Source organism: Delphinapterus leucas, chromosome 3, assembly GCF_059928025.1.
Source record: "Delphinapterus leucas isolate spDelLeu-1000000601 "Yukka" chromosome 3, BTC_Dleu_Yukka2, whole genome shotgun sequence".
NCBI lineage: Eukaryota > Metazoa > Chordata > Mammalia > Artiodactyla > Monodontidae > Delphinapterus > Delphinapterus leucas.
The window spans coordinates 137,213,322-137,285,410 of NC_143131.1; the positions used below are offsets into that span (position 1 = coordinate 137,213,322).

The 72,089-nt window shown below is 36.6% G+C and overlaps 1 protein-coding gene across 1 annotated transcript; it reads left to right on the top strand.

Moving 5' to 3' along the window:
- Nucleotides 1-2,827: 2,827 nt before the first annotated feature.
- On the top strand, nt 2,828-58,166 carry GABRA1 (gamma-aminobutyric acid type A receptor subunit alpha1). Its single transcript, XM_022595161.3, has 9 exons — nt 2,828-2,916; nt 6,258-6,370; nt 19,166-19,233; nt 26,349-26,569; nt 29,556-29,638; nt 37,379-37,522; nt 47,470-47,622; nt 52,586-52,788; nt 57,762-58,166. Exons 1-9 carry the CDS (start codon nt 2,843-2,845, stop codon nt 58,071-58,073), a joined length of 1,371 nt encoding a protein of 456 aa, XP_022450869.1. The 5' UTR covers nt 2,828-2,842; the 3' UTR covers nt 58,074-58,166.
- Nucleotides 58,167-72,089: the final 13,923 nt, after the last annotated feature.

Here is a 72,089-nt window from a genome sequence, read left to right on the forward strand (position 1 = left end):
CCCCATGTCTACTCCCCCCAAAAAAGGAAAGCTTGCAGCAGATTGTAGAAGGATTTGAGTCTGCAGCTAGAGAGAAGGGGATTAGGGCCAGAGCGGTGCAAGTTAAATTGTGCTGCCTATAAAAAATGGGCGGATTGGTCTCCAGATCCAGAGGCTGGTACCACCTTCCTTTCTAAAATAAAATCTCTCTGGCATGAAGTCACCGCCTATTTCACATCCGGTTTGCCCTGGGACGTATTACTACTGTCTTGGTAAAGAAAAATCTTTTGTTGTATAGCTGCAGATTGGATACTGGGAAACAAATTTGGGTGTGAAATCTTCAGCAAAGGAGCACGCAGAGTCCATGATGGCTCTGACCGCTCAGAGCGAGTGAGTGAGCGGCAGAGCGAGGACGCCCCTGCGCTGCCGGCGCGCCGGGACTCGCGGACTCGCGCTGGCTCCCAGCTCTCCACGATTTTCTCTCGCAGACTTTTCTCGGGTCTTGAGCGATCCTCTGCCCAGAGGGGGCCCGAGGTAAGTGCGGCATCGGACCGCCACACACAAGCTTTGAACGTGCCTTTTCCTCGCTGGAGTGACAGGAATGCAATAGAAAACAGAGAAGGAGGGAACAGGACAAGAGCCTGATCCCGCAGCAGGTAGAAAGAACGAATGTTTTTCTTTCAGGGTGAAAATCGCAGCGATCTAGGAGCATTATTATTATTTTCTCCGTCTCTCTTCTTTTCTTTCCCTCTTTCTTAGGCAGAGTTGAATGTATTCCGCGGGGTGGGTGGTGACATGTTGTTTTGGTCTTTTTTGGGGTTTTTTTGTTTTTTTTGCAAGACGGAGCTGGGGTGAGGTGGGGAGGGGCGTTGGGTGCATCGTCTAAAGTTAAGACGCTGGGATAGAAAACCTATCTCAATGTTCCATCGTAGGGAAGGCACTCTCTCTTTCTGGCTGCAAAAATGCTTCTTTTCTCCTTTCTAGTGGACGCTGCTGTAATGCGGTCTGGTGTAGGGGTCTCTCTCATTCCGAACACGAAAAACTCAAGTTATCATTTGCTGTGGGTGGCATAGATATGGGTGTTCAGAGTGTGTGTTTGATGGGGCGAGGTTGAAGGTGGAAAGGGGTAAGGAGACAGCTTAGCGTTTCTTTTAAACTATTAGGTTTGCATTTGCAAGAAACTTTCTTACTCAACAACTCAAGTGCCATGATAGGTTTGTTTTTCTCTTTTCAAAATGTCAGAGGAGGACAAAAAGCTATGCTATCTTGCTTTGGGGTTTTGTTTTGTTTCACTTACCCCTTTGGGAATTACCCTTTTTTATAAAGACCAACAAATATTAAAAGGGTACGAGAAGTTGTTTTTCCTTCATAACAGATGTTGAAGGTTAATAAAAGGGTGAATTATAATTATGCAATTTAGGTGCAATATTTTAACATAAGGATATTTACCCAATATTTCTTGTGGTATTCAACTCATCTATGTCAAAAGCAGTCACTAAATTAGGGAAAAACTATGAAGCTCCCAGTTCTTACCTCTAGGTCTAGACCATTTCACTCTAAACACTTTAATTATGTTTCATTGCTTACATGCCTGTTTGGAATGGTTTTTACTGATACAAATGATCCTGGAGAGTGCGGAAAGCATTTGTGTAGATGTATTTAAAGGCATACCACATTAAACTATAGAGTGCCTAATGGAAAATATGCTTTAAAAGACTTGCAATCCATTAATCACTGACCCTGCTAAGGAGTACAGATTCAGGGAAGTGCTAACAAATTTTACCTTGAACATTTCTCATATTATGACTGGAATCAGTTATAGCACATTCAAATAGTGTTACCATGTCTGCTCATTCACCAGGTAGTGCTCTGATTTTTAAGAATTACACAAATAGATTATTTTAAAAATCCTCTAAGCTTTCCATGCTCCTCCATTCCTCCAACATCCCACTACCAAGTCTAAATTCAACAATCAGAGGGTGATTGATTGCACTTTACCTAAGAGGGAAAAAAGAGTCCCTTTTTCATGCAAAGCAAAGCACTCCAGCTTCCATCTGTTTTAGATGAAACATTTTCTAGCATCAACCTGGCAAAATCTGAGAGGGCTTAAAAGACATGTGAGGGCATGCTTGTGTGCATTTATGTGAGTGTGGTTTGTATGTGAGAGATCAGCACATGGCTTGACTATAAAGTATGTCCTTTAGCCTCACAGAAGCATTAGCGAGCATATTTAACGAGGCAATCACAGGCAGAGAATTACAAGCATGATTTCGGCATTCAACTGAGTGTTTCCTATGATTTTATTTTTTTTATAAAAAAGATAAATAGCAGTTGCTTCTGAAATCAAGGTGCACCCAGAATCCAAAGATGAATTCAGTCATCAAAGCATATGAACCTACCCCATCACAGCCTCCAAACATGCTCTCCCTGTTGTAGACACCAGCTGAAAATTGTCAGTGCACAGTTCAGTTGTGGGAACTCAAATAAGAAAGGTCAAATTTTTCAGAGGATAACAAGAAGAGAGTAATGCAAACTACATTGTAAATATAAAACCTAGAGGAAAAACAACTCACAGTTTTTATGTTAAGCAATATTGTCACCTGAGAGAATTTCAACTTGTATTCTTTTACAGGAGAAATTTAGACACTGATATTTCTGAATGGAGAAATGGAAGTGAAAGTGGAGAATGGATGGTCCAGGTTTCCATTGCTTCCAGTGAGGTGTCATAGCCCAGTGAGGTCATTTCCTGACTTCAAAGCATTTATCTGAACTGCCTCAGTCAGCCCTAGTGGTTATAACCTGATGTTTCTTGCAAGGGACATTGATCTCTACTTGTTCTACTTTTCAGCTGCACAAGCCCGCAATGAAGAAAAGTCCGGGTCTCTCTGACTACATTTGGGGCTGGACCCTCCTTCTGAGCACATTGACTGGAAGAAGGTGGGGACCCTTTATTTTAAATCTGCATGAGAATTTCTGTAACTTTTCATTTATTCTTTCAGGGGGAAGAAAATTGTCCTTGGAGGAATTCATGACTAAGGGAATTCAAAAAACTTAACTGCAATAAAATTCCAGCTAATAAAGAAGAACAATATGAAAAAATAATCAACTTATTTGCATGTTGGTTAGAATACGCTTAACACGCTTCTGTTAAGGAACATATTAATTCAACATTTAATTCTTAAATTGAACTTTTCACTGCTTAGTTGTAACTGAACAAAACATGTGGTTTCCTAATTCACAGAAAAAGTTACCCCAATTAATGTCAGCATACTATGTGAGTTGATTTTCCAACAAGAAAATTTCTAACCAGTTGCAAAGATCATAGAATAACTTCTAACTATGTGGAAGTGGAAAGGTTAGAATAATATTTGTAATTTGAAAGTCATAAGTTTTTATAAATGCATGTGCATTATGTTTTGAAACTGTTATTTATGTAACCAATAGAAGTAGAATATACTACACACATATTTAAGAACATTAGATAAAACTGAACTTCTCTATTTAAGTTTAACTACTGTGGAGACAAGTTATGAGAAAAAAATGTAATCATATGATTAACCATATTCAAAATATTTGCTAATGATCCCATCAAATGCATAGACATATTATACTAGCAAAGATACAAATGACCAAATATTTCAGATTCTCCTTTATCTGCTTTTATATTTTTTTGTGTAGTCCACTCCTGTGGCCCCAAGGAAAGTCTTAGACATATTACAAAAATCTAAGATTCTCCATAATGTAATGAAAAGTGAACCCTTATGAGTTAAGGCAGAGAGATGGAATAGACTGGAAAGATAAGGACTAAGGAGGATTTTTTAAATTGAGAAGTTGTCTATTTTTATTGTTTGTTATTGTGTATGATAAATAATGACCGCCAGATGAACAGAAAGTGCATTATTGCCAGATACTCTTAATCTGAGGAGTTAAATGTTCTTCACCGCTCTTGAAAAATTGTATGAAGTGTTGCTATTGTAATGACCTGTAGATGGAGTTAGTGCACAATGTTTTATTATATAGTGGTTCATATGGAATCAAAATCACGTACTGTAACTGACATTTCTCTACAAATTATATATTCAGTTTAGGAAACATTACATTGGCATGAGTATTTAATAGCAAATAAATAACCTTGATCTTTATCCTAGGGTCATTGTCTGACAATTACATAGTAAATTAGAATTAAAAATGAAGCATAACCTGATTAAGAAAAGCACATAAAAGAAAGATTATCATTCCAATTGGCAGAGCAGAACGGGTTCTCTGGGAGGGAGGGAAAAGTCTCTTTTGGCATTTGTACTCCAATGCAAACAATTGGTGAGTACAACATTTATAAAATAAAACCAGGGGGAAAAAAAGCATTTCCTGAATTTGACATAAGCTATGAAAACAAAGAGAATGCAGGTATAGGTAGTAGATCACCCCATATTTTGGGAATCATATTAACAATCTAATTTGCTCTGTCATATCACCCCATCTCATCTTTTTCTCCCGTCTTATTTTAGTGATTCTTCCTTAGACTACTTGGTCAGGCTCTCGTCACAACTCAAAGTGTGTTAGTATTTCTTTTCCACCTTTATCAAGATGACCTTCCAGTATCCTTGAAAGATGCATGCATGGCAGTAGGTTTTGTGACAATGAGTTTTTATAAATAATTGTATTCAGAAAACTATTTTTGCTTTACTGCTGTCATCTGCTAGCAAGACATCCTGGAAGACACAGCGCTCATTGAAAATTTGATTTCAAAAACTAGTAAGATCTTTAATTCTGCCAAAGGAGAGTAAACCCTCAATCTGCACAGTATTAATGTTGAATTTAGGAGAATGGAGAACTGTTTCATAGAGGTACATTTCATATATTTCATATCATGAATAACTTTTAGTTATAATAGCTTATTAAATTAAAATTTTATCAGAAAAGTTTTACATTTTGCCAGTATAACATTATTATCCAAATAATAGTGTTTGTTTTTGAATTGATACTTTGATTATATTTCTTGCTTCTGTCAAATCAGTGAACCCTGGTTTCAAATGTTATTATTTTTCTTAGATTGATCAGTAATATAAACACACAAGAGAGATGCCAAAAGCATATTAAATTGAAAGTGATATTTTTGTGTCCGTTTTTTAGTTCACACTCTATATTCTTTTTTTTTTTCTTTTTGCTCAAGGTCAGAGCTATCATTGAAATATATCAGTAAGTGTGATCCCTCCTAACATAGAATACTCTTCTCTCAAAGGATTTTGGAGGTGTCATTCTAATCATTACATAAAATATGATTCAAGGAGCATAGATAGTAATGTGATTGATGTAATAAATACATAATATGTGAACTGCAGTCATTACGTGGTCAAAATTCAAAGACTAGTAACGACTGGTAAGGGATAAAAACTAGACCTTCACATAGAAAGACTTAAATACAATTACTCTGATATAGAAGAATGAAAATAAAGTTTTAGACTAAAAGTTAAAGAAAGCTGGATTCTAGTTCAAACTCTACAAATGGCTGTGTTTTCTTAAAACGCTAATCCTGCATTAGTTTAGTAAAACCATAAATTAAGAATACTGGACCATATCTTTTCCAAGCTATCTTTTACTTCTAAGACCAGAAATGACAAAATTCAATTAGTTAGAGGTCTGAATAGACAAATTATAAAAATTGGTTCATAAACCTTAAGAAGAATGGAAATTACACACTGATGTGAACATGTAATTATCCTAAGAAACAAGTTTTATCTATTTTTCTCATCTAAATACCAGAAAGAACAACAAAAACACAAAACATAGATATATATGAAGTGGATAAAGGGACGGTTGTTGGTAGGTGAAATCTTAGGATTATGCTACATGTTAAATTAAATGAAAACAAAGCTATTACGTACTTTGGTAGCTCAGAAATACATTTTTTTTAATTTGGGAAGAAGTTTCCCAGATCTAGGTTTTTTACTAAAGTGCATTAATGTTCTTGCTTGCCCAGAGAAAACATTCATTACAACATTGTATACATGCTGAGAATTATAAATGTAAAGACACAACTTATTTCCTGTAATTTTCCTTCCATAGTTAGAAATATTAGAATAAAGAGCATATCATCTATGAGAACAAATATGAGAAAATGGTAAGAATTAAACTATGACATTTTTTTACTTTACCAGAAGAAATTTTCAAATTAAGATTCAATAGAAAGGAAGTTGGAAAATTGCGGAAGGTTTTATTTGGAAAAAGGTTTTAGTAGAAATGTATAATTTAGATATTGCCTCCCTTTACATTTTTTTCAGCTATGGACAACCCTCATTACAAGATGAACTTAAAGACAACACCACTGTCTTCACTAGGATTTTGGACCGACTCCTAGATGGTTATGACAATCGCCTGAGACCAGGATTGGGAGGTGGGTAGCATTATCGTGTTTTTATTTTACAGAACAATATTAAACATTTACTATTAAAGTATTGCTTCCCTCTCCATGTTAAAGTAATAAGAATGGAAGCACGTAGTGTAATGACATCCTATTTTTAGTATATTGCTCAATATTAATTCAATTTTCCACGGTCATCCCATGTACATACCCATACGTAGTAGAAGGCAGATTCAAACTTCTCATAATGTCATGAAATAAATGTTACGTTTACTTGACAATCAATCTTTTCCATGTATGATTTGATTTTACAAGGGAAAAAGGGGGGTAATATCATCTCTTCCAGCTCAAATACTGCATCTCTGTTTCATTAGGCATAGCTATGTTTGCATTGAATTCAAGTAGAGTACCTCTGAATCTATTGCTCTAAAAATTTATTTGGGAATATTACATATTGATCCACTATTTTGTGTTAGATTACCCCCACCTCTAGGATAAAAGCTGAATGAGATAGATGATAGTGTGTGTTTTGTTTTGACTGTGAATTTAAACTTAAACCCTAATTTTCTATAGTTAAAATGTTTTGGGTTTTTTTTTGTATACCAGTTCATTGGTTTTACTAATGAATTTCTACTCAGGAAGAAGTTAGCACTTAATAATACAGTATTTATAACAATAAGAGTAAATAGTGCAAGGCATTACACACTTATTTAAACAGTCCTTGAGTAAGATAATCAACCTATCTTATTTAGTTATTTAATGAAGCTAAAACAAAATATTGATCTCAGAGTAAAACAAGTGAAGCAAGGAAATAAATTATTGTTCAAAGTCACATAGGAAACCAAGGATAGAATCTATGACTCCCAACTATAACTTATGCTGCACTCTCTCCAGAGCATTTGTTGAAACTATTTAATAGCAATATTTAAATTACAATGCAATGACAATATTAAGAAATTCATCTCCTCTTCATCTAGACAGCAAAGTTATGCAAAGAATAAGAAGGTTAAGAATTCAATTTTTGATTTTAAAACAGAATGGTAACATGGATTTAGTCTTCCTGTTAATACTCTGGGCAGTGTAATGACACAGGTATGGATCATAGGTCTGTTTTGAGGCTGCCAAATGTCATTAGTGTCTCAGAGGTTTAAGGAAAACTCCTTTATCGAAGACATGACTCGGATATATGTCAAAGGTCTTACCAGGTGTCCTTTCCTATCAATCTCAAGCATTCGTTCTAGGACACACTATACAAATTCCTCCAGGTTTGTACTCCACTTGGTTTCCTTTTACTAAGTTCTTTGAAAAAATATTAAGGAACAAAATGCATTGGTCACAAAATGGAGTGCATAAATGTGTATGTGATGTATTAATATGAGGTCTGTGTATATCTAAACCTCTGGAGTGGTTTCAGGAAAATTGTTCTTGGTTCATAAAATTTGAAATAAATTACAAAGACTGCAGGTGGGGGAGGAATGTACAAAAAGAAGAAATTCAGGACAGTGATAATAACTTTTAAAAAGAAGACTTTTAAAGTACTAATGGGCATGCATCTGACTTCTTATTCTTCCTTCTCCATGATATCTCCTTAGAAAATCAGCAGAATTTTATAACACATCTAGAAAATCTTATCTTCATTCTAGTTTAGGAAATCCCATTTAATACTTTACCTTGTGAATGTGAGTATCCTCTATAAGTTCTGTGCATAGTTTTCAGTTTGTTAAACAATTTTACACACACACACACACACACACACACACACACACACACACCCCTTCTTTAATAATCAGCTGTTTGGTCATATTGTTATTTGGAGTACAAATAACAAGCCCATGACTGCTCATTTACATTTAATTATGTGTAATAACTCTTTAATCAAATATAGTGTAAGCAGGAAGCATTTCACCTACTCCTCATATGCATACCTAAGTCTTGGAGAGCCACAGACCTTGAGGATGTATAATATAGACTAAGAATGGGTCAAAAAGCTAATTTTCAAGACTCAAGATAATGGTGGATTTATTAACAGAAACAACTACATTAATTCAGGCTGCAGTTTTGGTGGAATCTACTTTATTACCTACTTAATCCCCTCAAAATAACAAAAATAGATATTTAAAGAAAAGAAATAGTAGTTGGCTAAATATAGACAAGATATATTCTTTTTAATTGAAATGGATATAATATGCTACAGTAATAGAGAATTCAAGGGCTCAGGAAAATCAAAAAGAATGGATATGCTTTAATTTTTGCTAAAGATGATTTTTCTGATATTTATGATTTCTGGAAACAGTGATTTTGAGATTATGATAGACATGAAAACAAACTAAAAAGTAGCCCAAATAGTTTCCTCTATTTCTATTTTATCTATCATCCTGGAGCATACTGCAATTAAATCTGATGGATTTGAGATTTATGAAAAAACTTTAATACTAACTAAATTTTTGTCACTTTTTTGTCATGCTTTTTCAGTCTTAAGGGATATAATGGCATGTGTTTATTACATATATAGCATGTGTTTACTACCTATATCTGCAGAATCATTAACACGTTTAAATACATTTTGAGAATGTTTATCTGTCTTTAGAAAACATCTTAACATGTTTAAGTACATTTTGAGAATGTTTATCTGTCTTCAGAAAACATCTTAAATATTAAACACAGATTTTAGATATTTTATGAAACATAATCAGCTACAGAATAAAGAAAAATGTTAACACCATGATTTTTGGATGCTATAAATTGAAATTTCTAATATATATATTTCTGCAAAATTATTTAATTTTATTTCTTTATCATAGATTTCTGGTAAGCTAAGTATGACATGCATTCCAGTAGCTCTCCCATTATAAAAATGGATTTTTTTACATGATCCATTTGCTTTCAGATGTAAAAACTATGTAGAGGCAATACTTGAAAGATTATCATTAGCTTATAAGGCGGTAAAAATTTCCTCTTAGTAGGTTCATGATCACAGCTGGGATAATCTTCTCTCGCAAGAGATAGGAGCCCACCCTCTTCTTTATTATGATAAAAGTCTGGTTTTATAAAAATAACAACATTGTGCAGAAGGCAGGGATATTTTGTTCTGAATGTCTTGAGAAAATATAGAAATGTGATAAGCTAAGACTTGAGACTAATGTAAGAAACTCTTGTACATGCAGATTCATCATGACCTGTTTTTCAGAAACACACACAGAATCCAAAAGTGTAACATTATTCTTTGGAGATGTACACCCTGGATCCAATAACTAAGAAAACAGATATATAACGTGGTTCATCCAGATGATAGGAATCAGTTGCAGATATTGTTAACACTATTTCAAAAGGCTATCTTTTCAGGGTTAAGAGCAATCCTGAGAAAGTAGAAAGAAAAGGGCAACCTAGAGATATCCTGGAAGACACATATCTTTTTAAATAAAATAAAAGAACTAAAAAGGATAGACTGTGTGGAATTCTAATAATATACTCTATTCAAGGATGTAAAGAGAAAAATATGTTGGCAAGTTCATATTTTAAGTATAAAATTAATGAAGAAAGCTTTAAATAGACTTGAATTGAAATAGTAGTCAGAAAATACAAATCGAAACTGTCAGTGATTGTTGGATTCATTCTCATTTAATATCTCTTTCTTTGAGGACAAGATGTGGAGGGCTGGTTCTTCCTTGCAATCAGGGCCTGAAGAATGTTGTGTTTTTTTTTTTGCTGTACGCGGGCCTCTCACTGTTGTGGCCTCTCCCGTTGCGGAGCACAGGCTCCGGACGCGCAGGCTCAGCGGCCACGCTCACGGCCCCAGCCGCTCCGCGGCATGTGGGATCTTCCCGGACCGGGGCACGAACCCGTGTCCCCTGCATCGGCAGGCGGACTCTCAACCAGTGCACCACCAGGGAAGCCCTGAAAAATGTTTTTGAAAAGCTCTTGCCTAAAGCATGGTACCTAGAGAAGAATAAAATGGTTGAGGGAGGGGAGGAGGTAAAATCCAGAAAAAAAAAAAAAAAAGGCAAGAGAAGAAAGAAAAGGTTACAGAAGAAAGGAGAGCAAAAGAGGGTACTGAAAATAAGGAGAAAGAACAGAGAAAAGTGAGAGGGTTGGAGAAGGCGAAGGAGAGCAACTTAGAGAAAATGGAAAAGGCATGTGTGGTAGGAGGATGGGTAGGCTCAGGTGTTCCTTGGTTAATCAAGATTCCTCTTTTTGCCTTAAATCAAGACCAAACCAATCACCTTCTGAGAAAATCCATTTCCTCAAGGTTTCTCCTTATTGACTCTGAATCTAATAAACGAAAGAAGCCTGAATTTTCTCCAACTTCCGAAAAAATTAAATGATGCTCCCCCTGAATTACACCTATCTGGGTAAAATTTCAGCCACCATCATTTTGGCTTTCCCTGCACTCTGGGAGAGGGAGTAAGAACAATCCAGAAACATAGATCCAAAACTACATTCTGAAGAAAGTTTTCAGATTTTTAAGAAGTAATGCCCTTCCAGTGACAGCTTTCCCTTCCTTTCTGCCACACCATATATACAGGCTACATCTCTCTTTCTTTTGAAAGAGTACACGTGTGTACTCATCATGTGACAAACCCGGATGGATGGGGGGAGAAGTAAATAAGTAAATAGGGAGGTAGGAATGGAGGTAGAGAATGGGCTTTATTTCTACTATATGCTTAACACATTTAGTTAAGATTTTCTTCTTTTTCCTATAAGTGTTATAGAATTTGGGGGAATTTTTTTGTTTGTTTTAGATTTTACTTAATTGAAGCTATCAGTTAGGTGAGTATTTGTGACTGGAATGTAGCTGGGATTTTTCCCTCAAGGTACTTTAGCACGACATACTATTTAACAATCTATGCTTCAAAGCAGACTTACTCCTTATCTTCTTAATTTTCCCAATTTTTGATTTTTTACACCTGTATGAGACCTTTTAGACTTCATTTAGCCCTATTATTGCCAGAGATCTTAGCTTTAAGATATAAGCATCTCCAATAAGGCAAGGAGACTGGGTTGGATATGAGTGCTACTGGCAAGGTGGTACGGGCTCCTTGGGGAATTAGCTTGGGATATTGGGTTATGTTTCTTTAGGTCAAAATAAGTAAAGGTGGGAAACTAAGGGTGTTCTGGAGAAAAAAATCAGATTAACTTGTGAAATTTTGTGCAACTCTAAACTTTAGGTGACTAGACTTTGTTCTATCTCAAGATGATATCTGATATTCATGTGATCTTTTATTATGTTTTTGTATCCTGTGTGATGTTGAGATCAGAGGCAACCATTTTATTCATGTTCACCTAACTTAAAACACACATTTTGTATTTATCTTAAAAAGCCAGAATTTCTAAAATTTAGAGGGCAAGATATCCGTGTCACAATGTGTTCACCTTCAATAAAATAAAAAGATTCTAAATTACTGACAATACCCCCCCAAATTTAAAAAGGTTAGATTTATCCAATATTTTTTTATTGTTGTTGTTACATTTTCTTTACCAGATAATGGCTTTTCGTATCAGCTTTTGAAATTCTACTCTGGAATTCTTTTTGAATTTTCTATAGGTGTATCTGATGCTTTTAATGCAAGGTGTGGAACAGATGCTCAGACTTTGGCATAATGCAATCTATTTACACTGAAATACTATATCTAGACATTCTATAATTCAGTTGAATTTTAGAGAAAAAGCAGTTACCAAAAACCCAAGAGGAATTGTTAAAATGAACAGAGAACACCTTTTAACTTTTACTGGCTGAGAAATCCAGTCAGCTCATGAAGCCAGCTCATCTAATGAATCCAACTGAGATGCCCAGAGGAATGTTCTAGCATATTTAGAAACTTTCTGCTTCCACCTTTTCCTATTGTATATAAATCATCTTGCCAAGCATTTCCTAAGATAAAATGTAGCCACTGGGATTTTGCTAAAGTTATAACGGCCAAATTATTAGTAAACAGCTGCAGTTTATATTTTGTGCAGTTACTTTTGGACTTTTTATATAGTTTCCATTTCCTATCTTGATTCTAGAACCAATGTGAAATATTAAAAAATATACATATTTTTTTTTCTGTATATGATTTTTTTTTGCAGCCTGAACTTGAGTTCTTTATTTGAAAAATAGTGTTTGTAGTGTTTCTGAGGTAAGAATCCCATATTTGAAAAATAGTGTTTGTAGTGTTTCTGAAGTACGAATCTTACTGTTAATAGTCATGGACTCTGCCATTTTGAAGAACTTAAAACCAAGTCCTAAGTGGACGCCATATCCCTCCATAATATATATAATATATAATGATGTTATATTATTATTCTCATATAATTAAAATTCAATAATAGGAACAGAAAGTAGGATACCTCAAAGCTACTGCAGGTTAGGCAATTTTGATCAAGACTTCTACAGACCAAAAGAAACCTATTCCTCCAACACAGCAATCACATTCTTCTCTACAGCTTTGCTCTCTCCCAACAGAAAATGCCATGATATAAGGAGGGAAGGAGGCAAATTCTCAGTCGAGAAGAAATAAATGTCTCCGGTAATAAACTTTACCTTTTTTTCCCTGGGAGATTCTTGTATCATCTGAGTTCTTGGAACCTGAAAACACAAAGGACCAGGTATTGGTTAGGCACCTCGAAATGTGATTTTCTACCCCATATCCAGGTTTAGTAGCTGAATATCACCAACATTAAGTTGCTCTACGTTATCAGGGAGGGGAAAATTGCCAACTATTCTAAAGAATTAAGGGAATGGAAGTGAAGGACAAGGAGCAAAAATGTTGCCCCAGGCAGATTGGCAGGGAGCTGAAACATTGTCCAATCCAGGAGTATAAATTGATGGTTATGTAGGGAGCTCAGGATACTTTCAATTTCCAAACAGGACCATTTCAAAGTGGGGTTTTAAGAAATACTTTATTATGATGACTAATGTTAGCCAATTCATTCTCCATATAGTGACTGCCTCTGTGAATTAATAGAAGCAAAGTAGCTTGAAGGAGGCAATAAACCTCCTTCATTAAGTTATGAGTATACAGAACTGGGCCCAGTGAATATTATTCTGAGTTCCTCAATAGACAGCATTTCCAGTGAAAATAGGGCCAATGCCATATTAAATAAATTGTTGTAATAGGGATTCCTAAGGAAACACCACCTACAATTCTTCACTATTGATTCCCTCTTCCATTATTTTTAAAATTACAGTCACTCTTAAAATCCACTCTTCACACATCAGCTGTCTTCTTAAACTGCAAGTAACATTCCTTCACTTCATTACCCAAAGACTTATTGCATTAGAACAAAGGTCAGCTGCTTCTATAAGAAGCTCTTTAGGTGTGGCCCCTCTTTCCTCTAGAGTGTCATCTTGTACCGTGATCATCAGCTTCACCAAGCTCCAGATGTACTGGACTTTCTGTTTCTTAAGTCAAGCGCATCTATTCTCACCTCAGTTCTTCACCTTATTCTTTCCTTTCCCTGAAATGTCCTTCCCTGTCTCTGTTCATCCTTGAATTTTTCTCACCTTTTAGGTTGCAGTTCAAATGTCATCTCTTCAAAGACACTCTTTCAGAACATTTATAATGATCTGACATTAAATAGTATAATTTGTGCATATGTGTTCGTACACAACTACGTATGTAATTCTTCCTATCTATCTACCTACCTACCTATCTATTTATGTTTCTAACCTATTTACCTAAAATATGTTTTACCTAAGATTGTGAGATATGCTACAGAAGAAAAGGAGCAATTGCACTTTTGCTCATCAATGTATCGATATTACTATTACCTAGAACAGTGCCTTCCTGGCACATAGAAAATGCACAGTAAACATTTGTTGACTAAATTAATGTACCCAGTAAATACATCTCAAAGTGTTTTTGGCATTAAAATCATATTTGACCCTCACTCTAATGCAATGGAGTTGACTGTGCAGGTATTACTTCTTCATTAAAGAAGTGATAAAACAGTCTCAGGGACATTAAAGGATTGTACCTAAAGTCACACAGCTTGTTCTCTAGGAAAATCAGAGTTAAAATCCAAGTGTTTTGACTCTTAATCCAATGTGCTTATTACTCACTATACTGCACTGCTTTTCTCATTTCTGCCTCAAGCACTAATCATCTTTTTGAATTATCACTTCAAAACATCTGTTACTTCAAAACTTATCAGCAGGATATCAACATTGTAGGAAATCCCCAGTAAAAAACAGATTTACTGCTGTCTAGCTGTTATAGAAGGATATAATATAGTGTGTATATATATGTGTATACATATATGTGTGTGTTTGTGTACATATATGTGTGTGTGCTCATATGTGTTTATAAATTATATATATATGTTGTATGTAAAACATATCTTTGAAGAGTGTGCTTGTTTAAAGACTGATTTTAATTAATTTATCATCATAAACTTCATTTACATTGATGTACTATATTAAGATATTCTTAGTCACTGCAATAACAGCCATCATCATCATAATCTCATTTTATATAATTCTGTTCTATCTTTATCCTTTGAAAACTTGAACATGTGTATTCAGTTATACTAATTTGAAAGAATCTGTTGATTTTTTTACATTGGACAGAGAAGGATTATTGTGATGAAAGTATTTGATTGAAAAAAATTATTTGCTGAATTATCTACTCTGAACATTTCTTCCAACTGAGTTATTTTAATTGATTTCCACTTGCATACAATTTCCTCATTACCTAAGAGGTTCATTCATGTTTAACTTTGGCTAGGTGTATAATCTTCCTAGCTGAACTTCATCAGAAGTTCCTGACTCATGCTGTATGCTCTTAAATAGAATATATCAAAGCAAAAAAATATTTTGACTTTTCCTCATGTGACCCGTAGAAAGGCCTTGAGTACTTTATAGGTACTTCTAATAACACTTTAGAGTCTAACGCTGTCAATAAAGTCTAGTATTAGAGCACGTGATTTAAATTCTGTTTCAATGTTCCTTAAATAATAAATTATATATGTATATTATATATATATATATATATCCCCCTACAACAGGGATTTCATGTTGAGGGGGGGATGACAAAGTTTTTCTAGAATTGGGAAAAAATAAGGTTCCTCAGCAGTTGCCCTAGCTCTCAGACAAAGCACATAGGTATGAGCTCATCTTCCATTTAAGCCTGGTATACCTGAAGAGCACTTGATTACAAACCACCATTTCTTTGTCAAAAAAGCAAGTTAACCATGCCTCTATTTACAGTTTGGCTGAAGTTGATTCACAACAACCCTCTGTCTTGAACCTTTGCACTCCAGATTATAAACTTTCTATCTTAAAGCAGAATGACTTCGCATGCCACTCACGGACTCCCTGGTGAGCTGGAGTGAAAGACACACTTTGGTCAAAGGATCCTATTCCTTGTCTCTGAGATGGTACTCAACTGAGTGAGAATGTGGTTTGAGGATAATCATTAAGTGTATATTTGAATAGAAAAAAATATGTAAGGGAATACATCAAGATATTAACAGTGGATTTATGTGGATGGTGGTATTCCAGGGAATTTAAATTTTTTAAAAATATTTTTCTGAAGTTTTTAAACTTATACTATGAACTTTAAAAAATTTTTATAAACAACATAATATGTTATATGGGCCTCATGCTTACCCTAAAGCTTTTGTAATGTTTTAGAGTAGCATTCCCAAGTAAGTTTGGGAAACACAGAGGTAGATGATGTTGACCACGTTTTTATTTAAAACATGGTTTCTTAGAGACATTAGCATGCTAATGTGCAAGACAAATCTTTCGGAGGCATACATAATAAGCAGAGTTTTACAGCAATGGAAACTTCTTGCTCCACTGCATACTTACTAACAGCTGATGACAAATCAAAGAAAACTGTTTGGATGTGTGACAAGGGAAATATATTAGAAGGGAAAATATAGAAAGTGAGTGTTCTCTTCTGATTATCTTACCCCCCCAAGTTGAAGATGGAATCATCTGCTAACAATCTAAAATCAGCAGAGGGAAATGGTCCGTATATTTGGCAAGTGGATAGCTCACTTCTTCAGACCATTTTATCATGCTAGATAAAACAGATTTGTGGTGTGTATGTGTCAATCACAATCTCCCAATTTATCCCTCCCCCACCTTACCCCCTGGTAACCATAAGTTTGTTTTCTACATCTGTAACTCTATTTCTGTTTTGTAAATAAGTTTGAATCCTATTTTTTAGATCCCACATATAAGTGATATAAGGTATTTGTCTTTTTCTGTCTGACTTACTTCACTCAGTATGACAATCTGTAGGTCCATCCATGTGGCTGCAAATGGCATTATTTCATTCTTTTCATGGCTGAGTAATATTCCATTGTATATATGTACCACATCTTCTTTACCCATCCCTCTATTGATGGACATTTATGTTGCTTCCATGTCCTGGCTATTGTAAATAGTGCTGCTATGAACAGTGGGGTGCATTTTTGAATTATGGACTTCTCTGCTGGATCATATGGTAGAGCTATTTTTAGTTTTTTAAGGGACCTCCATACTGTTCTCCATAGTAGCTGTACCAGTTTACATTCCCACCAACAGTGTAGGAGGGTTCCCTTTTCTTCACACCCTCTCCAGCATTTAAAAAAAAAAAAAGAAAACATTGGTTGCCCCTAAAACATCTGGTAAGCCAAGTTGTGTAAAGCTAGCTACCTTGGGGAGTTACCTTAAATTGTAGAAATTATACCCTCCTCACACCCCCGAAATGGATAATAGTGATAAAGGAGTCCAAGAGAACCATCCCACACCACCAAGCACTTGCAAGTGTGCAAACTGAGATTCGTATATATTTCCCAAATGATTATGCATTTAATGACAGATCTCTGCCATAAAAATAAAAATGAAAGAAAGGACATAATTTTAATTCCATAAGTGTCACTCAAATCTGTAAGATATTCACCATAAATCTTATAGTTTATAATCTGGAGAGAACCAAAACTCAAACTTGGGAACAAAATGAGGTTTTTTGCTTGATCTAGAAGGGGAAATCTTGAAAGAGGAAGATGAAAGTGAGCTCAGTTAATAAGATAGATTCTAGCTTTTGTGACTAGATAGCATATATTTTCTTTTCATTATGGTTTTTAATTGAAAGTCATTCCTGACATTCTAATAAAGTATGAGCTCTTGATGGAGTCATAAGAAATAGCAGATATTTAAACTAAGAAAAGAATCAGGGCTTCCCTGGTGGCACAGTGATTGAGAGTCCGCCTGCCAATGCAGGTGACACGGGTTCGTGCCCCGGTCCGGGAAGATCCCACATGCCGCGGAGCGGCTGGGCCCGTGAGCCATGGCCGCTGAGCCTGTGCGTCCAGAGCCTGTGCTCTGCAACGGGAGAGGCCACAACAGTGAGAGGCCCGCTACTGCAAAAAAAAACAAAAACAAAAACAAAAAAAAAGAAAAGAATCAGTCTTGTAAAAAAAAAATATATATGGAAAGAGTGTGTGCAACAGAGAGATGTATACATTGCGGAAGTGACTGCTGGAAGGGGTGAGAAGGGGGACTGGTATGAGAGGCAAGTGGTTAATACAGCTGAGACTTATTGCTGACAGCTGCTCTTCTTAAGCGACGCAGTTGCTGCAGGATGTTGGATGTTAAAGCTGAGGTTGGAAATGAGTTCTAAAAACACATCTCTATTCTCTTTGTCTCAAACTACCTCCTCTATTTTGAAGCATTAAACAGTAAACCCCACATAACTATTATGTCAGGGGCTCATTTAAGCATTTTGGAGCCAGTCAAATTGTTGGGGGGGAAATGGCCTAAAAATATTAGATTGGTTATTGAGGCGACTCTCTCCACCTCAAAATTATTATATCATTTGTTGAGCCAAATTTATACTGAAAGTATTACCTGTTTACAAGTGAATTGCTAAGGGATAAAATTTTTGATTTTCAAAAGAATTCTTATTGCATGTATTGGATCACCTTTTTAATGTCCTACTCCAAAGATACAAATGTCCTGATAAATGAAATGAATTGCTTAAAATACTGGACTGTTATTTCTCAGAGCTAAAGTTGAAAATTACAGAGTCATCTTTTTTCATTTTCACCTCTTAACAAACTACTGTTTCCTTTTATACAGGCAACATTTTTCTCTCTCTTTTTTTTTTTTTTTTTTTTTTTGGTGAGTGACTGTATTTCCTTGAAAATATCTGTGTTGAGTTGTCACCAAACTATAATACATATGTTTTATTGGTTGAAATATATGCCTCAGAGACCAATAACATAAAATCACATTGAGCTTGAAATGGAATCTATTAAATGAACTTTTGCTGTACCGTAATATGTTCTTCTTATCCTCAAAACTGAAGAAACTTATATAGGTTGTCAGATATTTTTTCCCAGGGAGTAATTTGGATAATTAACTTATGATTTAGTGCCAGAAAGCAATCATTTATAAAACATACCCTTGAGTCCTTAGACAGTTAATAAAGCTCACTACAGTACACTATATACTTCCCAAGAGTAGCCTAAGTACCTGGAGCATCTGACGAGCTGTATAAGACTGTTTAAGCTCAAACCATATCCATATGCTAACATATTTTTATTATAATATGAAATGGCTTGGTATCACTCAGGAAAGTGTGTCCATTCTTAAAGAATTCATTAAGCATCATCTGACCTCTCCATAAAATCTATCTCCCAAAGTGGCATATTTAGGCTCCGTTTTTCCACTGAAAGATATTCACTGTGAAATTTCATGTGTAAGCAGTAAATTATCAGGACTACACAGTGGACCAATTTTAGAAATTGCTAATCAAAGCCTATAAATTTCCCATTTGGGTGTGAGTTTGTGGTGGTGAGATCTAATAAGGGCTGTTGATAGACATTCACTGTCCCAATTTCTTGCTTCATCAGAGCGTGTAACTGAAGTAAAGACTGACATCTTTGTCACCAGTTTCGGACCCGTTTCAGACCATGATATGGTAAGTGACTGCATTTTTGGTTTTCCTGGGGTATTTTCTAAATTTAACTTTTGAACGAAAAAATATAGATTAGGTATTTAGGAAGAAGCTCGCGATGCCTTGGCTATATCTTTGTGTCTCTCTGTGTGCATAATATGTAATATGTAATACATATAATATTTATGTAGTAGAAAATACCCATTTACTTTCCAGACCAGGCCTACTTATGGTTATCAACCACTGCAGTCTTCTTTTGTTCCATCCCTGAAATTATTCCTTTTCCTTGGTTTATGTTCTGCGAGACAAGTACTGTGAATTACCTTATATTTTAGTTAGGAGGACATACTGATTGAAGAATGCTAGGTTTCTGGATAGCCAGTGCTATTATAAAACAGCCATAAACACTGCAATTGCTGAATTATTTTTGGTTAAAAAGGAGAAATGTGTTTAAAAGCTGAGTGAATACTTGACCAGAATTAGACAGAGAATGAAATAACACCTGTGGGAAACGTTCAGCTTCATTGCAAAAGGCAATCGTTAAATTATTACCAAGAGTGCGAATAAAATGAATACATACCTGTTCTCTCTTTTCCCAACCCAAATGAACTAACATGAATTTCTCTTCTATCTGATGGGAGCTGGTAAATCCGTAGAGCTCTGCAGATATTGTATAATATTTCTGAACTCATAACAGCCAAGCTCCTGTATAAGCAAAAAATCATAAAGAGGCCATGAAGATTCATCGTTATGGATATTTTGAAGATATATTAATTAAATACTATTTTTGAAATGCCTTTTTGTTGATACCACCTTAACATTAAAGTCTTCTGATTTCATAGTAGCTCAGATGATTCAGAATAAAAGTTACAGAAAATATCAATTTAGACCAGCATTTCCCAAAGTGTGGAAATTCAGATACTTTATGCCTAAGAGAGGTTATGAAATGCACCAACTGTACAAATTAGAGTCAGTGGAGCATATGAGAGACAGCAGAGTGCTAGGTAAGAATACAGATCTCTGAACCAGAATGCCTGGGTTTATAATCCCATCTCCTCCATTTATAAGAGTGTATCCTCGGGGAAGTTGCTTAATATGTCTCTGCCTCAGTTTCTTCATGTGTAAAATGGGAGTAATAATAATAATACTTCATGGGGTTATCACAAGTATTAAACGAATTAATACATGAAAAGCACTTAAAAATCATTGGCGTATCATGAGCACTCAACAAATGTCAGCCACTATTACTATGTAAGAAATAGAAATATAAAAGTTAGCCATAATTGTGGATTTATTCCTCTGGCAATTCATTTTGTCATTGTGGTCAGTCCATAGACCACTTTATTGAAATACTGTGTGATACAATTATTTTTGCTAAATTGATTGCGGTCTGAGGACCTATTGTGTTTCTCCCATATTGGAACTCAGTCTTCCCACCACCCTATTCTCTCATGCTACTTTCCTAATCAAGAGCATTTAATAGATCCTAGTCAAGTTTAAGGTCAAATTTAAACTCCTCTGCCTGTATCCCATACAATCCATACACGATTTACCACTAGACCTCACTTGTTCCCAATATTTACTATTTAGTCATTCACGTTAGTACTACTTTCTGTGAGGCATAACACTGGGGGTTAGCAGGACTGGCTCTAGGATTCAGGCTGGCTGAGTTCAAATTCATCACTAACAGCAGCATGACCTTGGGCAAATCAGTTAAGGCTGTAAGGCTCAAAGTCTCTAAAGTGAGTATATTATTATAATTACCTATCCTTGTAAGACTGTTAGGAATTTTAAATGAGATATGTAAATAATGGTCTATTGATTGTGCTCAATAAATAGTAGCTATTATTATTTTGCCTCTGAACCCTTTATCAAGCCATGCACTCTTTGTGGAAATTTCCTCTATTCTCCACCCATCTAAATTCTGTATTTCCACAAAAGCCCTAATCAGGACCCAAATGCTTGATGAAAACTTTTTTTTTTAAATTAATCCAATAACAAGTTAACTTTTCCTTTCTGCATTATAATCACATTTATTGACTGTAAAGTACAATTAAGCTTTTGCACACTGCTTTGTAAAGTTATTTATCTTACATAAATATCTTATTTTCCTAAAGTGACGCCAAAAAACATAAAGGCACTCTTGTTTTGCATCCCTCACAGTAACAGTGCATTGCTGTTTTACAGTAAGTGTTGAATTTCTCCTTATTTGGTGAAAGGCTGAGGAGTCTATATTATCTTTTAAAAATTAAGGTCTTCTGAAACTCAGTAAATAACACCCTCTTTCTTACCTGAATCTTGAGCCTTTTGAGAAATAAGTCTGCAGTGTAAGGGATATGGAAAATGAGAATATCATCTTTATTACTAATAATGATGGTATTGCAAAAGGTGGCTTATATCTGCAGACAAGTGAGTTTCCAGAGACTAAACACCAGTCAGATTAACCCACCCCATCAGCAGGTAGAGTTGGCTTCCCTCTGCGAGGGTGTAGACGGTCCGTGTAAAACTTCTAGCATAGAGGAACACAGCTGCATTTATGAGTCTAATGGACAGCCAGCATCCAAAATGCAGAAGACAAGAGGAAGAGGCTGATATAGGCAAGATTGATTTCTCCTTCCAAATTCTCCTGTCGAATTAAATTATTCCTCCTCTCTCCCCTCCCCAAATAGAAGAGTGTGAGATAAAGGAAAACTTTCAGAAGTTTTACACTGGTGAAGCTCTCTTCTCATAGATGGAAACACTAAGAGAGGGGATGAAGCATTACAAAGAGCACATACTGATAATGATATTACTCCTAATAATAATAATAATAAATAACTTTTCTCTCTCTATCTCTGGCACCTAGCATGATGTCTCACAAAGAGTAGATGCTCGATAGAAGTTGTTAGGGACAGTGCCCAAATAAAGCCATATGCAATCAAAAAGTTTTCTCTTAAAAATATTTGGTATACCTTTGAGTTATTGGTTCAGATTAAGTATGATCTTAGGAGCCAATGATGTCTTTTGTCTTAGACAAAAGATGCACTCTAGGATTTTGGATACACCATTAACTCTAAGATTATCATGAATCACTTTTTATTTATGGCCTTTGATCAAATATCAGGTAGGAAGAAGGGAACGGAGTCTAAACCAGTGATACCGTTTTGCCTAAAACTCTTGAACAAGACAATATCTGAATTGTTCTATCAAGGGATCAAATTAGCCATAGGCCTGCAGCTGGTTTCCTAAGTGACAAGCAGAAACTGTACCTTACCACTTTGAGATTAATCATTTAAACTACATTACTGGGGAACTATCCGTAAGAAAGAGCAGTATGATTTAGAGGCTATCAAAATTAAAAGGCAGAATGACAAAGCTATTTTTCAAGACATGAAATGTAGTTTTTAAACTGAGCACTGATAAAATATCTAATTAATAATAGTAACCATAACAACATTCAACACTACTGAATGCTACAATATGTTAGGCACTGTGCTAAGGGTTTTATAGATCATATTTCTTCTAATCCTCCTGCCAACATTTTAGCTAAGTGTTATTATTACCCACATTTTCCAGAGGAGAAAAGTGACCCAGCTAGGTAGCAACTTGAACTCAGCCTGTCCGTCCTTAGAGACTCCATAGCTCCCAAAGCATTTGACTTCATCTGGAATAGAAAACAAAATTAGGACAACTCTTAACTTTATTTTAAAAACCATTAATTGGCAATCAAACCTCACATTCCCAGGGCACTAGGTTCTGACAGAAATATCCAGGCAGCACAATCACACAGCCCTGTTTTCCATAGCGCTTAAAATGTATTAAATCAAAGCACACACAGACAGTAATAAACGGTACAAGGGGGAACGCTACAGTACAATATTTATTTAGGAATATAATGGATGTTTTGTCCCAGTCTTCAGAAAAAGGCTCATATTCTCTAGGGTCCTACTCTATTCAACAGGGTAACTTGGAGAGAATTTTCACTCAAGTGGTGTGGGCTAGAACACTGAACCCTGAACAAAGCGTTCACCAGAGCTTCTTATTTGTTCAGGCACTTTTCTGTGGAGTCTTCTGTTTTGCCTTCTTTTTTTTGTTTTGCTTAGTTATGACCGCTTTCTCACTTTCTTCAGGTTTTCTGTCCTACCACCCTTCCAAAGAAATTGCACTTTTTCCATTCCCAGCTACCTAGAAATCTAATATAAATTTGTGTTGATTTAAAAAAAAAAGAGAGAGAGAGACAATAACTTTTAATGTTTACTGAGAACTTCTGTGTTCTAGACTAGGGGTCCCCAACCCTCGGGCCACGGACCACTACCAGTCCGTGGCCTGTTAGGAACCAAGCCGCACAGGTTAGCAGCGGGCAAGCGAGCGGAGCTTCATCTGACGCTCCGCATCGCTCCCATTCCCGCCTGAACCATCACTCGATTTACCTCCTGAACCAACCCCTCTGCCCACTGCCCCGGTCCATGGAAACATTGTCTTCCACGAAACCGGCCCCTGGGTGCCAAAAAGGTTGGAGACCGCTGCTCTAGACATTCTTGTAAGCTGTTCACTTGTGTTGACACTTCTCACAACAGCAAAGTGAAATAAGTATTTCCATGATCCCCAGTTTATAAATTGGCAACTAGGGCATTAGAGAAAATAAGAAAATGACCTAAGGCCGTTCATCTGGCAGAGGGACGATTCAGTTCTAGTTAGCAGACTTAGAATTTACATGTGTAACCATTATGCTCTGGCTCTACCCTCTCCTTCTTGTTCCAACTTCCTAAAGAAGGGGCTCTGGCCCAGCTTGGTCTAATGAATTTCGACCGTGGGGAGAGGTCACACTATACAAGTAGCTGCTGGGAGCTGCATGCTGCTACCATGGCAATATTGCAGGGGCCATTCTCAGGATATGGGAGACCAAATACACTCTTTTTTAGGCAAGAGGTGATCGTGATCAACTGCTTTATATCAGTTTTCATTTCCACTTCTAACAGAGGAAATCATGGAAATGAAAGCTAATCCAGTTAATTTTGCCCCTTGTACTTGTGTGTGTGTGTGTGTGTGCACACGCATGCTTGTGTAACTAGGTGTTCGAAAAGAGAGTATCTTAAATGAATTTGGGGATTTCATTGTCCACCATTATCACAGGTAAATAAAGCTAGCTGTAAATATGATAAACTTGTAAACCTTAGGACCTTGGCAAGTTTTGACATAATTTTTTGGAATCTTTGCCTTTGGGATATATCTTGTCAAACACTTGATGATAAATATAGTTTAAGTTTATTTTGTATGTAAAATTTGTTTTAGATTCAAAAATCTCCTTGGAGCAAGCAACAAGTGAACAAATGTTTCAGATTCATGGGAATATGGTCAGTTTAGACATCCTTGGAACCTTGGTTTACGAGAGACTGTTGCCTCCACTGCTGACCAGGCTAAAGTTGTTCAGTTGCATAAACTATAGAGCGCTGATTCCTGAGTAATAGAAATAGCATCATTATCATAGCCCTATCTCAGAAGCTTGTCTATTGTCCAGAGAGGAGAACATGCACAGCCCAGAGTAAACCCATACGCTCTGCTTCCCTAGCAAGCACTGCTACTCTGGATCTTTTCCTGATATAATCCACAGGCACCCCCCTCATTTCTCTCCTCAAGAAAAATACTATTCTAAACCCAGTTTACTCCTCCACAAGTTTTTCCTATAGCTTCCAAGTCCAAACAGTTTCTCCCTCTGTCGAATTTAACAGATGCTTAATAAATGTTTCTAAGTAAATTCCTATGCCAGGTATCCCAGTGCCTCTCATCTGACACTTCCAGACAGAGAAAACAAACAAAGTAACTTCTCCTGCCTGCAAAGATAGACTGGTGTCCTGTTACACTTTCTTTTTTTTTTTTTTCTATCTCAATCGCACTTACCACTATGCCTGGTACATTATAGACTAACCAATAATAATTCTTAGTTACCTGATCAGTAAGGGCTCAGCAATGTCAAATGTGTGCTTTGAAAATCTTCATTCAGTCTTTACCCAAACTTGCATTAACCCTGGGAAAGAGACAGGTAGTAAAATTCATGCACAAAAAGCCTGAACGCAGACACTATTGTGCATGTGCTAAAGACGATATGTATAAAAGATTTTAAAAAACAGCTTTCTGATGCATCAGGGTTTAGGGGATTAAGAAAACAGAGCATGACGTTTTCAAGTTAGTCTTCCTTCCAGTTTGGAGCATTCTAAGATTAATGGAGAATGTGGTAATCTTTATTTCCAACCATTGACTTCCAATTTTAGTGTCAGTGTAGCAAGTCCTGCAAAGAAGATGGATATTATTACCCCTTTCAATTTTAGGAGCTGGTAAATCACATTGCTTGTTTTCAGATTAGCAGATGTTTGTCTCTGGGTATTGCCATGAGGAATGCTGTGCTTATTCAAATAAATAGATTCCCTGGCTGTGAATGATGATGAGCTTCACACATTTCTCCTGTGTCTCATACACACACATTATATATACTCACAAGCACACACTCACACACACCCGCATATTCTGCATTCTTTTCTTTTTTCTTGGAAAGTATGCAAATTACCTGAAACAATTTCTTATTTTCATAATCTTCTTCACTGTGTAGAACTGAAAATCTATATACATTATTTGTGGAAAAAAATGTTCACTTAGCCAAAAAGAAGATGGGGTTATCACATTCACATTAGCACCAAGGATGTCTTGGGATTGGGTGTGGGGTTTTCAGAAACCATAAGAGGGCCCCCCAAATGCTTTATTTTTATAACTAGAATTGCCTAACTTAAACATTTTCCTGTATGTAATAATCTGTAACATGAGTTTTGTTTTCACTTGCAATATATTCTATCTCTTCGAGTACTGATGTGGTGCAGGTGGTGGTGGGAACAGGGTGCTAGTTTCCTTTCACATGTCTGAGGAGATACTCAGCAGAAGTTTTCTCACCAAAAAGTAATTCAGGCATTTAGATATTTTTCAAGTGATTATGTCAACCAACGATTCAACTGATACCAATATGTACAGGCTACCACAAGTTTACTTCTAGGAATATCATCTAGGTCATATTTTGCTTCTAAAGTTGCAAAAATTATGCATCGTCTGTGTAAGCCATTTGCATTGCAAAATACAGCACAGTGAACTCTTTGCCATTTTCCAAAATTACCTAGGAATATACAATAGATGTATTCTTCCGTCAAAGCTGGAAGGATGAAAGGTTAAAATTTAAAGGACCCATGACGGTACTCCGGTTAAATAACCTAATGGCAAGTAAAATCTGGACTCCGGATACCTTTTTCCACAATGGAAAGAAATCAGTGGCACACAACATGACCATGCCCAACAAGCTCCTACGGATCACAGAGGATGGGACCTTGTTGTACACCATGAGGTAAGGATGACTGTGCTTCCGTTCGTGAATTTTTCTAGACCTTCTCTTCCATGTGTAGGCAGTCAACAAGCTGATGGGCCATTGTAGAGCATCTGGTTTCCTGTTTTCCGTGTTTTTCAACTTTAATAATTATTCTACTATGAAAACTAAACTGGCTGAAATATTATGCAAGTATTAAAGTGTTAAGTAAAATGATTAGACAAAACGAAAAAAAATGTTTACAATGTATAAGTAATGCAATATATATATATATATATATATATATATATCTCCCCAATATGTTCTAATTCAATAGAGGAACTTCTCCCTACTATTAACATCGTGGATTCCTGCATTCCAGTAAGGTCTAGATTAAATTTCTAGAAGCTATCTCATGGTATATATCTGAAAATGTTTCTATTTAAAAAGGAGAAAAAAACCAGAAAATAGAAAAAGTTCAAGATTTTTATATATAAATTCATGTGGAAGTATACATTTTGAAGAAGTATATTAATTCACAATGATGTTAATTAGACTGAGAATATAAATATTCTTAATTTTGCTTAAATTGAAGACTACATATATATTTTTGCTCCATAAACATTTCCCCCATTTTGAGATTACTGTAAGCCCAGAATCTGGATACCAATCATTCATTTATGGATGAATGAAAGAAACATGAATTGAATAAAAGTTTGAATATTTTTAGAAAAAAAGTTGTTTAAAAACATTCCTATTTTATGAGAAATTAAGAATTATCCAGGACTTGCGACTTCCCTGGTGGTCCAGTGGTAGAGAATCCACCTTCCAATGCAGGGGACATGGGTTCAATCCCTGGTCGGAGAACTAACATTGCACATGCTGCGGGACCACTAAACCAGTGCGCCACAACTACTGAGCTCACACACCTCAGCTAGAGAGCCTGTGTGTAGCAAACTACAAAGCCCGCATGCCACAACTAGAGAGAAGCCCACGAACTGCAGCGAAAGATCCCACATACCGCAATGAAGATGCTGTGTACCACAACTAAGACCTGACACAGCCAAAATATAAAATAAATACATAAATAAAATATTAAAAAAAATTATCTAGGACTCATTCTGAAGAGATGCAGTTTTTTCATATCCAGATGACTTGTTGGAATGTTGTTTTTATAGATCTGGCCAGCACTTGGTAATTTAGACCATCCAATTATTCCTTTGGTATGAAAAGGTAATAAAGGCAACCCCTAGACTTGGCGGATTGTGTTTCGAGTGGGAGTAGAGTGATATTTTGACTTTGGAGAAAGCTGCCAGAATTCCTAGTTTTTTATACCCAAATGAAAGAAAAACTGCTTTAAGAGCCACTTTAGATAGATGTTGGACTCAACTAGTAAAAGTGTAATAGGACTGAAAGAATGAAAATTCCAGAAAAGAGAGAAAGTAGAGGATCAGTGGACAGATGTGTTGAGAACTTTCCAGATCATCTAAGCAGGATCTATTTATATTTGAAATTTGAAATATTCTCCCCTTGTAAAATATCCTACACTTGTTTTTGAGCCTAAATCTAGTATCCTTTCCTGCCAGCTGCTAATTATCTAAGGAGAGATTTGTGTATACTGAACAGTTTATCAGTTAATAGTTCCTGATATATGTAATATTCTTCATCAGTAACTAACCTATATCCCCCTTCTCCTAAATTTCTCATCACCTTTGCTAATGTGTTACCACTTCCCTGAATAGTTTGACTTAACTATATGAGTTTAATCATTAATTTACACATTTCATATTTACTTTAATTAATATTGTAATCACTTCATGATTTTACTTGTTATAAAGCCATCTTGCCACATTAGAGTTACTTAATAATATGGGTAAATATATTTTCTGAAAATTATGTGAGGAATTTGGGTGTAAATTTTCCATAGTTCCACCAAATGAGATCAAATATATTTCAGTGAATTCCTTTCTTGACTACCCTTTTTAAAAACATAAATAGAATTCACATTCACATTCCCATAACATAGGGACTAAAAAGAAGCTCAGCAGAGTACTGGCTTCAATTAGGCAGATTTGTAGGTAAAACTAAATGGTTGGAATATAGTGAAATCACTTATAAAGGAGACTTTAGGTGAATGTCAGCTTCGCAGAACCTGAGGACAGTTCCTCCCTCACCTATTCCTTTGTTGTCTTATGCATTTGGTGCTATATTAGGGAAGGTGGGGAGAGATGCACTTAGGAATGGAGATATTTGCCTCTCTTCCTTGTTATCCATGTCTTCTCAACCAAGGATGAATTAGAATTATTGCAAGTATTTATTTGCTTACATCCCATTTTATTCTCAAAGGATTTGCTCTGGTAGGTGGATTAGTTGATGATGCGTATTTTGGAAAACTTTGGCAATGCTTGCCCATCATACAAAATCAGGTGTCACCTATTTTCTCAAAACAGACAAAAAAATGGATAGAATCCAGTCATTGTTGTAAATAATTCTTTATATTTTTTATTTTATTTTTTTAAATTTATTTTTGGCTGCATTGGGTCTTCGTTGCTGCGCACAGGCTTTCTCTAATCGCGGTGAGCAGGGGCTACTCTTCGTTGTGGGCTCAGGCTTCTCATTGTGGTGGCTTGTCTTTGTTGTGGAGCATGGGCTCTAGGCGCGTGGGCTTCAGTAGTTGTGGCTCATGGGCTCCGTAGTTGTGGTTCATGGGCTCTAGAGCGCAGGCTCAGTAGTTGTGGTGCACAGGCTTAGTTGCTCCGCAGCATGTGGGATCTTCCCGGACCAGGGCTCGAACCTATGTCCCCTGCATTGGCAGGTGGATTCTTAACTACTGCGCCACCAGGGAAGTCCAAGAATTCTTTTTAGATCGTTTGATTATTAACAGCTCGGTATAGCATTGCCATTTGTGTTTGTCTCTCCTGCTTTCTTAATATATTTGCTATAGTTATAACATCCCACTTGTATTTATCAGAAAGTATCTAATCTATAGAACTTTTGTTTGTATCCCATACTTCCCTTAATCGATAAGGCTGACGGTGAGAGCTGAATGTCCAATGCATTTGGAGGATTTCCCTATGGATGCCCATGCCTGCCCACTAAAATTTGGGAGCTGTGAGTAAATTTATTTTATTTTTATTTTTATGAGAGGCATGTCTTTGAGCAAGAAACCTCCAGTTAGTTATGAATGTTCAAGAAACAGATAAAGAACATCAAGAATATTTAAACAGTGATTTACTGCAAGTGCTTTCTCTAAGTAATAATCTTTGACTTCACTTTTTAATATTTTTTCAGGAAGGGGTTATTCCCTATCTGTTGAACTAGAAGGAAGGGATTTAACTATTTAGTGGAAAAATTCTATTTTTGTTCAAGTAGTATTCATAAAAAACCAAATGGAGTTTGGATGCTTCTACCTCACAGATAATATCTTCTTTCCAATAAATGGAGATCACTGTGTTTATTTTATATCATTACTGACATTGGTTTGTTCTTAAGAATAATTTGACTTGTTTATCAAATGGAAATATTGGTAGGTGGCAAAGGACAATAATTAGGTCCTCTTAATAATGAAGCCTACACCCAAAGATGATGCTAGAAAAGAATTTACTCTAATTATAGTCTTAAAACAGTTCTAGATATGTTTGGATATCTCATGAAGTTCATGTATATATGAATGCTTTTGAAGCTATCTTAGATAAATCACCTTTATGATAACTTTCAGGGTTTCTGCTACTTGAAAATATGCAGGCGCACACGTTAGAGGAGCCCAGAGAATGGTGGTCAGCAGAGTTAGGTTCTCTTGTCTTCCTCTACTTTTCTGCTTTTGATTATAGTGTGCATGCATAAAGTGAGGAGGAATAATGTATTCCTGGTTTCCTGCAGGGGAGTTACGTATAAGGACTGAGTCAACCTCTTGACTAACCTAACCAGCTTTCTGTTCTCACTAGACAGGCAATCTGAGCAACTATTTTGGTGAAGGTATGATTCACAGAAGAAAAATAGTGGTAGTGTAGGAAGACAGCAAGCAAAGAAAATAGCAAAGGGCCTTCGGGTTCCTAGCAGCGCTAGTCATGGAAAGACAACTTCCTCTATTTATAAATCTCATTCTATACTGAAACCCAAGGGTAGACTACTTCAAAAACTGTCAGCTAAACAGGACTTTGATGACAACTCCCTCCTCTCCATTTTCTTCCCCAATTTAATGTATGTTCTATACCATGAACTATTACTTTTTTTCTGATTACTGGTTCCATTTTTAACGATAATATTATGTATTATGTGTTACTTGTATGCCAGGCAGTGTACTAAATATTTGTATATGCATCAGCGCATCTAATCCACAAAATAATCTTATAGTTAGGGCTATCATACATCATAGTTTGCCTGAAACAGTACTGATTCATGACTAAATCCTGGTATAACTAATAGTACCTCCTTTTGGCTTCAATACTATCTTGTTTTAGACAATTAATTTTATGTTTAGTATATTAGTTAGCTCACTCACTTTTAAGCAGTGAGTATAGCTTAAAAAAGACGCGTTTATATTTTTATACAAGATATATGAAGGTAAGTGACTGTTGGTTAATTGCTGGTTAGTTCAGCATCTTAACAAGGATGCTGTCTTAAGACGTCCTTAGAAATTCTTCCTGATGACAGAATGGTTGTTGCAACTCCAGCCATTGCCTCTGCTTTCAAGATGAAGAGGAATAGTGGGAAAAGAAGAAAAGAGTGCCTGTGTCAAAAAAGTAAAATCTTTCCCTAAAGACCTAACAGGTATCTTCTCACATCTTATTAATTAAAGCTGTGTCACATGACCAATGCTAAATGCAAAGGAGGCTGGGGAAAAATATTTTTAACTAGGCACATTGTCATCCTGAAGAAAATCAACAGTGAGGAGAAAACAAATAATGTCTCATATAAGAAAACTGAAATTTAAAGAAAAACAAGTAAGCTGTTTTCCACCTCAGAGCCTTTGCACATGCTCTTTTTTCTGCCTGGGTTACTCTCCCCTTGGTTTTTAGCATAGCTGGTTTTATTTTTTAAATATAGGATTTTTATTTATTTATTTTTTTGGCCATGCCTCACAGCTTGTGGGATCTTAGTTCCCCAACCAGGGATCGAACCCTGGCCCTCGGCACTGAAAGTGCCGAGTCCTAACCACTGGACCGCCAGGGAATTCCCCGTGGCTGGTTTTATTTATCCCCCACATCTCAGCATAAATATCGGTTCCTAGGGCCTTTCTTAAAGCCCTTATCAAAACTTGTAGGTGCTCCCATCAGTCTTCTTGATCACAATACACATTTATTTTATACTATTTATCACGGAAATAATTATTAGTTTTGTTAACATTGTTATTGTCTGGAGACTGCAAACTCCATGACAGCAGAATCTATTTTGTTCTACATTTCCTAGCACAGAGCCTAATACAATGTAGGCACTCAATAAATATTTATTGAATGGATAAAGATGATAATAATCAGGTTTTAAATGCCCCTTCAGTGTTTAAGCCTCAGAAATGATGGCCTCAGAAAAGAGGGTTTAAGGACTGTGGGGAATGAAACCTCAACATCAAAGACTTAATATTGAAGAATAGGCTCAGGAGGCATATGCTCAGTGGAAGGGAACACCATGGAGAATTACTGTTGCCTGCCAGTAGCACGGGAAGATGCAGCAGTGGTCCATTTATTGTATTGTCATTTCTCCAACGTGGCCTAACTAGCGTATTTCAGAGATAAAGAAACTGAGGCAAAAGTGAGATAAAAATGCTTTGACCCAACTTTTAAAGCAAACACCTTGCCAAAGTATCAGAGAGAATAAGGAAAACATAAGCAAGATGATTTTGCAATAATTTAGTAAAGCACTATGTAATAAATGTTCATGAGGTGCAGAAGCAACTTCATCCATATGTTGATAAGAACCAAACCTGGAAAAGCAGATGTTTTCCTTACCACTCACCATTAGATTCTGATTGTCAGTGCTACATTATACTTTCTGCTTGTTAGGGATAACACCCTCTGTATAAGGCCAGATAACTCAAACACAGTATATATACATAAGGCAGCTGACATCTTTTAACTGCTTTCTGAGGAATTTACAAAATAAGGCTTTGATTCTAGAAGAAGAGATTCAGATTATATTCTGACAATAAGGTCTAGGCAAGTGCTAGACGTAGTCAGGACATAATAAATGATCATTTCCTGACTGATTATCAAGCAGTGTCTTATAAACAAGGAGAAAGGGATAAATAGAAATTCAAAAGAATTCTGAACAATAAATAATTTTAGAAATTATTTAGGGTACCTGCCTCATACAAATGGAAAAACAAAGGCCCATAAAACTGAAGTGACAGATGCTCTTCTGATACTGTCTATGCCGTCTTTTTAAAAAATTTTTTCTTAAGTAATCTACTGATTTATTTGAAATCTGAGCTTAATGTTTTTGACTACATAGCTGAAGACTCTTTCTAACCTTCTTTTCTTTATGCTAAATACTGTCAAATCAAAAAAGTTTTCATAGGACCTACTTTCCAGATATGGGAACAAAGAAATAATAAGATATATCACCTTTAGGTTGATATATCTTTATATATATATCTTTATATATACCTTTAGGTTGATATATCTTTATATATATATCTTTATGTATACCTATATATATTTATATAGGAGCTTTAGCTTTATGTATACCTATATATATTTATATAGGAGCTTTAGGTTGAGCTTTTAGGTGTATCTGAAATAATAAGATATATCACCTTTAGGTTGATATATCTTTATATATATATCTTTATATATACCTTTAGGTTGATATATCTTTATATATATATCTTTATATATACCTATATATATTTATATAGGAGCTTTAGGTTGAGCTTTTAGGTGTATCTGTCTTCTATATTTAAAACAGCAAATTTCATCATGTGAACTTACTCTTCATTTTGGAAGGTCTCTATTGAGAGATGTAAACAATGAGTAATCTCTACCTTCACAACAATAGCATATTTATAGTAGATTTCATACACAATGGAGTTTCTAAAAATTGCAAATGAGACACTGAATTATATGAAATGAGAAGTCGATGGTAACACATTTTTCTTTTCCCTCTACAAGTAAATTAGCAGCCCATTGGCAACACATGACAAGATATAAAAAGATACGGTCCAGGGCTTCCCCGGTGGCGCAGTGGTTGAGAGTCCGCCTGTCGATGCAGGGGACACGGGTTCGTGCACCGGTCCGGGAAGATCCCACATGCCGCGGAGCGGCTAGGCCCGTGAGCCATGGCCGCTGAGCCTGCGTGTCCGGAGCCTGTGCTCCGCAGCGGGAGAGGCCACAATAGTGAGAGGCCCGCGTACCGCAAAAAAAAAAAAAAAAAAAAAAGATAGGGTCCAGCCACTGTTGCTAATGACAGTGTGATAAAGTAGCAAGAGCTCTAAATTTTATGAAATGACACAAGGTTTAGAATTGGTTTCATCAATAGTTACATGACCACCAGTTACCTTTGCTTGGCTTTTGAGCATATATTAGAGAGTCTTTGCCTAGAAAATTCTTACTAACAGCAGTGGAGTAGAATGAATGCCATTCTATGTTCCTATCTTGGTTTGCCCACTAAGTAACTATGCACCCTTAAACAAGTCATTTAATGTACCTGTGCCCCAGCTTGCCATTTGTAAAATGAAATAAACTATGTGACTCTAAAAGTTCTTCCCCATTAACATTCAGTGATTCCAGGTCACCATAAACCCAGTATGTCCTCTTTGGTAAGACCCTTCCACTTGACAAACAAGAGATTATCATGACCAGAAAAACATTTTACTGAATATAGGTACCTACAAATTTTAAGTGATATGGTTCTTTTCAAATGTATGCTCTGGCCTCTCCCAAGGGATTTTTTTTTTAATAAATAAAGTTTTAGACCCTCCTAACAAATGCAATCGTGCCACTATATACAATTCTGAAATGCTTAATTTTTTTTGTTTTTTTTTAAGTCAATGAGATGTGTTAAGTCAATGAGAGAAATCCTTTCACAATGTATATGTATAATAAATCCTCACGTTGTACACTTTAAATATCTTACAGTTTTATTTGTTAATTATACCTCAATAAAGCTAAAAATAAATTAATAAATAAAAGACTACTGCAGTTAAAAGAATTTCAGTGAGGACCACCACATTAATAAAATAAAAAAGGCAATGACGATAAACTCCAAAATTATCTACTGTCACTCTTACATGTTTCTGAAAGAAGCCATAACCACTAAATTAATTCCTAGTATATTCTCTCAAACTTCTGAAAAAATTTGTTTAAAAAGCTATCTGATTGCAAGTTGGTTCAGGAATGATGATGGAGCAGATAGGATACCCACATAAAATCTGGGGAATACTAGCTACCTTTTTCTGCATCAATCACCCAGAAACAAGTGGTCACTCTAAAGAGAATGTGGTTCAGAGAATGAGGGGCACGGGCTCACATCTGGTTTTAGGCAGCCTCATGTTTGTGTGAAAAGGCCACCATTATTTTACATCTCATAGTATTGTAGTTTGGACAAATACAAATTTGGACAAAGTATCCAAGCCAGGTTACCATGGGGTGAGGGTTGTGTCGAGCAGGGACTCATTAAGACTTCTGAGCCACAGGCATGTTTGCCTTTGAGGGCCATTCCTCCAAACATATATATTAAAAATGTATTTTAATTTTTATTTTCTCTTTTAAATTTTTATATTTTATGACGATGTTAATAAAAAGTTTGATTATATTCATTTTTTCTTCTGATTTAAAAAAAAAGTGAAACATGTCTGTGCCTCCTAGGTATGGAGCCTACTGTCCCTAATGGAGAAGTTGGCCAAGGGGTAAAGCTTTCACCATAAGGCTAACTTTTGCTATCATATCTCACACCCAGAAGCCCTGGAAACTGTTTTTGCTACTGCGATATCCCTTCAATGTTTATCTCTCTACATCTAAACAGAGGAGAATAGGTACCACCATTAGAACCTAAATGACGTGGGTGTTCTGTGACTAGAAATCAGAAAAGCTATGGAATTCCTTCTCTTTCTCCTTCTCTGTCTCTCTCACTCTGTACATCTCCTCGTCTAACCTTCCTGAATTAAAGATAAGGATTATGACCTAACTTCTCCTATAGGAGGATGACTAGGTTAAAGTGTTACATGACAAATAAGAATGACTGAGAAGTGGAAAGAGCTGTACGGTCCTCCTCCTCCTCTTCCTCAGCATCATGAGAGTAAATATCTATGAGAAGGATAATTAATTAAAAAGAAAGTAAAATCACACACTTTAAAAATGGAGATATCACCTCACACCAGTCAGCATCGCCATCATCAAAAAATCTACAAACAATAAATGCTGGAGAGGGTGTGGAGAAAAGGGAACACTCTTGCACTGTTGGTGGGAATGTAAATTGATACAGCCACTATGGAGAACAGTATGGAGGTTCCTTAAAAAACTACAAATAGAACTACCATATGACCCAGCAATCCCACTACTGGGCATATACCCTGAGAAAACCATAATTCAAAAAGAGTCATGTACCAAAACGTTCATTGCAGCTCTATTTACAATAGCCCGGAGATGGAAACAACCTAAGTGTCTATCAACAGATGAATGGATAAAGAAGATGTGGCACATATATACAATGGAATATTACTCAGCCATAAAAAGAAATGAAATTGAGTTATTTGTAGTGAGGTGGATGGACCTGGAGTCTGTCATACAGAGTGAAGTAAGTCAGAAAGAGAACCAACAAATACCATATGCTAACACATATATATGGAATCAAAAATAAAAAAAGGTTCTGAAGAACCTAGGGGTAGGACAGGAATAAAGACGCAGATGTAGAGAATGGACTTGAGGACATGGGGAGGGGGAAGGGTAAGCTGGGACGAAGTGAGAGAGTGGCATGGACATATATACACTACCAAATGTAAAATCGAGAGCTGGTGGGAAGCAGCCGCATAGCACAGGGAGATCAGCTCAGTGCTTTGTGACCACCTAGAGAGGTGGGATATGGAGGGTGGGAGGGAGACGCAAGAGGGAGGAGATATGGGGATATATGTATATGTATATCTGATTTACTTTGTTATAAAGCAGAAACTAACACACCATTGTAAAGCAATTATACTCCAATAAAGATGTCAAAATAAAAAAGGATGCTTAGTAAAATTTCCAGTGTTATCACATTTATCATGACCTTCCCCTGGCCTGATATAATCTGGACCCAGGCTACTGCCTCTAACCTCATTTCAACTCTTCATTCTGGCCACGTTAGTCTTCTTGTTCTTCGTTAAATATGTCAAGCTTTTACCTGCCCTGGAGGAAGAAACTTGTTAGCTCATCTATCCAGAGTACCCTTCCCCAAGACATGGCTCCCTCTCACATTTCTGTCATGTATTTTTATAAATGTCATTTCCTCAGTGAACCTCTTTGAGTCCCTTACCTAGAATAGGCCCCATCCCCTCCATTCTCTATCCTCATATCTGTTGTATACGGCTTTACTGCATTTAACACTACTTGAATTATGTATTCATTAGCTTCTCTGCTTTTGTCCCCACTACTGCAATGCATGTTCCACAAGATCAGGTGTTTGTTATGTTCACTGCTGTATCCTCAGCAAGGTACTCAGTCCTTTGTAGATGCTTAAATACCATTTGTTATGAGTGAACTGATAACTGAATGAATCAGGAAAATGTGTCAGTTTTCCTAAACTAAGGGATATGGGCTCTCCTTTCCTAGGCTGACCTCTGGAACCATGTGTTAGAAAATATGAAACTGATAGAACACACCAACTAACCAGGAGAAGCAAAACAGCAAAACACATGGACCATCTTCCATTCTTTCCTTTTAGATGCTTACACGAGAGCGGAAGTTGTTTATGAGTGGACCAGAGAGCCGGCACGCTCAGTGGTTGTAGCAGAAGATGGGTCACGCCTAAACCAGTACGATCTTCTTGGACAAACAGTAGACTCTGGAATTGTTCAGTCTAGCACAGGTGAGTGCCATTTAGTTACTTTAGTAGGGGAGAAGGACCAGAAAAAGTTTTTGTAAGGATGTGCAAATTCAGTTAAGTCCCTCAATGACACAAGTAGAGAGAGTGAAAATTGCACTAAACTGGGGAACAGCTGGACTGGGAGCTAGTGTAAACTCTATAGACCTGTGACCTTGAATTTGACATTTAATGCCTTTTGGTCTCTGGGGGGTTTTGTTGTTGTTTGTTTGTTTACAAAATGAAGAAGTAGTTCCATGTGATCAGGGTAGCATTGTATTTAGACATGTGAACTTTTGGAGATGAATATACGGGTTAAATCCTTATTCCTCCAGCTTGCCAGTTAATTGTGGTCACCTCACAGGGTTGTTGGAAGGAATGAATTAAATCCATGAAGAGTAATCATCACACTTCCTGGCACATAAAAAACTCTTAATAAATGTTAGCTATTAATATCATCTAGGCCCCATTTATTGTCATGATTCAGTAAATCTTGGTAAATTTCTAGCGGCAATCATTACGCATAGGATACCAAAAAGCCTTTTTTTCCCCACAAATCCTTTTGTAACTCTAGCCAGGGATCTTCTACAGCTAAAATCTACACTGATCACTCCATTCTGGAATTAAAAGTAGATGGACCACCATCCTTCTTGGTACTGTAACTGTTTTACCAATGAAATACTCAGAATTAGATCAGATACTATGAAGCAGCTGTATCTAAAATTTTAAACTTTTGAAGTTGCTTCAAGAAATAAGATGAGTTTAGTTATGCATGTATCCCTTTTGTGACTAAGGGATATGTGATCATAGGGTCAGATAATTATAAATAAAATTTGGATTCTAACAATTAGGAAAATGTACTCCCTTAATACCAATATTTTTAATTATGTTCAATTACTGAAAGCTTAGCAAGGATCAACAATTTTATGACTGTATCTAAAATTTGAAATTAGTTCATTCACTTTGATTTGTAATTCCTAAAAAAAAAAGACAATTAAGTGACATGTAAAGGCAGAATTGCTCTTTTTCTCAGGAAAATTTCTTCCTTACATTTCAGACTTTATATTAGGACCATGATCATTATAATCGGACCATTCTAAATTCAAGTAATAGGTCAATATATCTTACTCTGATTATTGGATAATTGCTGCTTAACAGGATCTGTCTTTTGCTTACTTTATAGCATCCATGGCTACTATAGAAGTTGAAATATTTATGTTTCTTGCTTTGAAAAATGGAGAAGATTTTCCCTCAGCTTTGCCTACCTTAGAAATGCACATGGCATAGTGGGAATGACTTAGGCTTTGCAGTGAGAAAGATGTGGGCTCAAGTCCTAGTCCTGCCTCTTAGAAGCCTGGTGACTTTGGGAAGGTCATTTATCCAATTAGAAACTCTGTTCTCTTCTAATAATGGCGAGTCTGTAATTGTGCATTCAAGATGAGATAGTATAAAACACTAAACAGAGTGTTATACAGTAGATGCTCAAAGTGGTGTGCAATAGCTGTTGTTATTGTCCTGAAAATATCCCAAAACATAGAAAATACCGAAAATTTTTCTTCCTCACCAAGTTATGTTGGAAAAGATACTAAAATGATCAGTGCTTACTTTTTAAAACTTGAATGCTATTATAAACTGGATACTGTGGCAGGTGCTACAGTCAATGATAGACAAGACATATCTTGCTCTCATGAAATCTGAAGTCTAAAGGAAGACAAACACAAACTATAGTTATCAAAATGGGTGGTAAGTGCTGTGATTAACATTTTTGTGAGGGCAAGTACGTGTCTGTCTTCTGTATCCCTATGATTTACTACAGTAGATGAAACAGGAGGCACTAAATAAATATTTTGAATTAATGAATAAAAAATAAATGAATCCAGCCTGGGTAATCAAGGAAGGATTGCTGCAGGGGTTGACTTTCATTTTGTCAATCTGTATTTGTTGGGATCCAAGTAATCACTATCCTAGGCCCAGGACATTCAGAATAATAGACAAAGAACTTCCCCTCAAGAAATTCTCTCCCTACTATCATTAGAATGGAGGTTAGAGGATGTCAGGGAAATAGTATTTCAAATGCAATAGCATGCATGCAATAGGACAAATATATACTACGGTTGCTGGGAGGAAGCAGTGCTTCCATTCTATTCTAACGCTAGTGACCTTGGTGTGTCACTGTATCCCTCTTTATATTCTAGTTCCCATGTCTGCAAAATAAGTGGCTTAGTCTGATGAACTTGGAGACCTTTTTCACTTTTGGTTTCCTAAATCAGCCTACCTACATTCTTGTTACTCAGAAAAGATATACAGTCCCAAAAGGGCAATAGGTGAGAAAGAGTGGTCCAACCCACCACCACCAAGGTGGCTAGACCTCATAAGTTAGGCTCATTAAAAGTCATCATTTCGTGTTAGAGCTGCAAGTTTATCTGTACAAAATAAGAGCTTTTCCTTGTCATTCCAATAATGACATGATATGGGGGGAGGGGGGAGGAGAATAAAGAGCAAATTCTCAAATGTGGGAGCTCAGTTTGATGTATGTTTTCCCCTCCACACTAAAACCCTGAACTACCCTTCCTCTGGGTCTCCTTTAGCTCATCAAAAATCTACCTTGTTACATTTCTATGAGAAGAAACAAAGATCTTTTGTAAGGTCTTCAATCCCATATTTCACAACTCCTACAGAGCCCTGAAAACATTAAGATAAATGACATTGAGTGCTATTATCTCCCTGTTTCTGCCAGAAGACTAGGAATGGTGGCAGAAAAGTACACACACATTGAGAATGATTAGATAAAAAGCATCTTCTCTTACCTTAAAATTCTCTGTGGGGAGAGAAGCAATTCAGGTCACCTTCTAGAAGGTTAGAAGGTGTTTCCCTGCTTGAGTGCAACCAGCACATGTGTGAATACTCACTCACACACACTACCAGTAACCTCTTTCAGGTCAAACACCTCTAGATCATTTCAGTGCCATAGGAGGGAAGATATGAGGCTCAATCCAATACTTGGATTTTTCTCAGTGCAAACATATTAGAGGGACAGTCCCTTCATTGGAACCTGCCATCAGTTTGGGGGAAAAAATGTGTTGGAGACTTAGTTTGAAGTGCACTTATTCACCTGGCAGAGCAAACTTGTTACAAGGACACAGAAGGATGAGTCTAGTCAGTTTTCACATCTGATGCAATTCTCTGTTATCCATTCATTTATTCACTTAGTCCTTCAACCATTTGCTCATTTACTCTGTTTGACACTGTGATCGGGCCTAGAAAAGAGAGGTGAAGGACCCATAGTTCCTGCACTCAAGAAGCTCATGGTTGAGTGATGTAAGTAGCTAATATGCATTGCGTTGTTCTAATCCTTACAACAGTCCGAGGTTGTAACTATTATCATTATCTCCATTTTACAGATGGGACATAATTGAGGCCCAGAGAGGTTTAATAATTATTCCAAGGTCACACAGCTAGGCAGTGGCAGAGCTGGGATTTGAACTTGGGAAGTCTAGCTATAGAGTGTGTGCTCTCAACCACATGACACACTAGTAATAGGCAAGATAGACATGTGAAAATGCAACAATGTGGTATAGCATGGAGCTTAAGGGGTGGATTCTGGAGTTATACTGTGAGGTTTTGAATGTTGGTTTTACCACTTATTAACTGTGTGACCTTTCTCTGTTCATCTTTTCTCTTGTACTACTTGGAGATGATCAGAGGATCTACTTCATGAGTTACTGTGAAATTGAAATGAGAAAAATGCATGTAAACTGCTTACCAGAGTATCTGACATGTAAAAATTATATAATAAATATTAGATATTACTATTAATAGTAATGATGAAGTTAGTACAAGAAAGCTACATGATGACACCGAAGAAGATGTCATTTCTTCTTGAAGTATAAGGGAAGGCAGTTTGAAACTAGACCCCAGCCATGGCCCCCTGACTCATTCTAATATACCACAATATGCTTCCTAAGGAATTCTTTAAGGAAAGCCCACACAAAAATTATAATTGTAATTAAGGGACATGACAATGTGACTTATACAGAGATGCAAAGTTGTTAAATTTGGCATTAGGTATAAGAATAATATCACGGCTATAAAATAAGAAGAATGTAATATAAAATGCTTTTTTTAAAACACAACAATGATGACTGGAAAGTCGTCATATTTGCCTAAGTCAATAGACAGGTGTGATCAAAGGAAACGTAGGTGAGTTTTGTCTAAGAAGAATGTCTCTTCTTGGGCTTCCCTGGTGGCACAGTGGTTGAGAGTCCGCCTGCTGATGCAGGGGACACGGGTTCGTGCCCTGGTCCGGGAAGATCCCACATGCCGCGGAGCGGCTGGGCCCGTGAGCCATGGCCGTTGAGCCTGTGCGTCCGGAGCCTGTGCTCCGCAACGGGAGAGGCCACAGCAGTGAGAGGCCTGCGTACTGCAAAAAAAAAAAAAAAAAAAAAAAGAATGTCTCTTCTTTGTGAATGACTTTTGTTTATTCTTAGAACAGATGACCAGGGAAAATTATAGGATCCTCCTTCCTAGAAACAGTCTTCTCTGGATGAGTTAAGGATGACTCTGCAGGGTTGAAATGAATGAGGAAAGCAACTGTTTCCACTGACCAGGGAGCAATAGTGGTGATCGACATTCACCAAAGGAGCCTCAGGACTTCTATTTTTGCAGCCTAATACATGATCTCCAGAGAAATAATATAACTGTAAGACATGAAAACAGGTTTGTAGGAAGGAAGGTGGAGAGGGAAACTTACATAGTCATCTGGTCAACCTAATCATATTTCAGATGAGGAGATAGGTCCAGAGGGGTTAAGTGGCCTAGAACTATAACCATTGTTTCCTTATTTCTATTTCAGTATTCTCTGAAGCAGATATTAAAATACCAGCCCCTCCCTCAATGACATTTTTTATTCCTCATTCCTTTGAAAAAGGTAGCATCTTAGAAAACACAAAATTTAGAATACTTGAAAGGAAAGTGATAGCTTTACATGGAATAAGTATCCACTACAATTTTGTTAAAGAAATGAATGGAGCTAGAGAATCCATTTCTATCCTTTCTACCTTTACACTGTAAATCTGCATGTGACTCAGACTTTTTTAGAAGAACTTTCACATCTGTTATTTCATATTATCCTCACAGCATCCCAGGAAACAGTTAAGTAGCACATTATCATTTTTACTGAATACATGAGAAAACTGAAGTCAAATAAAGTTAAGCAAGGAATTTACTCTAAGTAACCAACATTTAAGAAAGTAAAGGATGGAAGCCAGATCTAAAGAAACCCTCAATGCTGCTTTACAAAATTATATTCTTGCTTCTTTTCTTCTCTCTCTTTAATTTTGTATTGTGATGTATAAGAAATATTGTCACATCTAATTTACAAGCTTCCCTCAGGGTTACATGATGTGCAAGGATATTTGAATTACAATTCTTCTAGACTGTTAAATCAGAGGGAAATAATTTGACATGCTTAGTACATAAGCACTTGATGTCTAGAGATACTCTTTCAATCCAATTTACATGACTTTTTTGGTTTTTTTTCTTTCATTTTTAAATGATTACAATGTGATTCTGATTTTGCCGCCTTTTGCTCTCCTTATTTAAATGTTATTGATGGAAATAATCAATAAATAATATATAAAAAGAATAGATAAAAGTTTTATTTGAGCCAATCTGTGGATTATAGCCTGGGAGACACAGATTCAAGAAGTGCTCAAATTGTGCTCTACCAGACTACAAAAATGGGGGAGGCTTATAAAGGCAAAAACTGCAAAATTACATAAGCTGTTTGTCAGAAATTATAGATGGAGCTGGCAAGAAGTAAGGATGTTTATTAAGCAAGGGTTGGTTGGGGTCCGAAATGGATGCATAGTTACATGGGGAGAAATTGAGACCATAAGGTTGCAGCTGGCAGCTGCTCGCAGATATTATTTTGAGAATGGCTGGTGGTGTCCTTGAGTCTGGTAGACTTCAGAAAATTGAAATTCTCAGTGATACAGGAATATATCTGAAACCACATCCACAGTGGCCACCCAGATCCATTTTGGATGCCTGAACCTCAGTTATTCCATTTAGATTTTTAAATGAATTCTTTTCTTTAATGGTTAAAGTCGATGTACAATACATGCTTGACAGGCCACAAGACAGGCTGTTTTGGTTAGCAAAAAGTATCAACCAATTCATGTATAAGCCAGAATGACTTCCCCATGCCTCAACATGTGAAAATTTCTTCCATCAACATTTTGTACCAAAACTTCTTAGATTTTGTTTAACGGAGGAAGGTGACGTCAAAAGATTTGAAGTTTTCCTCTACTTTTTCTAATTTGTTAGTGAGGAAGTGGTTTATAAAACAAATATAATGTCACATGATAGCTACTCCAAAAAAATAATCTTTGCAGAATCTTCCCAAAATGTCACATTGTGAACAACAAAAGATGATAATGGAATATATATAGACATTCACCTTTCTGGCATTATATGACAGATGGAATTTTTTCTTTGAGCTGATGACATTTTGCAGGCTACAATTGAATGAATGGTTAGGAATGATAATGCGTACTCCTGGGAGGTGAGATGTAACCTGACTATATCTACCCAAAGCTACATTTTAGCAGAGTCCCAGGAAAAAAATGTGTTTTTTTGCATTTTTCTCAAATTTGAATCACTTGTTTATTTCAGATGACCTTGGAGACATTATCCAAGTTATCTACAGAAAATAGAAAAAAATCAGATAACATTTTATTTACCTTTCAAAAAAGAGATGCTAGTGGATGTTAATTGCAATGAGTATTCTTAAGCCTCATTCATCCCTTTTCACCATAGGTAGGTGCTGAATATTGAGGTAAAGCCATGCTATACTCAAAGAACTCTCTCTCTTCTTAATTAGCTTTCAGTTTGGTGGAGGTGTGTAAGTACATAAATAACTAAAATTAAAAGTATATAATATATTGATAAGTGTAAATAGAAGCTGTAAATAAATCTGAAGTTACTTAATATTGATCAGTAAATGGCAGGTGTTATCATTAATAACAATCATGAAAACATAACTGAATGTATCGATGATTTCCTACTATAGAGAGTACAGGGAGCATTTCTTCTACCAATAATTCTACCAATTCTGACTGGAGAAACAAGAAAAGAAATGGAGAAAGCAACTAAAATTTATTTTAAAACTCTTATGTAGAATGATCTTCACTAGAGCCCTTATTCTGTATTCTCCCCACAATATACTTATCACTATTTTATAATGAGGAAACTGAGGATCAGAGAGTTTAAGGCTACACAGCAAGAAAATAGCATATCTGGGTTTTGAACCCAAATTCATTTGCTTCTAAAGCTAATAAAGTGTCCCCATACAGTACATTTCTTCCTCTTCTACTATGGACTAAGCCCAACCCATATACGAACAAAATATTCGGCTATAGAAGAGGTCAAGTAGGGAATTTTGTTGATCAGATTACTGAGATATGAAAATGTGTGGTGAGACATGAGATGTGATACTGAAACACGTGTCAGAGCTAGGATGTGGAGAGTGTTGGGTATTGGTTAGGGAGTTTGCTTGTTAGTATGTAACACTGGAGACACTGTTGATTATCACATTGTGGGAAGGGAGAGTGGCTACAAGTGGCATCTAGTGGGCAAGAGGCAAGGTATGTGGCTAAATATCCTACATTACACAAGACAGCTCCCACAATAAACAATTATCTGTTCTGAAATGTCAGTAGTACTGAGGTTGACAAACCCTGATGTGGATAATGGGAATCCATTAAGGTGTTTTAAGGTATGTACGTATGCTTTAAAACAATCACTCTGACCTCAAATTTAGGGAAAATTGTAGTTTAGGACATGACTGGAGACCAACAAGACAGTTCATAGATTATGGTAGATTTACATTGTAAATCTGCAAAGGAGATAAGAGCAATGACCATGAGATAAGAGATAGACTGAAAGATACTGCACAGGTGAAATTAAAATTGTGATGATCAACTGATTCCTTTCTCTCTCTTTTGGAAGTCCTACTAACAACCAAGGATTAATTCCAGGTTTTTATCAATAGCCTGAGTGAACAGACAGATGAGAGTGCCATGAATTTAGAAATGGATGCTAAGTGGAAAAGAAGCCCTGCTATATGCTAGTCATTATTTTTTATGGAAAAGTTTAAGTAATATCACTTTTGAACATATTTAGTTGGTGATATCAATGAAAAATCAGTATCTATGAGATGTCTAGTAGATATTAGGAAAGACAGTGGTTTTTGAGAGCAATGTCACTTAGAGATGTAGATTCCCGCAGCCGTCTGGATAAAAATGACATTAAGAGCAGGGGTGAGAAGGAAAATTCCTTATTAGAGTCAAGAAAAAAAAATAGAGATGATGACAGCTAAAGACAGAACTATACCAGGAACCTCTACATTTGCTTTGCAGAAAGATGAAGATTAGTGCCCAAGAGACAGGAAGAACTCATAACTCTCTGACTGAAATATCCAGTGAGTTAGCAAAAGAAACTGAAAATGAGAGCTAAAAGGAGAATGTGAGTCTAGAGAGTGCTATCAAGATGGTAGGGGCAGTCAGCATTGCTTAATTTTTAGTGCTACAAAGAAGATGGTCAGTGGGTTTGAAGATTGAGATCTTTAAGACTGAGATGTTCAGTTATGGATATTAAGAGATCGTGAGCAGTTTTAACCACATTATAGGGGCTGAAGCTGGATGGCCATGAGCTGAGACATAAATCACAGGTTGAGGAGGGAAAAGTTTGAAGTTGAAGGGAAGGAGGAAGATAGAGAAATGTGAATACCGAAGACAGCAATATTTTCTTAGTAAGAATACACCTATTTTTCTCCTACCCACACACAGATAACTAAGTATATATTCAGAGTGAGTAAAGCTAAAAACTTCTAAGACTTGCAATTAAGAAATAACATCAACTAAAAACAGAAAACACCTCCTACAATTTGGGCTGTGTGTTTATTTCTTTGGGCCTCTAATCAAATCAGACTTTGACATACATAAAGACCATGGAGAGTGCCTAGCTACTCCATTATTTCCCAGACTGGTCTAGGAATTGAGACAAGTTCAAAAGCTAGTGACAAATAGGATTTTTCTGCCCTCACCTTAAAGAATGGTTTGTGTGAATAGGTGGGACCTGAAGAGTTGCATGTTTCGAAACCTTCCCAGGTGATGGTGATGAAGGTGTTCCTCAAAACAAATTTTGAGAGTTCTATCACACTCTTCTCATCTTGATAATCAGGGTAAGCCAAATCCAAGGTCAGAGAGCTACTGAAAGAAGTGCAAGAGCTGGAATTCAGCTCCCCTGACTTGGGCACCAAAGCTCCTCCATTAGACAGGCTGACTCTTTTCTGCAGAGGACAAACTGGTGTCTTCTAATCCACTGGTGTACATCATCAGGATCTAGCACATTGCCTTCAGGGTTATTAAAGCCAATCTGTAAACATATGCTCAGATTTGTCTCTTAAATGTATCAGGTACCGGGATTAGGACATAAGAAAATCGATGAGATCTCTGGCACATCAATCTCAACCTCAGTGCCATTTTGGTGTTTGTTTGTTTTTTAAAATTTTTATTGGAGTATAGTTGATTTACAATGTGTGTTAGTTTCAGGTGTACAGCAAAGTGAATCAGTTATACATATACATATATCCACTTTTTTTTTTTTTAGATTCTTTTCCCATACAGGCCATTACAGAGTATTGAGTAGAGCTCCCTGTGCTGTACAGCAGGTTCTTATTAGTTATCTATTTTATATACAGTAATGTGTTATGGTATGTTTTTTAAATGTCTCTTTTCTTTCCTGGATAAAAGCTTTTCTCTCCAGGAACCAGATGTCACGTGGATAAAGGCTATGTCTAACCTCCAGGTTCTTGCTGCTGATGGAAAAACTCACAAATAATTTATTTTCAAGGTCAAATTGCTCACCTTACTGTCTGTTTTACCCTCCAGGAGAATATGTTGTTATGACCACTCATTTCCACCTGAAGAGAAAGATTGGCTATTTTGTCATTCAAACATACCTGCCATGCATAATGACGGTTATTCTCTCCCAAGTCTCGTTCTGGCTCAACAGAGAGTCTGTACCAGCAAGGACTGTCTTTGGTAAGTGCCAATCAAGATGCACATGCAAGGGTCTGGAGGGCAAGTTGTATCATATCTGTGACATTGCAGATAGAATGAAAAAAGTAATAATACGTTAAAATCTGAAGTTAATACAATAGGAATGTTCAAGGAATTACCATTCTCATTATGACATGATTGTAAAAAAATTCTTTTTTTAAAATAGCAAGCTGTTTTAGTGCATGTTAATTGATGGGATTAATGAACACGTGATTTGCTATTTTAGGAGAAAAATGGAATGAAGCAGGTATGAAATGCATGTGATAGATTAAAATACACACATAGAAACATTAATACTTAAATCATACATTTAGAATCATTTAGAATCTAATGATTCTAAAACATTAATACTTAAATCATACATTTAGAATCATGTGTCAGTGTATTTTCTGAGAATCTGAGAAAATATAGTATCAGCAGAACTACTTCCTTACATATATGAAAGCAAGGGGTCCTTATGTAGAAAGAACTCATTGATGACCATGACACCAGTACAGGAATATCTCATTTTACCCAATGTTTGCACTTCTGAAGAGTTACAAATATTTTTTTCTATGAAAATATTTTAAATGCCTTAGATGCTTTAAGTCAGTCTAATGGAAAAATGTTTAAAGGGTAATAACTTTTTACTAATAGGAAAACTCACTCCCTAATTTATAATTTTAGAAGTTTGTATTTCATATAAAGAGGTATTTCCTGCCTGTGTCATAGTACACTGTCTTAAGTGTACTTTTCAGGCTGATGAAAACAAGATTTCATCACCAAAAACTTACTGATTCATTCATTCATTCACTCATTCAATAACTGACTTTTTCTTTGAAATCTACTATGAGGTCCTACTATGTTCTATGCATGGAATGTAGCTGTTACCTTAACATAAACCATTCTTTTCATGAATGTTAAATTCTGGAGCTTAAAATTTGAATAACAATAAAATCATGCAGAATACTTATTGAATGATTTTATATCAGGCTTTGTTCTATGAAACAACCCTATATTATCTTATTTAACACTAAAAGAATCCTCTGTAATATTATCCCTGTGGTATAGACAAGAAAGCTAAGGAGCGAGATATTAAGTAACTTGCCCAAGTTCAGAAGCTATGAGGTGAAGAAGTCTGGAGTAAGACCCAGACTCTTAGCTCTAGAGTCTGTGCGCTTAATGATGATGAGGTACAACTACCCATGTACTTCCTGCTGCAATGACAAGGCATGGAACGGGGTTGTCGTGGGCAACATAATTTATCTGGAAATTATAACCACATATTTAATTGGTGAAAGGTACAATTATCAAGGTTCATTCCAAAAATATCAACTAGGCACATGCTATGTTTAAAACCCCTTACTACAAAACAGAAGCCTTCAGGTGCTTACATTCTAAACTGAGGATTATCCTTGTGCAGAGACCCCTGTGGCATCAGTCATCTCAGGAAAAAAAGCAAGACTCTGTTACAAGGGCACAGAAAAACATCTTTTCTTCTGAACTTAGCAAGGTGCTTCTGGGGTGGAAACCACGAAATCTTTGCTGTGACATTAGCCTAAGAACAGCTAAATCAAGACCCAGAATGATTTCACCTGCAGAGCAAAAGAGTAGTTCATTTAAAACTCTTTTTTTCCCTTAACACAATTTGTAAATATTAACTAGTGTTTACACCACTTATTAGAACCGAAGATTGAACTCTTGTCAGATGCTCACTTCTATATGTGTATGTAGTTTGAGCCCTTTATTCACTTGAATTTTTTTTAAATGAGAACAAAAGACATGTACTTTATGTTTTATGTTTATTTTTGTAGAATGAGCCCAGCACTGTAGTGAAAATGATTTTTCAAAATGCTCACTTCCCCCGCCTTGGTCCCCAACAAATCCTACCCTTCCTTTTTGGAAATCCTCTAAAGCACTTTGGAATGTTTTATAAGTCAAAAACCTTGTTCTTAACATTTTCAGCAGTCTGCTATCTCAGCTGACTCATGCCCTTTTGGTAAACATAACTGCATATCTGTAAACTCAACCCTGGCAAGTGTTTCTGTGTATCAAGTTATATATTTCTAATGTTTTAAGTTCAATAAAATCACAAATACAATTTTCTGAGACCTTCAGCCTTCTAACATTTATTTAGTACACGTCTCTATTCTTTCTAGTCTGCGCTCAGCACATTCCTCTGAGCTGTGGGGAATGCCTGAGAGGGTCATGGGTATTTAAAGAAAAAATACCTGAGGGAAAAAATAAAGCAAAAGTTGTACCTTATAAGAGTTTAGTAAATGGCATCCAAAAGGCAACAAAGCTGGAGCCATTTCATGTCTTAAAACATCATCTTCTTAACCTTCCATCCTCTTTCTCATTTGGAGGCTGTGGTCATGTAAATTTGCTGCCAGACAGACCCAAGTTTTAGGTTCAATCTTCAGTCTTCTAAGTGTCAGTTGCCTATAAAATGAGAGTACAATTAAAATAAAATAGTGCCATTTAAAAGATTAAGTGAGAAAAATAAAATAAAATTTGTAAATTGTTGGGCTCAATACTTGAAACTTAATAGATACTCAGCATACTTTTGGTTTCTTCCCTTTCCCTATATAGCAGGAATTGTAAGACCACACACACACACACACACACACACACACACACACACACCTCTCTTTATGTTATTGTTAACTGTTTTTAATTTATGGATACATTTTTTTTAAGAACACCCATTCCCCCATTACTTTTAACAGTTGGTGGCCCACATAAGCCAAAATTCAAATAAAAAATGGAATTCACTTTAGCAGGGATTTATCCAAAAGGACTGAAGTTGTTCATAATAAGTTATTAACTTTGGGGCTTCCCTGGTGGCACAGTGGTTAAGAATCCGCCTGCCAATGCAGGGGACACGCGTTCGAGCCCTGGTCCGGGAAGATCCCACATGCCACGGAGCAACTAAGCCCGTGTGCCACAACTACTGAGCCTGCGCTCTAGAGCCCGTAATCTGCAACAAGAGAAGCCACCGCAATGAGAAGCCCATGCACCGTAACGAAGAGTAGCCCCTGCTCACCGCAACTAGAGAAAGCCTGCATGCAGCAATGAAGAACCAACACAGCCAAAAAATAAAAAAAGTTATTAACTTTGTCCTTAGTAAGTATCAGGCTAAGTGCTAAACACTTTATTACATTATTTTATTTAGTACTCACAATAGCCCTCTGAGTTAGACTTAGTAAAATTAATTTATAAGGAAATAATTACAAAAAATCCAGAAGCTCAGAACCGTGAGGCAATTTTCCCAACGTCACTCAGCAGTTACAGAGCTGGGATTTGAAACTGGGTTGCTCTGTTTTCCAAATACTGACATTTAATTACCTTGCTCTTTGCTCAAGTTAATATTGATATGTAAATCTGGGGGCTATTTTCCCACCAATATTGCTGAAACCATTTGTTGGTTACATAATGTGGTTAATGCTCCAGAACTTTCTGCAACACCTCCAATGTTCATAGTAAGTCTATTTCCTACAACTGTGACCATGTATCAAAAATATGAGTTAATAAAAATCTCAGTGTTTCTTCTTAGTCCTATCACTGTCTAGTAGAGTTAAAGATCATCTATCTTGAAAATCATGGAAACTAGGGAATGTTGTATGCTTTAAAGCAGCTTAGAAAAATTAGCCACCGACCAGCTGTGTAACCCTGCTGATTCTCTAAAATTAATCAAAAGGGTGAATCATAGGTATGAGTTTTAGACACATGGGATGACAATATCTTCTGTGGCAATAATTTACTTATCTTTAAAATGCTTTCACATATTATTATATTTAATCCTCAAATAATCTTGTAAATGTGCAGAACTTTTCCTCTCTTAGAATTTCAACAATGATGTAGACAATCAAGAGAATGAAGTTTAAATCATCACTTTTAAAGTTATGGAGACTGAGGGCCCTAGAAGTTAACTCGCTCACTCAAGGCTACAGAGCTAAGAAGTAGTGAGGAACTAGTTACTGGAAGAGGTTAAGATTTTTTCAACATCATGCAACCTAAGCCACCCCCACTGGGTTCCTGTGATTTTTTTCATACATTTTCAAATGGCTTAAAAGGGAACTTACAGTATTCTAGCTAGTTTAGTGCATTACATATAGTAGGTTAATAATATTAATTTGTTAAATGAACATTAATGGATGTCATCATTCACATACCAACACTTATAATAATCTAAGTAAACTAAAAGCAACTGATGTGAAAATTGCTTTGAATGTAGGTGATTTTAATCAGTAGGGATAGATTCACAGAATAGGGAAGATAGGGCAGCATTAGCAGAGAGAGTAAGACTGTGGACATTTGAATCTGATGAATGTGTTCAAATTTGGTTTTGCTACTTCTGAGCTATGTGACCTCAAGCAAGTTACATGCAACTTATTTCAGGAACATCTTCAAAAGAGTATCTATTTGAAGAATCAGGAAAATATAGTATAAAGGCCAAAGAGTTAATAATGTAACAAGATATTATCCTAAAATAATTTAATTATCTATCAATGATGAATTATCAAAAAGTTATTGGTTTCTTGGATTGTATATTCAAAGTACACAGGTAGAATATTAAACAGAGCTGAGGATCCAGAGACTACTTATGGATCAAGGACAGTGAAGATACCTGCTTTCTTTTTCCTACAGTTGGGGACAGTGAAGGAATATTATTTCCTTTCCTACCCAGGACACCATGTTCAAGACATCTATTTACGGGAGTTTACTATCTTATTAACAGCTTCTCAATAGCAGAGGAGTTTATCCCTCCAAGAGCTCTCCATCAATACTGCCATACCATGAACTGCAAACTACACTGGTGTTAAATTAAAACTCATCCATCCCAAACCAAAATGGGATGAACTTGAAAACACACTCTGTCTGTGTTTCCCTTTACATAAGTAGGCTGACCTCAGTGATGAAAGTTTGTAGTATGAACCTACAAATTCACTTTCTTTCTTTACAGGAGTAACAACTGTGCTCACCATGACAACTTTGAGTATCAGTGCCAGAAATTCCCTCCCTAAGGTGGCTTATGCAACTGCTATGGATTGGTTTATTGCAGTGTGCTATGCCTTTGTATTCTCAGCTCTAATTGAGTTTGCCACAGTAAACTATTTCACCAAAAGAGGTTATGCATGGGATGGCAAAAGTGTGGTTCCAGAAAAGGTAAATGCTTTAATATTTCCTGTGATATAGCACTATTATGTCTTTTAAAACATATAGGATGGGATGTTTGGATTTGGGGGAATGGATGAAGAATGCAGAGAGAGGGTAAAGAGGATTCTTTGTTTCTTATGTCACAAATGATTAAGTGCTATGAGAATTTTGTTATTGCTAAGCAAAGGTTGTTTCAGTGGATAGATGTTCAGAGTAGAATGAATGAGATAAAGGAGAAACACAAAGGTAAACATCTCTCCTCAAATATGCTTTCCTATGGTCCCCACTGACGTGAGAACAGTTTTAACAAACCTTACATTAGGAGCAATTATGCCATTATAATTTTTGTAACTTGAAAATTATAGTCTTCTGGTTGTTTTCCAAGCCTAATAACTTTGGTCAGAAATGTTATTACTTTAATGGCTCAATTGAATTGAGCTTGCAAAATGCATTATCTCTAATTTTCACTAAAGGGTAGGAAACACATTTTCTTTTTCCAAAATAGAGGTTTGCTTTAAGAATCATAACACACAGAATTCACAGAAAAATTCTTCACTGTAGAAAATTATCAAGTCAAGAATATCACTGTTCTTCTCAATTAGAACCTACTTTAGAGTGGATTTTAAAGCATAGTTGGGAGGGACTTCCCCCATGGTCCGGTGGTTAAGACTCTTCCTTCCAATTCATGTGGTGAGGGTTCCATCCCTGTCAGGGAACTAAGGTCTTGCATGCTGCAGGATGCAGCCAAAATAAATAAGTAAATAAATAAAGCACAGTTGGGGAGGATATTTCTACTTCTGGGGTTTGAAGGAAAAATATGTCAAAATGCAAGGGAGCCTTGGGATGGTGGAAAGAAGGGCAAAGTCAGAGACACAGAGATTCTAAGACATCTAGAAGTAATCTAGGAGGAATCACTCTACAGCAAATAAAGAATTCTAGTGTCTTGAGTCAGTCCCTAAAAATACAGTTCTGTGGTCAAATACACTTGAATAATTCTGCATACTGTCACCAAGTCACAGTATAGTAAACAGCCTGAGAGGGTGTATAGTAAAGAAATCCATTTAATGATGTTTTTCCCATAGCTCCACAAATATACTTGAAAAGAGGATCCTTTGTGCTGGAAACATCTACCACATTTATAGAATCTAAAGCGTTACTGCTTATACAATGTACCACTAATACACGTATACATAAGAAAGAAAATATGCTGCCAAGCAAAAGCTCTTTGAGCTTTACCTTTCAGCCACAGGTGAACACCTCAGTGATCTTGTACACAAGCAACAGCATAGAAGGTTCTGCAACAGATGCACTATCACAACCAAAATGGGCCAGAACCAGTCCTCAAAATTCACCTTGCCTTGAAACATCCTTGCCCAGTATAAAAAAATCTCTGAATTTTCAAATCAAGAACCTAGGCTCAGGTTCAGTAAAGAGGAGACAAGACAAAAGGGACTAAATTTACCAGTTGGAGAAAGGGGTGAGAGAGTGGAGACAGAGTTTGTGTCCAATACTTACCTTAGCCATTGATGGCCTCCATTTGTCCTAGAACAAAAGGGCAGTCCCAAAGGAAAGAGCACCAAAACTGAAGATGAGTGATCATAAGACACTACCAATTGTAAGACATAGCCCAAATTCATAGATGTGGACATTTTAAAAATGCACATCTTAGAATCACTGGCATATTCTATTAAAGTTCTTCAAAATTAATTATATGCAAACATCGGTGATACGCAACTGAAAAATGAAATGCAAGCACTGGGAAAAGTTGCTTTTCTATCTTAATCCTTTCTTTGCATGCTGCAAGAGGCCAATGTCTTTCTGATTGTGGCTCATCAGTATCAGTGGTTAATGACTTGTTAGATGAATTGAACTTGATCTGGAAAGCACAGAATTTGGGTTGAGGCATTGGTAAGCTCATAGTTGAGTTTATATTTCTCTCTTTCTGACCATATGTTAGTCTTTCAAGTGCTGTGTCTCAAATAAAATATTTCAATCTCTATCAATCTACAGTCCGTGTTATTCAGTGTACACATATAGCTATAGGTATGGTCATATCTATATATTTTATGTATATATATATATATATAGATAGATACATATACATAATGCCTATATCTGTCATCCTAATGGGAAAGAGAATATTTTTTATAATTTATCTATGTCTCTGTAAAAATCTTCCCCAGGGCTTTGCCAGTTTGATTAGCTTATAATAAGGAGCATGATCACAGTGTGATCCAGGTCTCATTTTGACATTCAGAGAGAATAAATAACATATTTTTCCTGTGACCAGGTTTTTCAGGAGAGGTAAAATTTCAATCTCTGACATGGTATAACTTCAAAAAAAAAAGAAAATCCACATAGGGCATCATGTTTTCAAGCAAGCATATAGTAGCCTTCTCAAGATCCATCCTCATATGTTTAATTGCTGAAAGAAATACCAACTTCTTTTTTTTTGCGGTACGCGGGCCTCTCACTGTTGTGGCCTCTCCCGTTGCGGAGCACAGGCTCCGGACGTGCAGGCTCAGTGGCCATGGCTCACGGGCCCAGCCACTCCGTGGCATGTGGGATCCTCCCGGACTGGGGCACGAACCCGCGTCCCCTGCATCGGCAGGCAGACTCCCAACCACTGTGCCACCAGGGAAGCCCCCAACTTCTTAATGAATATGGGGGAGCTCAATATTTTCAGAAACGAAAAAAACTATATTATTTCCTGAGAAACCAACCAGATATTTCTAAATATCCTTTTCAACATGATGCTGCAAAAAGAAAGAAAAATAAAACACTTAAGTTGAGAAAATTTAGTATTAGGGTATTATGATAAATTGGCAGTAGGAGAGACGAAATCTACCAATAATACAAACTCTTCTCCAAGAATTCTTCCTGTGGCAGATTATTCATTTCAGTTTATCTAATAAGGTGTCTGTCACTCAACAAATTTTGTTTAGATTAGAACCCATTGCCTCTCTTCAACATCAGAGTGCATATACATTTTATCTAAAGGACATACATGCTTTTCAATGTATCCTTTAATATTAGATCTGCTATTTTCTAAGCAGTAGACTCAATACAAGTTCAGTCTGGCTGCTTGTGTTGAAATAATTCATATCACTTTCTGACTTGTAGTCATTTGGACCACATTCAGACAGAATCAATTTTACTCATTTTATTTTTGTACAAATAATTATAGAAATTTCTGTCACTCCTCCTAAAGCTTAAGCAAATCTGCCTTCACTATGAAATGGGTGTATACTTGGACTAAGTGGCCTTACTTTTAATGGTGTAATACTAGGAGAAAAAAAAATCTGGGCTTTTTTTTGGTTTTAAGTCCCAGTGAATGCATGCTTAAGGATTTGGAGAGGAGAATAGCAGATAGGTCATGGAGTTGGATAATAAAGAAATTAACCTGTTAAAATTGCACCTTGTGAGTGAGAAATATCAGCTCTTCTAGAAGTAATAGTTTATTCTGATTTGATATTAAAAATACAGATTGTCCAGAGTATATCGAGTCTGGTTGGTCAAGTTTAGCTGCTCATGAACATTCTCTGTGTAGTTTATTCACAATGTCAATAATCAGGCTTCACTCCCTAGGAGTTCTGATTCAAAATGCAAGATTGTGCCCAAGACATTTACACTTAAAAAAATTTTAACTGGTGATTTAGTGTGCACAAAAAAACAAGGCTCACTCTTCTAGACTAGTGCCATCCAGCAGGAATATAAGTGAGCCACAAATGTGAGCCATATATATAATTAACATATTTCTGGTAGCCTTATTTAAAAAGTACAAACCAGTGAAATTAAGTTTAATAATATACTTTAGCCAATATGTCAAAAATATCCTCTTTACGTATAAATAATGCTAAACATTATTTAGGAGAAATATTGTACTTTTTTTTTTTTTTTGCGGTACACGGGCCTCTCACCGCTGCGGCCTCTCCCGCCGCGGAGCACAGGCTCCAGACGCGCAGGCCCAGCGGCCATGGCTCACGGGCCCAGCCGCTCCGCGGCATGTGGGATCTTCCCGGACCGGGGCACGAACCCGTGTCCCCTGCATTGGCAGGTGGCCTCTCAACCACTGCGCCACCAGGGAAGCCCTGTACTTTTTTTTATTTTTCATACTTAGCCTTCAAAATCCTATGTGTACTTTATACTTCCAGAACATCTCAAATTAGACTAGCCACATTACAAGTGCTCAATAGTCACAAGTTACGGATGGCAACTGTATCAGAGCACATAGCTCTAAACAATGATACACTTTATTTTTGAGAAATGTCTGTATGACAGAAACTCTAAGAAATACCGCACTTGTCAATTACTGCACAGATAACGTTGATAAGCAGCCAACACTGAGCAAGAATTGAATTCAGGATATCCTGACCACCCCTGCTTTGCCATTTGCCCATTGGAAACATGGGGAGAAGGAACAAATAATAATTAGCTCAGCAGTTTTTCACTGCAAAACAAACTACCCCAAAACTTAGTGACCTAAAACAACGACCAAGCATTTTGGGCTGGGAAAAACCTGATGGTATTTCTGTTAGTCTGACCTGGGCTCATGCCAAAAAGTCCTTGATACGTGGTCATAGTTGGTCCTGCCCAAAACATCCATAAGATGTTTGGTCCACACCAAAGGACTTTGTTATTTGATCCTGTCCAAAACCATTTGGCATGGACCCGATATGCTCATGGACATTTTGGATAGGACCACATTTCAAGGACTTGGCGTAAACCAAATGTCTTACGGACCAACTGTCTTATGGACATTTTGGACAGGAACAAATGTCCTGCAAGGTCACTTGTCAATCTTATAACTAGACGTTTGTATCTGCGTTTTTCATTTTTCCCCAAAATGCAGTTGTAAATTACGTTCCTTAGATTTTAAATAAAGCACATGTTTGAGTTCTAAAGGTCCCTTTGCTCAGCAACTTATAAACGTGCTTCCCACAGTTTACTAAACAAAATACTTTTACTCTTTCCTTCTACAGCCAAAGAAAATGAAGGATCCTCTCATTAAGAAAAACAACACTTATGCTCCAACAGCAACCAGCTACACACCTAATTTGGCCAGGGGTGACCCCGGCTTAGCCACCATTGCTAAAAGTGCAACCATAGAACCAAAAGAAGTCAAGACGGAAACAAAACCACCAGAACCGAAGAAAACCTTTAACAGTGTAAGCAAAATTGACCGACTGTCAAGAATAGCCTTCCCGCTGTTATTCGGAATCTTTAACTTGGTCTATTGGGCTACATATTTAAACAGAGAGCCTCAGCTAAAAGCCCCTACCCCACATCAATAGGTCCTGTCATTCACATTCTGTTGTTCAGTCCTCTGCGCTGGGAATTGCTTTCTGTTCTCAACGCAGTAATTCCCATCTGCTTTATTGCCTCTATCTTAAAGAATTTGAAGATTTCTTTATTTCCATAATTCATATAAGAACAACAGACCCCTGTCTGGCAGTCCAGAGCAGAGCATACAGCTGAGAGACAGGATTCTGAAAGAGAGAGCAAGACAGAAAAATCACGACAGAAGGAGACAGAAGGGAAGAGAGAGGAAAGGTGGGGGAAGTAGGTCTAAAGACATGAGGAAAAGTAGAAGAAAAATCAAACTTAACTCTATAACTCTGGGTCATTTGTAGATATATATTTCCAAATATTCTAGAAAAAAAGATACTGTATATGTCAAAAATATTTTTATGTGAAGGTGTTTAAAAGAATAAATTATAAATGTTTAAAGAAGAAGCATTTTAAAAAATCTATGTCTTTATTGCACAAACTACAATGTGCTTCTTACATTTCTGTTTTGTTTTTTAAACCGATGTATAGCTTTAACATTCTGTTTCCAAAGCTAAAGATCCCCACTCTTTCTCCTTTTAAGAAATGCCTAATGCATTATTTTGTTGTTAAATGCTATTTTAAAATTTATGGAAAATTGCATTGGCAAATGTGCAGTTCCTCACTGTAGAGCACATTTAATCCAATGGAGACAAATGCTTTAAATAGGCTGCTTTACTATCATCTGAGCTTTTACCACTAGACTCAATGAGGAGTCATTTTAACAGATACACACTCAATAAAACTAAAAAAAGAAATAATAAATTTAAATAGAACAATTTTAAAAGATTTATTTTCCATCCTGTCTATATCCAGATAGCACATGCATCAAATAATTACTGGATTTTCATTCTGAAGATGTTTTTAGAGGGGCAAAAATATTTTGCAAGCTCTAGAATTGTTGAATGTATTATTTTATATAACAGTACATTAAAAGCTTTAGATTGAAATTTATGACTAGTAAACAAATATAGAATATATAAATTATATATGTAAATATATGGCATGAGATTGTAAATTTTTTTACTTTTTTAAAGGTTGTGTTCTTAAAATACTGTGTAGGACTCACCGCTCTTAGCTGTTAGAATGTTGTTAAATGCTATGGAAATACTTTTAGAGCCTGCATTTAAGACCAGAACAGCCTGAAGGAATCAGATGGAAGTTCCAATATATGGGTATAAAATCTACTTATGGAGAGAAAGCTTGTAATTGTCCAGTGTACAGCAGTAAATCAGTTGCTATCTGCTCAAGTCATCCCACATTTCCCTATTTTAAGCTCTTGTTATATAGAAAGAAAATGGAAAAGCACTAGTGGGAGCTAGAAAATCAACTGTATATTATTGCTATCTTTGCTGATACCAACTATTTCAATAAGTGTTGTACCATATGTAGCATTAAATATAAAAATACATGAAAGAATGTACAGGAAATAGCTTTTATTGAGTAATATTACATTTCATTTATACTGTAGCAATATATTTGTAGGCATACTACGTAAGGGCTTTAATGACAAGAGGTCCATTAATACTCCCTATGAAAATTCTAGTCTGTTTCATTACTTCCCAGATGTTTTAGAAATAAATATTTATGCAGAAGGTATTTTTGAAGCCTCCTTTTGTCTGACAGAATTTCAGAGATATTTAAAATTAGTGTCCAGAATCCACAGGTTATGGTCTAACCACATTTAGAATACTATGACATAAACCTGTCATCATAATTACCAAATAAGACAGTTGGGATCCATACCCAAGTTTTGAGCAATGTTTGTCTCAAAAAGCTGCTATCCAATGATGCAGGAAAATACAGTTTGTGTTTTCCTAAACAAACTCTGGTTTTGTTTTTAAATGTGCTTTATTGTTTGATATGGTCCTGCCTAAATTCAATGAGCTAGCCCAATAAAGTGTGAACCAGGATATTTCATCCTTCGGTATCATGTGTAGATATCATGTATAGAAATAAAGTAAAATATGGCTCTAACTTCTGTGTTGCTGTTAATCTTGTTATTTTGGGGCGTTAATCTAATGTGTTTATTAAGAGCATTTTTATCTTCCAGACTCCTCATAGCTAACATTTGGTCTGTATTTTGCTCATTAGATGTGAATATTTCTTATTAGTCTGCTTTCTGCTATGCAATGACTGCATTTCTATCATTTCTTAGTTTGTTAGTATATGTGGACAGTATTCTATTGTATAAATTGATTGCACAACTTATCAAAGACAAATGATTCTATGTAGCTTTTCTACAGTGCTTTGCTAAACCATGTAATACTAGTTAAGTCTTCCTTGAAAATAAAGATACACTCTTATAGAGGACAGTTCCTGTAAACTCCCAGGAAAAATTTTTTAAAGATGACACTGAATGTTTATTGCACCTTAGTGCAGTGAAGTGGCAATAAAACCTAACATGAATCGAGGTTGTTTATGGCAGATGCATGTATTGCTTTACAGAGTTTAGCAAAAGCTCTTAACTTTATGTCATACTGTATTCTATTATAATAATAAAGCTAACATTATTCAGTAATAAATGGAATGCTGGACTTTCTTTTCATGTTATCAATATGACCTACCATTGCCTTGTTTTAAAATATTTTCAAGTAGGAGCACCTAAAAGTGCCAAGTGCTAATAAGAATCTAGGCTACTCAGAAGATTTTTGAAGATGTATCAGTAGTATGATCCTAAACTATGATTTTAAATGAATCACTTTCAAAAAGAGGAATTGTTAAACACCTGGTATCTGGCGCTGCCAGTAGCACCTCAAGGCAAAATTTGTAAAGCATAAATAGAAAAGAGTCAACATACTGAAACAATAGTAGTTTGTTCATATCTATTGTTAATACAGTAGATTTCTTTTCTGATCTACTCCCGGGAGACTGGTTTAATTGTTTTAGAGGAAGAGTCTCAGCATTATAGTTTTTAAACCTCCCACAGATCTATTACATTCCTTAATGTTTCTATAAGCACAAAGTTAAAGTACAAGACACTGAGAGGGACCTTCAGGATGGTGGAAGAGTAAGACATGGAGATCACCTTCCTCCCCACAAATACATCAAAAATACATCTACATGTGGAACAACTCCTACAGAACACCTACTGAACGTTGGCAGAAGACCTCAGCCTTCCTAAAAGGCAAGAAACTCCCACATATCTGGATAGGGCAAAAGAAAAAAGGAAAAACAGAGAAAAAAGAATAGGGATGGAACCTGCACCTCTGGGAGGGAGCTGTGAAGGAGGAAAGGTTTCCGCACACTAGGAAGCCCCTTCACTGGTGGAGACAGTGGGTGGCGGAGGGGGGAAGCTTCGGAGCCACGGAGGAGAGCGCAGCAACAGGGGTGCAGAGGGCAAAGCAGAGAGATTCTACACTGAAGATCGCTGCCGACCAGCACTCACCAGCCCAAGAGGCTTCTCTGCTCACCCGCCGGGGTGGGTGGGGGATGGGAGCTGAGGCTCAGGATCGGGAGGTCAGATCCCAGGGAGAGGACTGGGGTTGGCTGCGTGAACACAGCACGATAGCTAGCTGGGAGGGAGTCCGGGAAAAAGTCTGGAACTGCCCAAGAGGCAACAGACCATTGTTTTGGGGTGCGCGAGGAGAGGGGATTCAGAGCACCACCTAAACGAGCTCCAGAGACAGGCATGAGCCACGGCTGTCAGCGTGGATGCCAGAGACGGGCATGAAACACTAAGGCTGCAGCTGCAGCCACCAAGAAGCCTGTGTACGAGCACAGGTCACTATCCACACCCCCCTTCCGGGGAGCCTGTGCAGCCCACCACCGCCAGGGTCCCGGGATCCAGGGACAACTTCCCCGGGAGAACGCACGACACGCCTCAGGCTGGTGCAACGTCATGCCAGCCTCTGCCGCCGCAGGCTCGCCCCACATCCCGTACCCCTCCCTCTCCCCGGCCTGAGTGAGCCGGAGCCCCCGAATCAGCTGCTCCTTTAACCCCGTCGTGTCTAAGTGAAGAACAGACGCCCTCAGGCAACCTAAATGCAGAGGTGGGGCCAAATCCAAAGCTGAACCGCAGGAGCTGTGCGAACAAAGAAGAGAAAGGGAACTCTCTCCCAGCAGTCTCAGGAGCAGTGGATTAAATCTCCACAATCAACTTGATGTACCCTGCACCTGTAGAATACCTGAATAGACTACGAATCTTCCCAAATCTGAGGTGGTGGACTTTGGGAGCAACTGTAGACTTGGGGTTTGCTTTCTGCATCTAATTTGTTTCTGGTTTTATGTTTATCTGAGTTGAGAATTTAGAGCTTATTATCATTGGTAGATTTGTTTATTGATTTGGTTGTTCTCTTCCTTTTTAAAATGATTATATATATATATATTTTTTCCTTTTTCTCTTTCTGTGAGTATGCACATGTAGGCTTCCTTGTTTGATTTTGTCTGTATGGCTTTGGTTTTACCATTTGTCCTAGGGTTCTGTCTGTCCATTTCTGTTTTTCGGGGTTTTTTAAAAATAGTTTTTAGCACTTGTTATCATTGGTGGATTTGGTTTTCGGTTTGGTTGCTCTCTTCCTTCATTCTTTGCTTCTTTTCTTTTTATTACTTTTCTATTTTTAACAATTTTTTTATTTTAATAAGTTTATTTTATTTTATTTATTTTCTTTCTTTTTTTTCTCCCTTTTGTTCTGAGCCATGAGGCTGACAGGGTCTTGGTGCTCTGGCCAGGTGTCAGGCCTGAGTCTCTGAGGTGGGAGAGCCGAGTTCAGGACATTGGTCCACCAGAAAACTCCCAGCGACATGTAATAACAAATGGCGAAAGCTCTCCCAGAGATCTCCATATCAACGCTAAAACCCAGTTCCACTCAACAACCAGCAAGTTACAGTGCTGGACACCCTATGCCAAAAAAACTAGCAAGACAGGAATACAACCTCACCCATTAGCAGAGAGTTTGCCTAAAATCAAAATAAGTCCACAGTCACCCCACAACACACTACCAGATGCGATCCTGCCAACAAAAAGACAAGATTCAGCCCTATTCACCAGAACACAGGCCCCAGTCCCCTCCACCATGAAGCCTACACAACCCACTAAACCAAACTTAGCCACTGGGGGCAGAGAGCAAAAACAACAGGAATTATGAACCTGCAGCCTGTGAAAACGAGACCCTAAAACACAGTAAGTTAAGGAAAATGAGAAGACAGAGAAATACACAGCAGATGAAGGAGCAAGGGAAAAACCCACAAGGCCAAATAAATGAAGAGGAAATAGGCAGTCTACCTGAAAAAGAATTCAGAGTAATGATAGTAAACGTGATCCAAAATCTTGGAAATACAATGGAGAAAATACAAGAAAAGTTTAACAAGGACCTAGAAGAATTAAAGAGCAAACAAACAATGATGAGCAACACAATAAATAAAATTAAAAGTCCTCTAGAAGGAATCAATAGCACAAAACTGAGGCAAAAGAACGGATAAGTGACCTGGAAGATAAAATAGTGGAAATAACTACTGCAAGCAGAATAAAGAAAAAAGGATGAAAAGAATTGAGGACAGCCTCAGAGACCTCTAGGGCAACATTAAACACACCAACATTCGAATTCGCAGGCTCAGCGGCCATGGCTCACAGGCCTAGCCGCTCCGCAGCATGTGGGATCTTCCCAGACTGGGGCATGAACCCGTGTACCCTGCATCGGCAGGTAGACTCTCAACCACTGCACCACCAGGGAAGCCCCAGCATCATTCTCAATGGTGAAAAACTGAAACCATTACCACTAAGATCAGGAACAAGACAATGTTGCCCACTCCCACCACTATTATTCAACATAGTTTTAGAAGTTTTAGCCACAACAATCAGAGAAGAAAAAGAAATAAAAGGAATCCAAATCGGCAAAGAAAAAGTAAAACTGTCCCTGTTTGCAGATGAAATGATACTATACATAGAGAATCCTAAAGATGCTACCAGAAAGCTACTAGAGCAAATCAATGAATTTGGTAAAGTAGCAGGATACAAAATTATTGCACAGAAATCTCTTGTATTTTTAAACATTAATGATGAAAAATCTGAAAGAGAAATTAAGGAAACACTCCCATTTACCACTGCAACAAAAGAATAAAATACCTAGGAATAGATGTACCTAAGGAGACAAAAGACCTGTATGCAGAAAAATATAAGACACTGATGAAAGAAATTAAAGATTATACAAACAGATGGAGAGACATACCATGTTCTTGGATTGGAAGAATCAACATTGTGAAAATGACTATACTACCCAAGGCAATCTACAGATTCAATACAATCCGTATCAAACTACCAATGGCATTTTTCACAGAACTAGAACAAAACATTTCACAATTTGTATGGAAACACAAAAGACCCCGAATAGCCAAAGCAATCTTGAGAAAGAAAAACGGAGCTGGAGGTATCAGGCCTGGCTTTAGACTATACTACAAAGCTACAGCAAACAAGACAGTATGGTAGTGGCACAAGAACAGAAATATAGCTCAATGGAACAGGATAGAAAGCCCAGAGATAAACTCACACACATATGGTCACCTTATCTTTGATAAAGGATGCAAGAATATACAATGGAGAGAAGACAGTCACTTCAATATGTGGTGCTGGGAAAACTGGACAGCTACATGTAAAAGAATGAAATTAGAACACTTTCTAACAGCATACACAAAAATACACTCAAAATGGATTAGAAACCTAAGGCCAGACACTATAATACTCTTAGAGGAAAATATAGGCAGAACACTCTATGACATAAATCACCACAAGATCCTTTTTGACCCACCTCCTAGAGAAATGGAAATGAAAACAAAAATAAACAAATGGGACCTAATGAGACTTAAAAGCGTTTGCACAGCAAAGGAGACCATAAACAAGACCAAAAGACAACCTTCAGAATGGGAGAAAATATTTGCAAACGAAGCAACAGACAAAGGATTAATCTCCAAAATATACAAGTAGCTCATGCAGCTCAATATCGAAGAAACAAACATCCCAATCCAAAAACGGGCAGAAGACCTAAATAGACATTTCTCCAAAGAAGACATACAGATTACCAACAAGCACATGAAAGGATGCTCAACATCACTAATCATTAGAGAAATGAAAATCAAAACTACAATGAGGTATCACGTCACACAAGTCACAATGGTCATCATCAAAAAATCTACAAACAATAAATGCTGGAGAGGGTGTGGAGAAATGGGAACCCTCTTGCACTTTTGGTGGGAACGTAAATTGATACAGCCACATGGAGAACAATATGGAGGTTCCTTAAAAAACTAAAAATAGTACTACCATAAAACCCATCCATCCCACTACTGGGCATATACCCTGAGAAAACCATAACTCAAAAAGAGTCATGTACCACAATGTTCATTGCAGCTCTATTTATAACAGCCAGGACATGGAAGCAACCTAAGTGTCCGTCGACAGATGAATGGATAAAGAAGATGTCGCACATATATACAATGGAATATTAGTCATAAAAAGAAACGAGTTTGAGTTATTTGTAGTGAGGTGGATGGACCTAGGCACTGTCATACAAAGTAAGTCAGAAAGAGAAAAACAAATACTGTATGCTAACACATATATATGGAATGTAAAAAAAAAAACAACGAATGATTCTGAAGAACCTAGGGGCAGGAAAGGAATAAAGACGCAGATGTAGAGAACGGTCTTCAGCACACAGGGATGCAGAAGGGGAAGCTGAGATGAAGTGAGAGAGTGGCGTGGACATATATACACTACCAAACGTAAGGTAGATAGCTATTGGAAAGCAGCCGCATAGCACATGGAGATCAGCTCGGCGCTTTGTGTTCACCTAGAGGGGTGGGATAGTGAGGGTGAGAGGGAGATGCAAGAGGGAGGAAATATGGGGATATATGTATCTGTATAGCTGATTCACTTTGTTATAAAGCAGAAACTAACACACCATGGTAAAGCAATTATACTCCAATAAAGATGTTAAAAAATAAAAATTACCTTTGTAAAAAATAAAAGTTCAAAATACTTGTAATTGCTTGAAAGACAACGGAGAAATTTCAACAATAGGCACAAAACTGTACCTGCTTCCTACAGACAAGACCATGTGAGGCCAAATCTTTCTATGTCAGATGGTTGCCAGGTGAAAACAAAGTAAATTATATTTCTGCAATACAACATGCATCTTCTTAAAAAAATGATTCAGGACTTAGGAAAATTAATACTTTTAAAATCCTCCAGTGAAATGACTTATTCAAGCCAAATAAAACTACCCATGAAAACTAGGTGAACCATAACATTCATTGATTTGTTGGCTTTCATAAAAATGAACGTAGTGAATGATGATTATTTTGGCTATCAAACTATATCCATGTCAAGGCTAACCATAACAATTATCAAAGGAATCAGAATAAGAATGGACTTGGCATGATGACCGACCATCTGTTTGAATTTAATTATACCTGTTCGTTAATCTCTTCTGTTGGAGTTTTCTAACATCCATCCAGCTCTTGTGACCAACAAGAGCAGTCATCTGACTTGATTATGTTATAGCCATGATTTAGTCAAATAAATTAACTCCAAATGTTAATTTAATTAAACTAAATTCTACTAACATTTGCTGAGTCTCTACCCTGTGTTAAGTACTGTGCTAGTCAATAGGGATGTAGAGATAAATATTTCATGGCCTTTTTCCATTTGGAAATCAATGCTATCATCGGGGAGGAAAACAAAGAATTAGGCAAAAATAATGATAAAAATATTGAAAGAAAAGTAGAGGATGCTATGAAACACATAACAGGGGTTCCTTGCCACTCTTCATAAGGTTAGGTTATTGAATCTGTAGGAACTAATAATGTCTAAGATGAAACTTGAAATATAAGAGGAAATGAAGTAGTCCTGCACCACGGGACAGTGGCCTTGGGATTTAAGGCCAACCTATGAGGTGTTAGCCATTTAACCACTGACTAAACCGTTGGGACATCTTAGAACCCTTCTGGTATCATAGTAGTTACTGAGATTACAGAGATGAAGATAACAGTATGCTCTTGGAAAGATCATAATTTCATAGACAATCCAAGTGAACCTAAAGTTATAACAGTAAAAAAGATGTAAAGGGACAAAGTACAGGGCATTTATACTTGGGAAGTGGTATGAGGGAGGTCTTCAGATGAAAGTGTTAGCTGAGCTACGTTTTGAAAGATGATTCAACATTTATCAGGCACTTTAGTGTTGGGGGGGCTGCTGATGATAAGGGACATATTTTTTATTCAAAGATAATAACACGTTAAAACTTAACTCAGTCACAAAGTCTACTGCCAGGGAACTAACATGTATATGTAAAGCAGACAATATCACATCAAGTGAAGCTCTGGGGACTGTGAAAAACAGTACATGCCCCCAGTCTCTTTAGCCTCAGCTCCAGCTATTTGGTGCCATGTGGGGAAAGGGTCCTCATATTGCTATGTATTACAGTGTTAGGACAAAAAAAACCAAACACTTGATTCTGAATTTCTTTTTAACTCCAATTTTGAAACTATTGTTTGTCACATGTAATGTATCAGCCAGTTGAATTTGGCTAATTCAGCTGATTAGTGATCTCTGTTTTTCAGAATATCTATACAAATCCACACATTCATTTGGTAATCATTAATTGAACAGCTATACTATGTTTGGCGTTAAGATTATTTCACAGAGAAAGGGAAGGTTGTCTTCTGTATTAGTTAGCAAACATCAAAACTCTATTTGAAAGAATGCTGATTTACTACATTTTCAAAAGCCACATTATTTTTCAATAAAACATTTATAGTCTAAAAAGAGATCAAAGTTTCCATAGGATTGTAAAATATTAAGATTCTTTTTGGTTTTGGTTGATAATTCACCTGTCTTTCTCTGTAACATGTTATTATAGAAAAGATCATGTCCTAATGAATAGTCCAACAAAGTATAATTTATGCATATTACCTTCTCTGATCTTACCATAGAGTAGTTATAAAAGAAGAAATTCATATAGGTCTATTGATTCGTTTACAACACTGTGTAAGTGATTTTGCCAGATTAAAAAAATAATTTGTACTTAATTATAAAGATACTTTCAAAACTCATCTTTAAAAATCTTACACTGGATCTCCTTGGTCTACGTTTTATTTGAAAACTTAATCATCATATAAAGTATGAGAACATGAAAAAAATTGGCATTTCAGGTCAAAAGGAAAAGTCATCCTAAACAAACTAGAGATGATGGGGATGGCCAGCACAAACACTCTGGTATCCATTGAAGCAGAAAGAGCATGGCCACTGGAGTCAGAGACCCCACTTTAAATATTGACTTGACCCATTGCACAGTTCCTTCTGAGCCTCATTTACGCAGAAAACAAGAATAATATAGTAGTTAATGTAGACATTTCTAGAGTGGCACAGTGAGGACCTGAACAATTCCTCTCCCCAAAAGCAATAATAAAACTTGACAGGTTTTCTAAAAGCAAAACTTTCCAGATTCTAGAAATCAACAACAATGTAAGGGGTTATTTATTTAAAAAAAAAAAAAGCACTACTGAAACTTTTGTAAGAATGTTCATATTTTAATTTGCAATTGCACTCATGGCCCCTTCAGCTCCATTTTTGCAATAATGCTACCAGTGAAGCACAAGCTGTATAAATATGCATCTTCACCACTGGGGGGATGGGGGCTCTTACTTAAATTGGACCAAAGTACACAAAAATTCTATACGCATGGAAATAGTAGTAATCTTGTAGGCAAATGAATAAGAAAGCCAATACTTAAGGTAACCAGAAGTTACAATCCTTATTAAAGCAAACAAAAGACTGGCAAAAGAGGCAGAAATGGAAATTTAACAGGAGGATAAGGAAAAAAAGTCATCTGTAGTGGGCTGATTTCAAATCAGTATAATATGCATGTTCAAAGGATGAAAAAAGTTATGTTCAAATAATAAAGTATTATAGCAATGATACATTAAATACAGAATCTCAATAAAGAGAAGAAATCATTAAAAAAGTAAATCTAAAGGGAGAATCTGGACTTGGAAATAAGAATAATTTAAGTGATTAAGTTACTAGAGGAGCTCAGAAGCAGATTTGAGATTTTATTTTATTATTTGCATATTGTATTAACATTACCCACAGCCTATGTTTACGGATTCATTGGTTTTATTTCAGAAACTAAAGTAACACTACTTGAGGAGTGAGGAAGGAGGGATGACTGGGGATTTAAGCAATAAAGTGTGGCATTACTAAGGAAAATCTCTACAGTTTGCTGTCAATGACAAGGAATTCAAAGTTTCATTAAAATAAATCTTGGAGATTTTGTCTCATTCAGTATAAAACCAGTAACTATAATAAATTCCCTCCATAAATAGAAGAGTGAGTATAAATTCAATGGAAAAATAAAATTCGACGGAACTGTTAAATCAGAGGGTTTTTTCTTTCATAATAAAACACAAATATTTTTTGAAAATTAAATTGCTTTGTCCTTTAAAGAGGAAATTCAATTTCAGACATCATAAATAAGACTATACTCTCCCCTCTACATTATAGCACAGCTATTTGTAGGTCAAGCAGAAACATTTGTTCCTGCTGTTTGTAGCTATCTTTATTTTGCCCACTAGCTCTAATTTTCAACTAATATAAGAGCAGGGAGAAGTCTGTGGATATTATTACAAATTTTTATAATCTTGAAAGGTGAAGTATAGTTTATGCTCAGAATGATCTAGTTTTAGAGCTTGGCAATGAAATAATGAAACACTGCCTAGATGTTTATAACACTCATGGTTACAAAACGACATTGTTGAATATAATTTGGATTTCTGGCATCACAATTATCTCAAGGCAAAGGGTGCAACAAGGTCTCTTCAAAATATTGTTGAGTACTTTTCTTTAACAAAGTTATTCAACTATTAAAAGGTAAACATTGAAAATTGTTTTTATTAATATTGGTGAGTCTCTGTTCCTCAGCAGCCCTATTTCTGCACAGACCACCACTGGGAGTTGGTGAATTAATATGTGGAAACTGAATACACACATAGGTAGGTCAGTTGTCCACATAAATTCAGCTTTTTTCCTTCATGGCCACCACAAAAAATAGAAAGAAACAGAAACATCAAAACTGTTTTTAAATTCAAGCCTTAGGTAGTATTCTCAGGAACATTTGTGATTCAAAAACTTTTTCTTGAGCAAAGGATTATTCAAAGGTAACATTAAAGTGCTATGTGGCCCAAAGAAACGGGACTTTTTCTCCCCAACAAATTTTGGCCAGGGCACCCTTGAAAAGTGTCTGTGTATTCTATGGATCCTAAACAAAACTTTCCATAGGAAAATAAACCACTGTATGATATAACAGGGATAATCATCACTAATTTATAGCTCCCAATAATGTACTGCTTTCTTAGTGACAGGGATTACACTGTATCATTTTCATATATTATTTTATTTAATTCTCATATCCCTGTGATGTTGTGATGACAATCCCATTTTACAGATGAGAAAACTGAAGTTTAAAAAGATAAATGAACTAACCCACTGCTGTGTAGCTATAAAATGCCAAACCACAATTTGAAACAGGATTGGAATGAGGTCACTTTTTATGAGTTTAAATGGGCTTAAATTTTCTATAAATTAATTCCTTTACTTTATAAATAAAAAAGAATGAAAGCCATAATGGATAAACTCCCTGTTAAAGGTAGATTCAAGATTATAGTGCACATTTTTTGAATGCCAATAAAAATATATGAGAAAAAAACTATTTTTCCAAGTGCAAAAACAGTTGAAAAAACCCAACAATGAGATTATTGGGTCTGCCAACGAAATCTAATTTTCCTGGAACAATAATTTAAACAGTGTGTCTTCTGCTTAGGTATGTTTTAACATGTGAATTTTATTCATTTCCTATTGATTGTCTAATGCCAGGGGGTGGTATAAGTGGTGGGGAGGGGAATGGAAATATGGAAAATTGTAAGTACAGATTGGAATTTGTTATAAGCTTTGTCTTTTTTAGTAAAGAAGACTGCCACCAGTAAATTAGGAAGGGCCAGTTGTGGAGGTGAGATCAAGATATTGGACTAGAAAGATGCTGTGCTCACCTCGCCCCACAAACACATCAAAACTATCAGAAATATTGCCATCAAACAAAGGTAATTCCTAACATTTTCCTAGCTACTTTTCATTGTTGTAAGGAGCAAATAAAGCTCATTTCCCCCTAAAAAAAAAAACAAAAAACAACTACCACCATGTATGGAGCCACTTTCTCTGAGAACTACGACAGCTCTTCTATAACCAAGGTTATAAAGAAACAACCACAGAGAGTCTGGTAGGAGGGAAGGAGACACAGTCTAGTCTAGACCCACACCCCTGGTGGGTGACCCAAAAGAGAAGGCGGGATATCACAGGCTAAAGAATCCTGCCTAAGGGGTGAGGAGTGGCTGCTTTGAAAACCAGTGGGGCTTATCAGAGGGTTGTAGGAAATTGAGACTCAGCTTCATTCATTAACAGTATCTTTTTTCAGTGTTGTAGGCATTTGGAGGCCCCTACCTAGTCTACAACACTGCACATCTCAGTGGAAACAGAGCTGTTAGACTTTTTGATGCAGTGCCTTCTCCATATATTTTAGTTTATAACTTTCTCTCTCTTTCTTATATTTGGGAAAATAATAACTATGTATGTGTACATATATGTGTCATGCAGTATGTGTCTATTTATATCTTTCCCTCTCTTTCTCTCTCTTTCCATACGTAGAGAGAAAAATACAGAAGTAGACAGATGAAAACATAGGCACACACAGATACATACACACACATACATATGTAGTTATTATCTCCCCACATATTTCCTCCTATTTGCAGAATTTGGTGAAGAGAGGGTAAAAAGTAAAACAAAGATGGTAACCAAATGTGGGGATTTTTTTTGGTCTAGAAATATAACAAGCACATAGGTGATCTAGATTCTAAATGAAATTTCTGAAGAGCTAATGCCTTCTTGTGGGGTCAATGACACCTGCACTTTTTAAAATAAAGAAAGGGCAAATTCTCTG

Excerpts from the sequence above, each read along its gene's own strand:
- GABRA1 (XM_022595161.3), top strand. The coding sequence starts at position 2,843 with ATGAAGAAAAGTCCGGGTCTCTCTGACTACATTTGGGGCTGGACCCTC. Across the intron at positions 2,917-6,257 it reads AGCACATTGACTGGAAGAAG|CTATGGACAACCCTCATTAC; the intron begins GTGGGGACCCTT and ends CATTTTTTTCAG. Across the intron at positions 37,523-47,469 it reads AATTGTTCAGTCTAGCACAG|GAGAATATGTTGTTATGACC; the intron begins GTGAGTGCCATT and ends TTTACCCTCCAG.